Source organism: Henckelia pumila, chromosome 2 (assembly GCF_033568475.1).
Source record: "Henckelia pumila isolate YLH828 chromosome 2, ASM3356847v2, whole genome shotgun sequence".
Taxonomy (NCBI): Eukaryota; Viridiplantae; Streptophyta; class Magnoliopsida; order Lamiales; family Gesneriaceae; genus Henckelia; species Henckelia pumila.
Genome location: NC_133121.1, coordinates 18,338,206 through 18,402,102, shown reverse-complemented (window position 1 = coordinate 18,402,102; position 63,897 = coordinate 18,338,206). Strand labels below are relative to the sequence as shown.

General features: G+C 37.0%; 7 protein-coding genes across 8 annotated transcripts; all 7 read right to left on the bottom strand.

Moving 5' to 3' along the window:
- Positions 1-7,644: 7,644 nt before the first annotated feature.
- Positions 7,645-8,460, bottom strand: LOC140877308 (uncharacterized). Its single transcript, XM_073280847.1, has 3 exons — positions 8,305-8,460; positions 7,994-8,202; positions 7,645-7,870 (listed from the first exon to the last, which is right to left on the bottom strand). Exons 1-3 carry the CDS (start codon positions 8,458-8,460, stop codon positions 7,645-7,647), a joined length of 591 nt encoding a protein of 196 aa, XP_073136948.1.
- Positions 8,461-8,535: 75 nt separating this feature from the next.
- On the bottom strand, positions 8,536-11,440 carry LOC140877306 (uncharacterized). The gene is made up of 5 exons (XM_073280846.1): positions 11,320-11,440; positions 10,958-11,037; positions 10,721-10,861; positions 10,481-10,576; positions 8,536-9,027 (listed from the first exon to the last, which is right to left on the bottom strand). Exons 1-5 carry the CDS (start codon positions 11,438-11,440, stop codon positions 8,536-8,538), a joined length of 930 nt encoding a protein of 309 aa, XP_073136947.1.
- Positions 11,441-14,487: 3,047 nt separating this feature from the next.
- LOC140885505 (regulator of G-protein signaling 1-like) lies at positions 14,488-15,843 on the bottom strand. 2 transcript variants are annotated; one of them, XM_073292488.1, is made up of 6 exons: positions 15,709-15,843; positions 15,549-15,631; positions 15,404-15,456; positions 15,278-15,328; positions 15,135-15,169; positions 14,488-14,567 (listed from the first exon to the last, which is right to left on the bottom strand). In XM_073292488.1, exons 1-6 carry the CDS (start codon positions 15,828-15,830, stop codon positions 14,501-14,503), a joined length of 411 nt encoding a protein of 136 aa, XP_073148589.1. In that variant the 5' UTR covers positions 15,831-15,843; the 3' UTR covers positions 14,488-14,500. The 2 variants fall into 2 exon arrangements, with proteins under 2 accessions (XP_073148589.1, XP_073148590.1); XM_073292489.1 differs by lacking the exons at positions 15,135-15,169; positions 15,278-15,328.
- Positions 15,844-21,000: 5,157 nt separating this feature from the next.
- On the bottom strand, positions 21,001-27,318 carry LOC140880688 (proline--tRNA ligase, cytoplasmic). The gene is made up of 13 exons (XM_073285340.1): positions 27,163-27,318; positions 26,692-26,758; positions 26,499-26,584; positions 25,832-25,924; positions 25,168-25,284; positions 24,896-25,083; positions 24,337-24,403; positions 23,502-23,624; positions 23,236-23,388; positions 22,746-23,030; positions 22,356-22,574; positions 21,441-21,534; positions 21,001-21,288 (listed from the first exon to the last, which is right to left on the bottom strand). The coding sequence occupies exons 2-13, from the start codon at positions 26,723-26,725 to the stop codon at positions 21,224-21,226; spliced, it is 1,524 nt and encodes a 507-aa protein (XP_073141441.1). The 5' UTR covers positions 26,726-26,758; positions 27,163-27,318; the 3' UTR covers positions 21,001-21,223.
- A 5,354-nt stretch (positions 27,319-32,672) lies between these two features.
- LOC140885221 (uncharacterized) lies at positions 32,673-33,320 on the bottom strand. The gene is made up of 2 exons (XM_073292165.1): positions 33,109-33,320; positions 32,673-32,983 (listed from the first exon to the last, which is right to left on the bottom strand). Exons 1-2 carry the CDS (start codon positions 33,220-33,222, stop codon positions 32,837-32,839), a joined length of 261 nt encoding a protein of 86 aa, XP_073148266.1. The 5' UTR covers positions 33,223-33,320; the 3' UTR covers positions 32,673-32,836.
- Positions 33,321-37,482: 4,162 nt separating this feature from the next.
- Positions 37,483-38,241, bottom strand: LOC140885339 (protein MIZU-KUSSEI 1). Its single transcript, XM_073292305.1, has one exon. The coding sequence runs from the start codon at positions 38,239-38,241 to the stop codon at positions 37,483-37,485; it is 759 nt and encodes a 252-aa protein (XP_073148406.1).
- A 20,185-nt stretch (positions 38,242-58,426) lies between these two features.
- LOC140877304 (uncharacterized) lies at positions 58,427-59,969 on the bottom strand. The gene is made up of 3 exons (XM_073280842.1): positions 59,503-59,969; positions 59,046-59,367; positions 58,427-58,945 (listed from the first exon to the last, which is right to left on the bottom strand). The coding sequence occupies exons 1-3, from the start codon at positions 59,967-59,969 to the stop codon at positions 58,427-58,429; spliced, it is 1,308 nt and encodes a 435-aa protein (XP_073136943.1).
- Positions 59,970-63,897: the final 3,928 nt, after the last annotated feature.

The window sequence follows — 63,897 nt, the reverse complement described above, 5'->3', positions numbered from 1 at the left end:
ACCATTAAAAATAAATAAAAATATTGAAATGAAAAAAACATATAAATAAAATAAAAAAATAAAAAAGGTTATTTTAATTTGGAGAATGATATTTTCGTAAATATTGTCATTCTCCAAATCCCTTCTCCATTGCTACAGTGGTTCTTCAAATTTAGAGAATCAATGTAGCATGCTTTAAAATAGAGTAGTTAGGCACTGAATTGTCATATCAACTATTCATTTAATATAATATGGAGCGTCAAATTATTTAGCCTTTCGAATCCAATATAAGATAAAGCCATTGAATTATCACATCCACAATCAGGGCAGATCCAAGATTATATGTTTGGGAGGCCGATCCGCGCACACACACAGAGTCAGGAAAATAATTATTGTAGTAGCCCGTAACCAATTAAAGAGATTAAGAAACTAATCGCTATTACTAAAAATTGAGTTCGGACGCTTCGAAGAGAAGAACGGAGGCTCCGAACGTGATCGGACGATCCGAAGCTAGGACCGGAGGCTCCAAACGTGTTCGGACGCCCCGTCGGCAAGTTCAGACGGCCCGATCGGAATTCAGTATTACGTCTTTGCTTACGTCAACAAGATGATGTCATTGCTGACGTATTGATGGGACTTCGGACTCCCCGAAGTCGAGTTCGAACGGCCCAAACATGTTCGGAGGCTCCGAAGTGGGGTTCGGACGGCCCGAACTCCGTCTATAAATAGGGGTGCCGAACTTCATTTTCAGATGCACCATTCACCTCTCTTCTCTCGATTCCTTAGTCTTCTAGCTTAGATCTAGGGAATTCTAGGCATTCCATTGGAAATCCGGAAGTGGTGTAGCGATCCAGGCGTCGTAGCGGAGCTATGACCTAGTTTTGAGGCAAGCGATAGCAACGGGCTGACGACGGACGCATGTATAGCTTTTGCTTCCTAAAAATATTTAGGAGTATGCAATAGCTTAGTTAAAGATTTTAGAGCACTATAATGATAATAGTATCATTTGGCAGTGTAGTGCGGATTATAGGCGTGGACCTAGAGCTGGTAGAGCTTGCCTAGTATTTGAGGTACGAAAGTACTGTTCGAGATATCCTGACTGAGTATGCATGTATTATGTGACTGCATGATTTATATGCTGCATACATTTGCATCTTGAGCTATCTCTTTTGAGATGTTTGTTAGTAGGGTTTTACCCTATCCTGTTAGTGGATGGACTTCCATCGATTTGGGTTCGGAGTATCCACTGGTTTTTCCGTATGTGAGCCACCTCCTGATGCGACGGTACATCGTGCTACATACCAGGGCCCGGTCTGTCTTTGTTATCTGATTCTTGACCTCTAGTCATTAGGCGGTACACTTGTATTCATGTATACTCATACTCTCGTGCTGAGCGTTTTATGCTCACGTCTCGTACTTTGTGTATCTGGACACCCTATTCCATGGGGCAGGTTTGCGACTGGATGAGGCGGGTGGATCCAAGAGGGGCTAGGCAGTGGTTGGCCAGCTGGAGCTTAGCCTAGGATTTTATTGTATTGGTTGATACAGTATTCGATTTGGTTGTATAACTATTTGGGTATTTGCAGATTCCTTTCCTTGGAATTGTATAATATTTATGGTTTCCGCAGCTTAGTTTTAAACTTCTGATTACTGTTTAATTAAGTTAATTGCATGCCTAAGTTTTGTTTAGTAGGTGATCTCGGTAAGGGTCACTATTTATGGTATCAGAGCATGCATAGTATTCCTGGGATTTAGATTCTGCATAAGATAACCGTGAGGTAATTTTGTAAATGGCGGATCGCGATGATCAGAGTAGCCATGGTAGTGGAGGTGGACGTTGGGGCGATGGTGATCGGGAGCGTCGACGGGAACTCCATCATCGTCGTCATGATGAGAACCATTTCAGTGTGCATCGGTTCTTACAGATGGGTCCTAAGCCCTTAGTTGGATGCGAGACTCCGAAAGATGCGGACAACTGGTTAGATCGCATGAAGACTTGTTTTCAGACATTCCACTGTACTGAGGAGCAAAAGATGGAGACTCTTGGTTATCTTCTGGATGGGCGAGCCCGTAAGTGGTGGAGGTTCACTTCTGCTCCGTTCATTGCGGCGAGAGGAGTTGCTACTTGTGCCGAGTTCCGCACAGCTTTCCAGAAGCTGTACTTTCCTCCTGCACTCCGTTAGGCGAAGGCGGGTGAGTTACTGAGTTTACGATAGGGATCTATGATGATTGACGAGTATCAGCAGAAGTTCTTCGATCTGTTATCCTATTGCCCCGAGATTGCTGACAGCTCTGAGATGAAGTACAATCTGTTCCTTCAGGATCTTAACCCGGAGATTCATGACCGTGTGGCGGTCGGTGATGATATGACCTATGAGGGTTTGGTGAGCCGTTGTCACCAAGCGGAGGATAGCATTCGGCGTAACAGGTCTTTCTCTCAGTCTAGGCCAGCGAGTTCTTTGGGTCCCCGTGCTCAGTCTTTTAAGAAGTCCGGATCTACTTCTTCTTCCTCTGGTTCCGGTGGTGTTGTTCCTTTTGGGAAGAAGGAGAAATTCGACCATTTTGGGAAGAACCATCCGTCATACAAATGTCGTAGAGATTCTGGAGCATGTTTCCGATGTGGAGAGGTTGGTCATCTCCGGAGGGATTGTCCATTAGCTGGGGGAGGAGGTTCTGTGTCTGGTTCAAGATTGGGTTTTCAGACTACCGTTCAGCAGAGGTCACAGGGACAGTCTGCTGGGAGTTCTCATTTGAAGCCGCGGACTTCTGGCCAGGTGTTTGCCTTGAGGCATGATCAAGTAGTGGAGGAGAATAAGAAGGTCATCGCAGGTAAATTTCTGTTATATGGTATACCTGCTCTTGTACTTATTGACACTGGTGCATCTCATTCCTTCATTTCTGCACGTTTTGTTAAGAGGCATAAGTTACCATGCATTGCACTAGACGTAGTAGTTTCTGTTTCTACTCCGACGGGTCAATCTGCTTTAACTAAGCGTCTAGTGATGGGTTGCCCTTTAGAGTTCGAAGGGAACATTCTGATAGCGAATCTCATGGTTCTTGCAATGGATGACTTCGATTGTATTCTGGGGATAGACATGTTTACTACCTATCGAGTTTCAGTGGATTGCTATCAAAGATTAGTACGCTTTCATCCAGATGAGAGTGATATCTGGGTTTTCTATGGTGAGGGAGCGCGACCCCCAATGCCGTTGGTATCAGCTTTGAGAGCCTATCGAGCTCTAGACTTTGGCGGGGAAGGTTACCTCATCTATGTAGTTGATTTGTCCGCTAAGAGCGTTGGGATAGAGAGTATTCCGATTGTGAATGAATTCCCAGATGTTTTTCCTGATGAGATTTCGGGTTTTCCTCCTGCTAGGGAAGTCGAGTTTGACATAGAGTTGATGCCGGGTACTTCGCCTATTTCTCGAGCACCATATCGTCTGGCTCCGTAAGAGATGCGAGAGTTGAAGAATCAGTTACAGGATCTTCTGGACAAGGGGTACATTCGTCCTAATATATCTCCTTGGGGAGCTCCTGTTCTCTTTGTGAAGAAGAAGGATGGGTCTATGCGGTTGTGCATTGACTATCGGCAGCTGAACCAAATTACTGTGAAAAACAAGTATTCTTTGCCTCGTATTGATGATATGTTTGATCAGTTGCAAGGTACTTCGATTTACTCCAAGATTGACTTGAGATCTGGGCATTATCAGATGAGAGTTCGAGACCAGGACATAACCAAGACTGCATTCCGTACTCGCTATGGGCATTACGAGTTCCTAGTGATGCCTTTCGATTTGACTAATGCACCGACTATATTTATGGATCTGATGAACCACGTTTTCAGGGAGTTTTTGGATAAGTTTGTCGTGGTTTTCATTGAAAACATTCTGGTATATTCGCGTGATGCAGACGAGCATGTTTCTCACTTGCGGTTGGTACTGCAGACTCTTCGGGATGAGTAGTTGTACACCAAACTAAGTAAGTGTGAGTTCTGGATGGATCGAATGGTCTTTCTTGGCCATATCATATCCAGGGAGGGGATTTCTGTTGATTCGAGCAAGATCGAGGTCGTGCTTAATTGGTCGCGTCCAACAATGGTTGCTGAGATCCGTAGTTTTCTGGATCTAGCAGGATATTATCTTCGCTTCATTCTAAACTTCTCACAGCTAGCTCGACCTTTGACGCAGCTTACTCGCAAGGGTGTTGATTTCGAGTGGTCCTCAGAGTGCGAGGAGAATTTTTGTGAGCTTCGGAGGCGGTTGACTTCTGCGCTAGTGTTGGCATTACCGTCAGGATCTGGAGGGTATGTGGTGTATGCAGATGCTTCTCTTCAGGGGTTAATATGTGTTCTGACTCAGAATGGGAATGTGATCGCATACGCTTCTAGACAGTTGAAGTTACACGAAGAAAATTATCCAGTTCATTATTTGGAGTTGGCAGCTATTGTGTTCGCTTTGAATATCTGGTGTCATTATCTGTATTGCGAGAAATTTGAGATCTTTACCGACCACAAGCTTGAGTCTCAAGGTGCGACTATCCGCACTTCAGACTTGTTCGATGTCTAGTGAAATCGGGGAGTGTTGTTCTTCAGGGTATACCTTCAAGCACAAGAAAGGTATGCAGAGTATCCAGATGTTTGCGATACTATTTGAGCCAGCTTTGTATTCGCGGATTCGGGATGCTCAGATGTCTGACTCAAAGACCCAGCGTTTGGCTCGTCTAGCCAACGAGGGTAGTACGTCTGGATTCCACTATCAGTCAAATGGATTTCTGTGTTTGTCTGGTAGGCTTGTGATTCCGAAAGATGAAGAGTTGCGAGAAGAGATCTTGTCTCAGGCACATCGCACTAAGTTGAGTATTCATCCGGGGAGCAACAAGATGTACAAGGACCTACGTACTAGGTTTTGGTGGAAAGGGATGAAACGCAACGTGTATCAGTATGTTTCAAAATGCTTGGTTTGTCAGCAGGTCAAGGCAGAACACCAACGACCTAGAGGTTTGCTTCACAGTCTGCCTATTCTTGAGTGGAAATGAGAGTTTATCACGATGGATTTTGTGACCCATTTGCCGGTATCCTCGAGGAATTGTGATGCTATCTGGGTTGTGGTGGACCGACTCACCAAGTCAGCGCATTTCATTGCCTATAGCCGAGAGTACTCTGTAGATCGTATGGCTCGGTTGTACATTCAGGAGATCGTTCGACTTCATGGAGTGCCTGTGAGCACTATCAGCGATCGAGACCCCAGGTTTACTTCTAGGTTCTGGGGGAGTGTTCAGCGTGCGATGGGCACTACTCTTAGTTTGAGTACGGCCTATCATCCGGAGACAGATGGACAGTCAGAGCGTACTATCCATACTTTGGATGATATGCTTCGAGCGTGCACTATGGATTTTGGTTCAGCCTGGCAGGATCATTTGTCATTGATTGAGTTCGCGTACAACAACAGCTATCATAGTAGCATTGGGATGACACCTTTTGAGGCGTTGTACGGGCGACGTTGTCGTACTACACTCTTTTGGGAAGAAGTGGGGGAGAGACAGGCTGAGGGACCGGAATTAGTCCAGCAGACAACAGATGTTGTTGATCAGATCAAAAAACGGATTAAGACTGCACAGGATCGTCAGGCCAGCTATGCTAATACTAAGCGTAGACCTTTGTAGTTTGTTTTTGAGGAGAAAGTGTTTCTGAGAGTTTCACCTTTCCGCAGGATTCTCAGATTTGGCCTCAAGGGCAAGTTGTCTCCTAGATTTATCGGTCCATTTGAGATCTTGGAGAGCATTGGCGATCTAGCTTATCGTCTAGCTTTGCCACCGTATCTGTCCAGTATTCATGACGTGTTTCACGTATCTCTGTTGCGACGGTATGTGGCGGATCAGTCTCATATTCTGCAGTCGTCTGAAGTTCAGGTGGATAGAGATTTTACTTATGTAGAGAGACCTGTTCGTATCCTGGATCATAAGGATAAGGTCTTGCGGAATAAGGTCATTCCTCTGGTTTTAGTTCAGTGGCAGCGCCGAAGCACTGAAGAAGCTACTTGGGAGCTCAAAAGCAGGATGCGTATAGAACATCCTGAGTTATTTTGATTTCATTTTCGAGTTGTATTCAGTTGTGAACTCTGTAAATTTTGCATATGAATAAAAGTTTTTTCTGCATGTTGTTTCGTTTCAGTACTTAAGATTTTATTTCGAGGACGAAATATCTTAAGTGGGGGAGAATGTAGTAGCCCGTAACCAATTAAAGAGATTAAGGAACTAATTGCTATTACTAAAAATTGAGTTCGGACGCTCCGAAGTGAAGAACTGAGGCTCCGAACGTGATCGGACGATCCGAAGCCAGGATCGGTTCGGACGCCCCGTCGGCAGGTTCGGACGGCCCGATCGGGATCCAGTATTACGTCATTGTTTACGTCAGCAAGATGATGTCATTGCTGACGTATTGATGGGACTTCGGATGCCCCGAAGTCGAGTTCGGACGGCCCGAACGTGTTCGGAGGCTCCGAAGTGGGGTTCGGACGGCCCAAACTCCGTCTATAAATGGGGTGCCGAACTTCATTTTCAGATGCACCATTCACATCTCTTCTCTCGATTCCTTAGTCTTCTAGCTTATATCTAGAGAATTCTAGGCATCCCATTGGGAATCCGGAAGTGGCGTAGCGATCCAAGCGTCATAACGGAGCTGTGGCCTAGTTTTGAGGCAAGCGACAGCAACGGGCTGACGACGGACGCAGGTATAGCTTTTGCTTCCTAAAAATATTTAGGAGTATGCAATAGTTTAGTTAAGGCTTTTAGAGCACTATAATGATATTAGTATCATTTGGCATCGTAGTGTGGATTATAGGCGAGGACCTAGAGCTGGTAGAGCTTGCCTAGTATTTGAGGTACGAAAGTACTGTTCGAGATATTCTGACTGAGTATGCATGTATTATGTGACTGCATGATTTATATGCTGCATACATTTGCATCTTGAGCTATCTCTTTTGAGATGTCTGTTAGTAGAGTTTTACCCTATCCTGTTAGTGGATGGACTTCCATCGATTTGGGTCCGGAGTATCCACTGGTTTTTCGGTATGTGAGCCACCTCCTGAAGCGACGGCACAGCGTGCTACATACCAGGGCCCGGTCTGTCTTTGTTATCTGATTCTTGACCTCTAGTCAGTAGGCGGTACACTTGCATGCATGTATACTCATACTCTCATGCTGAGCGTTTTATGCTCACGTCTCGTACTTTGTGTATCTGGACACCCTATTTCATGGGGCATATTTGCGACTGGATGAGGCGAGTGGATCCAAGAGGGGCTAGGCAGTGGTTGACCAACTGGAGCTTCGCCTAGGATTTTATTGTACTGGTTGATACAGTATTCGATTTGGTTGTATAACTATTTGGGTATTTGCAGATTCCTTTTCTTGGAATTGTATAATATTTATGGTTTCTACAGCTTAGTTCTGATTACTATTTAATTAAGTTAATTGCATGCCTAAGTTCTGTTTAGTAAGTGATCTTGGTAAGAGTCACTACAATTGTTATATGTTTACGTATAAATTTCAATAACAAGAATACAATAATAAAAATATAGAATACCCAAAGGTAATATTCATATATTACTAAACGAGAGAAGCCAAAAATTTCTTGAAAGATCTATTCAATTAAGTATCAATTAAAATTCTCTAACTAAAAGGAATTCGACGTTCTTTTAAATTTTCAAAGTCTTCAATGACAGCTTCTATGCTCACATTTCTAGCAATTTCTTTCTCATTATATACCATTAATGTGTCTGGTAGAAAATCATCCTCCATTTTTCTCCGAAGCCTTGTTTTCACAAGATTCATCGCAAAAAATGATCGTCCTATAGTATCAGTGGAAACAAGAAGAGTAAGCACAAGTACGATCACTCTAAAAGTGAGTTTTTATGTGACAGATTTGTTAGTCTTCACAAACCATTGACATAACTCTGAATTGGTCGAAAGACTTTTATAGTCAGACTCTTTGACTACATTATACTCATAACGTTTCTACCGAATATCCAATTGCTCTTTTTCATCTCTCGTAAAATCTTGTTCATAAAATTTTTCAACTAGTTTACATATGTCTGCAATTTTGAAAGACTCCACCGCATTTTTAGGATTTAAGGCATTACTCAAAATGAGCAACTCCATAGCATCATCAATAAAGAGCCCGTTAATTTCTTGCAACTGTGAATCTATCGTAGAATAAAAGAGGTCTACCTGATAATGATGCTCAATAGTGAAATTGTCTTGATGAAGACGGGCTCGACCTCATCTATCAATATACCGAGCATTGAAATCAGGAATATCAATATTTCTAACTTCACAAAAGGACTTCAATTCTACAAGAAAATCATCCCACTTGTTATCCCTCATCTGTTGAAGTAAATTCTTGGTAGATAATACAAGCTCAATTGCATTTATTATATCCTGAGACTTACTTTGTAAAGCCTGACAAAGGATATCTGTGATCCCCATAATCTCCTTCATAAGATGCAAGATAAATACAAAATTAGAAGAAGTCATTTCATCATAAACAGATGTAGCATCTACTCATTGAGAAGGAAGTCCATCCGCCATAACATTAAGAAATATTGTACACGTTGCACTGAACATCTTAATTAGGCCTGCCAATGATCTCAAATGAGAACTCCAACGCATAGCAGCAGCTCGCTGTAAAGTACCTTTCTGATTAAGTCCACACCCTATCTCAAGTTCATCAATAACAATTAAATATACAATATCATCTGCATGGTCATTCTTCAATTCATCATTTCGTTTACATGAAGAACCAACAATATTAACTATAAAAATTAAATTATCAAAAAATTGATGAATATGCGTCACATTTTTCGATGCTGCAACTAAAGCCAATTGTAATCGATGAGCAAAACAATGAACATAATAAGAACTTTTGCAATCTTTTACAATCAAAGCTTGTAATCCATTAAACTTGCCCCTCATATTACTAGCACCATCATAACCTTGGCCTCTAATATTTTGAACATACAAATTGTAGTGAGCCAAAACAGAATATATAGCATTCTTTAAAGTCAAAACAGCAGTATTAGATACATGAACAATCCCAAAAAACGTTCTTGAATGAATCCATTAGAATCGAAAAACCTCAATACTATAGACATTTGCTCTCTTTTTGACTCATCTTGGGCTTTGTCAACAATTATGCAATACTTGACAACTCCAATTTGTTCTCGAATTGCAGTTTTCACTCTTAGTGAAAGCACATGAAGTATTTATTTTTTAATATCATGACTTGTATACTTGGCATTCTTTGGAGCTCTCGCAATTGCCTTTTGGCAGCGCTTAATCGTGTCACGCCCAAATTACCCGACTCAATCAGATAAACAAATAATGCAGTAGTGTGAGTAGGGATCGTTTCCACGAGGAAAGTAAAATTTAAGTGTGTTCTTAAAAATACTAAAAATAAATAAAAGGGGGTTTTTGGATTTAAAAACTACTATGCAAGAATTAAAATAAGAAAGATCAAATAAACTAACGAGACTTGGTATCGATTAACTACACCCTTGAAATTATTCATTCGATCATCGATTTTCTAAAAATAATTAATTCACATTGAATATTCATCATTGAAAATTTAATTCATGTTTCACTTTAATTTTAGTTAACTAGACACCAGCGTTCTAAGTTAACCCTTACCCCATAAATTAACCCAATACAAGTGATTAGATTTAAATCCACGTCAGCATTCAAATGAGTAAAACTAATGAATCTAGACTGCACAAATACCAGCGATTGTATTTAGCCTATTTAATTGTTGTTCCTACGATTTAACAAATTCAACAGCAGAAAATATTAATCATAAATGCTTCAAAAATCAGTTGATTCAAACAATTACGGATTTGAATTCTAATTTAGCATTAGATTGTATAGCAAAATTCTAAGGTGATCAATACTAAAATCTCACATACAAGCATGGCAATCAATCCAAAACAACTCTTGATACGCAATTTGAAATTTAAACAAAATAAAACTGAATCTCACAATTTGAATAAAATCAAGGGTTTGTCTTCCTCAACCAAGTACTAAAAATTAGCCACAACGATTCATGAATTTTCTAGAAAAATTCATGAAAGAAAATTAAATCTAAGAAAAGAAAAGAAGAAACCTAGCCGCCAATGTGTTTCTCCCCGTTCCCAGCCGTCCACAATATATGTGTTAATATCTCCAAAATGGAATAATAGACTTAATAAAAGACTAGAGTCTAAAATAAAAGAGTTTCCAAAATTACAAATTCTTTCCCGATCAGACTTTTGCGCTCGATCCTATGAGTTGGTGAGATCGAGCGCAGCAAATCTGGGCAACCTTCTGTCTTGAAATTTCCTTGGCCGCGCTCGATCCTACGAGTTGGTGCGATCGAGCACGTCATTTGTTGCGATCTTACTGCCTTGAAAAATTCATTCTTCCGCTCGATCCTATGAGTTTCCAGGATCGAGCGCATGGGAAGTGGGGAGCCTACTGCCTTGCTTCTTTCATGAACGCGCTCCATCCCACGAGTATGCACAATCGAGCGCACTGGAACAAATCTGACTTCTTCATCAAAGTATGGCATTTCCTACACATTGAAATGAGAATATGTTATCTAGCTAAATGCATGGCATAAGACAAAACTAAAATAAAACATGAACAAAGACACAAGAACACATGCAAAACACTAACAAAATGACACTAAAATATGCAAACAAAACAACACTATCACCTTTGAAAGATCATCACTGTACATGGTTAGCATATCCAAGAATTCAAGAAAATTACCACGATTAAAAGAACTAGATTTCTCATCATGACCTCTAAATGGAATTTCCTGAAGTGCAAGCAATCGTACCACATGTATGTGAGCCTTTAACCGAAGACAATTGGTTGCAACTTGTTCACCAATAAAGATTTCAAATCTCCTTGATATATGTTGTGGTTGGTTCATCAAATCATCACATGCCTTTTCAACATTACGGTGGATTGAAGATACATTATCTTCCCCTGCATGAGCTAATAAAGCACAAGCTTTTCCATTTCTAACTTTATTCCAATTACAAACCCCATCAACAGTAAATGCATTTTATTTTGAGCATCCCGATGGCTTGTTGAATATAAAACATGGAAAGCAATGTACCTTATCTTTAGCGAGTGAATACTCCAACCAAGGAAATTGCTCATACCAAGCAGACTGAAATCTTCGAGGGTGCTTAATATTTTTATTTAGTGGATATTCTCCAAGAATAGGTTGATATGCCTTTAGATTCAAATAAGTTTTACGAATCTCTTCTCATTGGTTATGATGATATTCCCAAATTTGTCGACGCAATCCTGGATCACGCTCCAAAAAATTGAGATCAACCTCCTCACTTTCTACATTTTTGAATCTTGTAGGAGGAATTTCATATGGAAGATCATTGTTATTTGATCTTGTTGATGAAGTCATAATTAACATCATTTGTATCTGGTTCATTTGCTCTCTTATTTTGGAAAAAAATTATCAAGTGTAATAGATTTTCCCATTTGAAGTACACTAACCTTGTGACAATGAAAAACTCAAATTTAGCTTTTCAAATTTTTCCAAGCTCATCCAAATTTCAACCTTGCAATCCAAATCACATCATTCAAGCATAAATCCATATAGAGATCACAACTCCACTTAATAAACACAAAACTAACCAGATATGTAAATTAAATGTCAAAAATTTTATTTAAAAAAAACAAACACAAAACCCACCTAAAAGAAAAAATAAAAAAGAAAGCAAATTAAACAAAACACTCTCTATCACCAATTTATTTGTTAATTTTTCTATAGTTTCATGTGCGTTTAATGTTTATTAATTAATTAGTCCAAGTGAGGGTTAATTAAAGTCATGTATGTATGCATAAAATACACAAAGTATTTGACCCACGTTTATTTTTGTTTTTATATCATAACTCCAACAAATTATTATATTATTCTCCACACTTTTATATGAAAATAAACCCCAAGAAAAAACATAAATTTTTATAGTAGTACTCATATTTGAAAGCTAAAAAGAGGAGATAAAAAGATATGAATTAGAACCAAGAAAATACGGTCAGACGTTCTCTCCCAATTTTTATTTCACCAATTTTCTGTGCAAACTCTAAAGCCGATATGATAATTGTTGTTTTATAAAATTTAGTTTCAGGTTTTAAATTTATTATATCAGGTTTTAATTTGGACCTTTATAATTTCGTAAAATTTAGTTTCAGGTTTTAAATTTATTATATCAGGTTTTAATTTGGGCCTTTTGTAAAGGCCCAATAATTTCGTTTTGTAAAATAAAATAAAAAAAGCACAAGTGAGGAAGGAAAGACTCGAACACGATTCTTGCGCAATTGTGTGAAAGTGTTTAGCCATTATTCTAGACGTGGATTATTTATGTTGAAGGGGCCAAATAATATATATATTAAATACAAAATATATATCATATATAGACTAATTTTTTTTAAAATTTTTTGGGGGGGGGCCTGTTCCTACAGTAAATCCGCCCTTTTCCACAATACAATAAACGATAAATATATTGAATTGTCATATCCACAATTCAATAAACTTTAAAGCCATTGAATTGTCATATAGAGAATGTAGTAAAATATAAAGCATTTAAGTGTCATGTCCACAATTCAGTAAAATATAGAATTATTCCCACCATCTAATCCAGACCATTCTCACTATCCCACTACCATCTATCCTGCTATAATAAAATTCTTGCATCCCCTAATTCATTCTCTCCAAGCATAATGAATCCATCTCGACGTGGTTCTGGTTTCTAAGTTGAGGCGGAAAAACTCTTTGTGAAAATTTATCCAAACATCTCCCAAAATCCTATTATTGGCACAAACCAATCACATGATAACTTGTGGTCACGAGTGACAGCTAGTAACAACGAGCAACTCACTAGCCTATCAAAAGAGCATCGTACTATGAAGGCCCTCCAATATCGATGGTCCAACATAACTACATAAGCAAGATTGTCCAAAGTTTTGGTTGACGTATTTGCCAAGTGGTGCTTCAGAGAAAAACATTGTGAGTATTTTTGTTCAAATATTTTTGTTATAGTTTCAATTTTAATGTTTAACTAACATACAATTAACACATGCTTAAAGTTAGATGAAGCTAAGCAATCTGGATCAACTTGGAGGTTGGATCATGTTGGTTTTCACTAAAGTACTAGGAGAATTTTAGGTCATCCAATGCTGATTTACCTGGTTTCTTATCAAACCACAAGAATTTTTACTCCTCATACTTTGACTATTCCCTCAACACCCGTTTTCCAGGATTATGTGGGTTTGATGTAAACTTAGATGAAGATAGCTCATCAAGGATTCTCAGCGGCCAATCGACATAAAAAAAAAAAAAAAAGCGAAAGCCAAATGACATGCTAATGAAGATTATTCGAAGGATATTACCACCATGTCCAAATGTAGTGAGAAAATGATGACTACAATGGAGAATGTCGAGGCCCATCAACAACAACTCATTGATGATCATAAAGAAAAGAATGCTTTATTGGCTTCAAAAGAAGAAAATAAAATGCTATGGATCGAGTACCCTATGTCTGTTGATGAATTGTTCCATGCATACTTTCTCAAAAAATAACAAAAAATTTGGCAAAAAAAAGCAGCAAAAGGGGATGGAGGCGGTGGATCTTCTACTCCGTTTGGCCAGTTCTTCGGTGGAACATCTCCATCCGGGTCTGACCTTCTAGAGTACTAATGTTTAGTCATCATTGTAGTGTAATACAAGTGTGTGTGTATATGTTTATTGTTTGTGTGTGTTTGTTTGTTTTAAATTATTGGTACTATGTTTTTTAATGATTGCCTATTTTTCAATGTTTTAATGTGATTGCATGTTTAATTCATGTTAAGTTAACTAATTTGATTTGTGTTCGCACTAAAATATGTATTTTTTTTGTTAAGATCTTATTTAATTATTATTTTCATTTGTTTTTTTTCTTCCAAATAAAATCGATCAAATTAAATTAATAAATAAGAAAAAGGGAGAAAACTTGAAATACATTAAAAAAAATACCAGAAAACCATTAAAAATAAATAAAAATAATGAAATAAAAAATATATAAATAAAATAAACAAGAAAAAAATAAAAAGGGTTATTTTAATTTGGAGAATGACATTTCTTAAATAATGTTATTCTCCAAATCCCTTCTCCAATGCTACAATAGTTTTTCAAATTTGTAGAATCACTTTAGCATGCTTTAAAATAGAGTAGCTAGGCACTGAATTGTCATATCAACTATTAAGTTAATATAATATGGAGCGTCAAGTTATTTAGCTTTTCGAATACAATTTAAGATAAAGCCCTTGAATTGTCACATCCACAATTCAATAAACAATAAAGGTATTGAATATAATTGTCATGTCCACAATTTAGTAAAAGATAAAGTCATTTTTTTCTATATATAAAGTTCTAAATTCTAATTGTACACAAAAGGAAGATCAATAAACTCACATTTCACCTAAATTACATTCCCACAACAGGGCTGATTACATTCCCACCAAGGAGGAAAAAAGGAAGACAACTCGACCACCTACATGAGATTATCAGAACAATACAATAGACAAACTTTCAGTGTTTCAACAGCATGATAAATTTGGCTACAAACTTTCAGTGTTTCAACAGCTTGAATGTATAATGAAATGGAATGTCTTACATAATAAATTTAGATAGCAAAAAATAGTGAGTAATACCAAAGGGACTTGAAATTTGTATGCACAAGAGAAATAAAATACAATCGACTAAATTGATCTTGGGATGTATCCTTATGAATCCTCTGTTTATTTTGGGCCAACTACTATCACTTTCATTAAAACAAATGAATCAAAATCTAACTCAGCGTATACTTTAGTCCAAAAGAACTCATTTCGAGTTTCGAGCCAAGTTTCGAACGAGCTCAAATTATTGAAATTGGAACACATCAGCAACATCCAAGCAATATGTTAAGACAAAATCATAGAAGTCATTTGTGAGTTGAATGAGGATTTAAATAGGCAACTAACTAATTCACAAGATGACGAAATCTCAGACTAAATGGGAAAGTGAAGCAAAAAATGGGCATATCTCTCTAAATAGGCATATGAAGCAGTTCGTTTTTTACCTGAAAGCTACAACTTCCAAAAATTCAGTATCAATCTGGCACGACAGCGAAATACATATCACATTTCACATCTAAGCACAGTATGATATAGAGGAATTGACTGATCATAGTGAAATTAGCTAATAATAAGTAATATTACGCACCCCACTTTCTTCTTTTACTTCTCTTATAGCTCCCAAATGGATCTCCTCTAACTGAAATGTTAGAAACAGAGAGCATAAAACATTATAAAAAACTGAAAACATGTCATATGATGCAAATCGCAATACCTCATGTTTGACATCATTTTGGATCTTCAATATATTATCTATCATCCCAATCTGTAGGATAAATACATGTATGCAAGAAATCATTAGTACTATCTAACTACATCATATTTCTTTTATTCATATTCAATAAACTCTGCACTCAACTCAGAAACAACTTTAAATTCAATATTTCTTTTGTCGGGCTGCTGCACCTCTTCATAGAAATGGACACTTTCCCCAGCCAAACAGCTACATAGATAGAACATAACTCAGGCGTATGTCAATAGAAGAAACAATATGTACTTTAACAGAGGACTTCTAAGCACCTATCGGCAAATTCCATGAAAGACTGGTGAAATCTTTGGTTCAAAAGAAACTTATCCAAAGGTTCGTTTTGATCCACCAAGTGAGCTGGTTCTCTCTGACATAGAACACCAGATTCAGGCATGATACCCAGGACGTCGCCCATTGTCTTGCATTGCAGGTGTTCTTTTCTCCTCAAGCTCCAGATGTAAGCATGATTAAAAGAATAACTAGAGACATAACGAAGAATAATATATTAAGCCAATCGACAATAATTTCAAATTGACAAAGAAATTAATTTAGGCTGTAGACCAACCAAAAGCTATTCACCAGCGAGAATAGGGCCGAAGCTCGGGGGAGGATCCAACGGCGGAGGAGAGGCCCACCGATTGAACAGTGGAAGAAGTGAATCGAGGACGATTGTGTAGCTTGAGACTCAGATGCCAGCGAGAATAAGCGACGAAATTGCTTCCACCACGGGAACTACAAGGGATTTCTGGGCTCGGGACCCGCAATGCCAATGTCGCCGCCTTCAACATCTTCTGAAACTCCGATGCATCATATATACATACATGCTTGAATGTGCATAAGCGGGGAGCAAGCTGGAACGAAGCAAAGAAAGGGGGGAGACAAATGGAAAAGCCCTAAATGGATTTGCACTTGGAGATCGAGAGAAAGGGGGAGACGAAGCTGGGGTATAAAGTTAATCGAGAAAATGAAAATCACGAATTTTAAACAGATCAACATATTACTTCGCCAAATAGAAATTAAAAATTTATTTTCACCTTTTTACTTCATCAAATTAAATTTGATGAAGTAAAAAGTCACTTAAAATTTAAGTGAAGCCCGTTTTTTTTAATTGACGAAGTCTAAAGTATATTTTACTTCATTAATTTTATAACCGCAGTAAATAACTATGTATTACTTCGATAATAGTGATTGCCGAAGTAAAAAATAGTGAAGTAATATGCAGAAATTCTACTAGTGCCACCATCTAATTCGGAGCATTTACACTAACCCACTACCATATATCCTGCTATAATAAAATTCTTGCATCCCCTAATTCATTCTCTCCAAGCATAATGAATTCATCTCGACGCGGTCCTGGTTTCTTAGTCGAGGACAAAATTCTTGTGAAAATGTATCCAGATATCTCTCAAAATCCTATTATTGGCATAAACTAGTCACATGATAGCTTGTGGTCACGAGTGGCATCCAGTAACAACGAGCAACTCATTATCCCGTCAACTGAGCATAGTATTATAAAGGCCCTCTAATGTCGATGGTCCAACATAAGCAAGATTGTCCAAAGTTTTAGTTGATGTATTCGCCAAGTGGTGTTTCAGAGAAAGACATTGTGAGTATTTTTGTTCAAATATTTTTGTTATATTTTCAATTTTAATGTGTAACTAACATACAATTAATTAACATATGCTTAAAGTTGGATGAAGCTAAGCAATCTGGGTCAACTTTGAGGTTGGATCATGTTTGGTCTTTACTAGAGAACCGGGAGAAGTTTAGCTCATTCATTGGTTGCCTTACCTGGTTTCGTATCAAACCACATGAATTTTGAATCCTCACAATTTGACTATTCCCCCAACCCAAAATTCCCAACACCCGATTCTCCAAAATTATGTGGGTTTGCTGTAAACCTAGATAAAGATAGCCCATCAAGGGTTCTCAGCGGCCAATCGATATAAAAAAAAACGAAAGTCAAATGACATGCTAATGAAGATTATTTGAAGGATATTTCCACTGTGACCAAATGTAGTGAGAAAATGATGACTATAATGGAGAATGACGAGGCCCATCGACAACAACTCATTGATGTTCAAAAAGAAATGAATGTTCTATTGGCTTGCACATAAGAAAATAAAATGATACGGATCGAGTATCCTATGTCTGTTGATAAATCGTTCCGTGTATATTTGCTAAAAGAACAACATAAGATTTGGCAGCAAAGAGCAGCAAAAGAGGATGAAGCCGATGAACCTTTTACTCCGTTTGGCCAACTCTTCGGCGAAACTTCTCCATCCGGGTTCGACCTTCTAGAGTACTGGTGTTTAGTCATCATTGCAGTGGAATAAAAGTGTGTGTATATTTATTGTTTGTGTTTGTTTGTTTATTTTAAATTATTGGTACTTTGTCTTTTAATGATTGTCTATTTTTCTATGTTTTAATGTGATTGCATGTTTAATTCATGTTAAGTTAACTAGTTTGATTTGTGTTTGTAATAAAATACATAATTTTTTTTCCCGATCTTATTTAATTATTATTTTCATTTTTCTTTCTTCTAAATAAAATCGATCATAATAAATAATAAATGAGTAAAAAATAGAAAACTTGAAATACATTTAAAAAAAATACCAAAAACCATTAAAAATAAATGAAAAGATTTAAATGAAAAAAATATATAAATAAAATCTACCAAGAAAAAAAATAGAAAGGGTTATTTTAATTTGGAGATTTACATTTTCGTAAATTATGTCATTCTCTAAATCTCTTCTCTATTGCTACAGTGATTCTTCAAATTCGGAAAATCACTGTAACATGCTTTAAAATAAAGTAGTTTTATGGAAAAAGGTTGGAGCAACTTTTGTTCTCCATTTTGGAGATGTTCTCCAAAATGGAGAATCATTGGAGATGCCCTTAGACGTGTCATAAAATCAATTGATATCAAACAAGTTTAGATATATAATTATTATTATCAGGTGTTCAACTACGGTTTACTTTGTAGATAAAAATTCAAATCAAATCATATTTAAGAGTAATGCTACATGTACAACCAAATTTATACAACACATCTTACATCATAAAAAAATCATTACAAAAATTGTATTTATCAAATCTCATGATATATTGAATATAAAATCTCACGATATAACTTCAAAATATCATGATATAATAGCAAAAACTCATGATATAATTGTTGCAAATATCGTTGTACGAGATATTAATTGTACCTCTAGTATTATTCTCATATTTAATTCGTTTTTGAAAAATTTCAAATAATACCAAATCATGAATTATTTATAGTCAAACCAAACCATAAATTTCAGTTTGATTGGGATCGCTTTTGATTATTAATTTTAATTTTTGAATTTCACGGTAAACTCATGCATGAGAAATTATAGTTTTGTAAATGTTGCTATTGACACTTTAGAAGTTGAATGAGCAACCGATCTTTTTTATTTGGTAGTGGACTAGAATGATTATGTGAGTAATATATCATAAACGAAAATACAATGCAAGTTTACATAATTATTTGCAATTTATAAAACTAAAATCAAATAAAATATTTACATATCCAACAATCACACTAAATTTAACAAAAATGCATTATGTAATTTTCTGTATTAATGTGACCAATTTGGTTCGATTTATTTTTATCCAATTAAACTCAGCTTAAACCAATTGTTTTCTGTTTGATCGATCAAAAACCAATCCAAACCATAGAATTTGGTTTGAACGTTTGATTAGGTTTCTAAACACGCCTATTCATCACCCTCAACTTTTTAAGAGCATTCTTCATCTACAATAATTGTATAGTTGAAGCTGTTAGTTAAAATGTTTCTAAACACACTAAAAAATGATGATTAGATTTGAAAAACCTAGTAGTGTAGTACATTGTTGTTCAGTGTGATTCGGATTTTAGAACACAGCAACTCAGCAACAAGAATGAAGTCGAGGCGAGAGTATAACACTTTTTCCGCAAGATGAAATTGTCTGGTTACAAAGTATTAAACCGGTATCGACAATCGTCTCTCAGATACGACTATACTTATCAAGCAATTGAAGCACCACAATCACTTGATTTTTGCGAACTTTTATATGAGAAACTTTCAAGTGATTAGAAGATAACTATGCAGGAATATGTATGCACTTGTGTGTTGTATATGTTGTAATACAGACATGAGATTGATTATATAGATAATCAAAGGTTTGTGTCCAAATAACACGATCTTTCGTCAAAATGATACAACTTTCTGTAGAAACCACATCTATCATTATTTAGGTGTGTATTGGAATGAATACATATCATATAATAACTGTTATTCAATCCACATAAGAAAATGGACTCGAAAAAATGCAACTTTCAAAGATAAACTGCTGCCTGGGAAAGCCAGGCAGAGTGGCTTCGTTCTCCAGCGCACAAAACTGCGCGCTCGAGCGCACCTCTCTTCTGCCTGGCCCCTTCGCTTGGGCCAAGGCGCGCTCAAGCGTGCAGAAATATGCGCTCGAGCGCACTTCTTTTCTGCCTTGGTCCTTTTCCAAATCCATTTCAACCATTTTCATTCAACTTTGCCAACATACATTTCTTGGCTTCTTTATTTCAGCTCTCGCAAACGTTTCTATGGTCATAAAATCACAATCAAAATGAAAAAAATAATGGTTACTTTTTAAAATCAATTTCTGAATAAAACTAAGGGTGGGATAGGGTCGGAATCCATCCCGTAACCCTTCTACCCAATTTCCGTTCCGAAAAGAATCGAAAAAACTTTTTTTTCTCGCGATCCCTTATCGGACACATTTCGGAATCCGAATATTCGGGATCCTATCGAGTATGAAGAGGAAATTACGAATTTTTTTTCATGTTCAAAATTTCATTTAAAAAAAGTAATTATTATTTTTTTAAAAAAAATATTATTTTAGAACTTATATTTCTGAAGAAAAAATAAATATTCAACTTATAACATATAATATTAAAATATTTCGGATAACTTCAAGGTTTTGTCAAAAAAAGAACATCATATTGTATATCGGATAATTATTAATAAAATGTTCAAATATAAATTACTAGATAACTTTTGTCAAATTGCATTTCTTATTTTACATATTTGTTCTAATTGGATAATTATAAATATGAATTAATTAAATTATTAATTAATTTTAAAAAAAAATACACAAAAATAAAATGTCATTTCGTGATTGATTTCCAACAACAAACAATCATGTGAATTAAGTCCACAATTAATTAGTATATGGATTGAAACTCAATAATATTTATCCAATCTATTAATAAAATATATTATAATAATATTTCAAGACGTATCGAAAATCCCGTCGGGATAATGAACCCGGGATAATATCTTATTCTCAGGCTCTCTTTCGATATTAATCCGGACAAAAAAATCTTGAAAATTCGGATTGAAAAAAAATGTCTAAGTTAAGATTTTATCGAGAAGCGGATGAGACTGGATTCAGAAAGGTTCAGGCTTTGAGAATTTTTGCCGGCCCTAAATAAAACTTCTTCATTGGAATTTGGATCTGTCACAAACCTACCCAGTTCATTAACGTGTGTGTAGGCATTCAAAAGATAGAAATGGAAATCTTGTCATAAAAACTCAAAACTTACAAATAGTATTCAACCAAACTAGTTTGGTTTACATAATCCGTATAACTCTGTTAAAAACAATAATATAAAAATTCCTGCAATATCTTTGCCATGCTTCAAAATCCTATCCCAAAACCTCAGAATAAAACGACGTCACCGCCACTTGAAGAAGACGGAAATGGGCATGTTAAAACGTGCAATTTTCAATAACTACGGCCCCAATAGGTCCACTTCTTGGCAGGTTTCCCTGAGGCGAAGCACAACGTACCTGCATATGAGAAGGAATTAGATACTCGATTGCTTATCGAATTGGCGATTCATAATATCCTTGGCAAGATACTTCTACACGCGCAAATTCATTTATTGTGCTTTAGATTCACGCCCCAACATTTCATGACAAAGTTTCAATCGCATGCATACCTTCTGGGAGGTCGGGCTGGTCAAATGGAGAACACAGTGACTTGGCTGCACCAATGTCGCCCTTTGTACGGGCCTTCACATCCTTCTCAACCTCCTGTAAAATTTAACATTCAGCACAATATTACAGATGATGCAGCATGAGCCGTTTGCTCACATAGTTCCACAAGAAATAGTCAAGAAGGTGTTCTATAGGAGCATCGAAATAAGAAACCAAAAAGACTATACGGTTGGCTGCATTCATGAGATGGGGTTTCGAACATGAAATGATTGTGCATTTCATGTCTAACAAATGTTTTCAGAGTTTTGAGGTGCAATACTGTCTAATCTAAGGTTGCGTTTGGATTGAAGTATTTCAAATCCATGGATTTCGATTATAATTTTAGTGTTAACCATGAAACATAGAGAAATCTCAAATTCATAACTTAATTATTTACACATTACTTAGATGGATTAAAAAAGATTCTAAATCACTATTTTATTGGATGAACTTAAAATCCATCCTAACTACTATGAATTACCATATAAACATAAAAGAAGTGGATTTGATGTTTGTGGTGCTACTTCTCTAAACAACAAAAATGCATTTGAAATACTTCCATCCAAGCGGAGCCTAACAGAATTCCTGATTTGGAGGATATGTAGTGGTAAAAACAATGCATCAGAAACTAGTACAAGTAGGGAACATTATCGTTTTAGAAAAATGGTTATTAAACGTTCAAAATACAGGGTTTTATGACCAAAATCTGCATCTAGATTTGATGGAGTTATATAGTAGAAATTATTGTTCCCAATCAGCTGCTGACACCTGGATATGATGCACAGATTTGTGCTAAAATAGGGTAGCTAAGCATATTAACAGCATGAAAGGATCCTGGTAACACAGCAGGACCAATTTAACAAGAACAAATGTCGTACCTCCTCATCACACCACGGAGCCAGAATCATCTTCTTCTGGCCTAGTGCTTCTATGAATTCTTCCCAGGTATGTGCAACCTGAAGGCAGGCATCTCGTTTTTGCTTTGCAACATCAAAAAGACTTTGTTGAATATTATCGAGCAGGTCTTTCACTTGTTCGACCAAACTAGCCATAGGAATATCGATTTTTGCCGCATTGTCACGTCGAACAGCACGCACCTGATGCAATTACAAAACAAATCATATGAAAAGGAACAATATAAAAGAACACGAAAAACCTACATAATGAACCGAATATAGTAACTTTGAACTGCTAGCTAAGAAAGATTTTTGTTCTTGTAGGTTAGAAGCCAAGAGAGTAAAATTTGCAAATCAACATTATTTAGTTACCTGATTATTGGCAAAGTCTTTTGGTCCTATTTCAATCCTAAGAGGGACACCTTTCATTTCCCAATGAGAATACTTCCACCCAGGAGAATAATTGTCTCTAAAATCAGCCTCAGCACGAATCCCTGATTCATTCAAGGATTTTACAGTGGCTGCACATGCATCAATTATTCCCTGAGTGTCTGCATCTTTATAGGGCACGGGAATTACAATAACTTGAGCAGATGCAACTTTAGGAGGCAACACCAAGCCTTTATCATCACCATGAACCATTATCATCACCCCTATCTGCCACACATATGAAATAATGTGAATTCGAGCAAAAGATCACAGTAATTGAAGTGTAATCCTAAAATTCGATCGGAAAATCGAGATCATGAAAGAATTATAATAAAAAAATGAAAAAAATTGCAAGAGCAATAGTCAGTGATGAAAGTTTTCCAGAAAATGGAAAAATTGAAGAACAATAAAAAAAAGTGACTCTAAAATTTACCGATCTAGTAGTATATGCCCAAGAATTCTGCCAAACCATAGCCTTTTCTCCTTTTTCATTCTCAAAATTAATCTCAAACATTTTAGCAAAATTCTGGCCCAGACAGTGTGAAGTTGCAGCTTGCACACCACGTCCAGTGTTTGGGACAAAAGCCTGTCATTGTACATTCAGAACCATATGGGGAAAACAATAATTAAGTTTCTTCGCAGGCATTTTAAACAAAATATAATGGCAAAGTTAACATAGAATAAATGGTGTTATGCAACCTCTACGGTCGTTGTATAAAGCCCGCCAGCAAACTTCTCATGCTCACTCTTTTTCCCCTTAATAACGGGGACAGCCAAGAATTCTTCATATATACGCCTATAGAGTTCCAAAATATCAAGAACCTGTACAGAGTGAAAAAACGCTAGGTTATAACAAGAAATCATCGCTGCTAATCAAACAAATTAACAAAATTTATCAACAATATTGGGAATAAGAACAAAATAACAAAAACATTGAACCAAGTAGTTGACTGATTGAATACTGCAGCATACAGAATAGTTCACAAGTTATGTCCGCTTTTTGAAGTGAAAAGTCCACCAAAGCATCATAAGCATAGCCATTTTACAAAGGTATATCACACAACTTATGCACAGGAAGACATCAACTTGCTAATATGTTGTCAAACACCTCATGGACAGGGACATGCTTAAACATTGAAACACACCACCATTTTTGGGAACGGGGATGCTGTACAAGGGGCATGAAAACCTCTCCTGAAGCCATTGAATACCTAAAGGGACGGGATTACTTGCTTAACCACTACCCTTCATAAGTGACACATAATTGATTCTAGCAATAATATGGTAAAAAAACAATCAGCACAGAAACAGAAAAAAGGGTGAATTAAAAAATGTGGTCAAAATCATCAAACTAAGCATCTTATTTGCTCGTAAAATACTAAAAGAAACTAGAAAAGCTACAAATCATCATCACCAATAAAATAAAATGTCTGATCATTTCCAAAAATACAAGCCTGAACGCATGAAATTGACGTAAAGACAAACAAAAGTAGTAATTGGCATTACATATCCATAAGCTAACACCAAAAAGTACCTCTGTATCAGCCTCCTCTTTGGTTGCAAAAGCAGTATGACCTTCCTGCCAAAGAAACTCACGACTCCTGAAATATTTGAACAATATTAAATAAGGAACAGTCTACAGGTTGTTAATCCTATTTTCCCTTCCTGCCTTCACAAAATATGCAGGCTGTTTGAAAATCCTTTCTTCAATTATTGGTACATAAAAATATAATAACCAGAGTAGTATACTATATACATGTATACAATACTAAGGGGGGTGCCTGTGAGTCAAGCTACTCGTGAGTAACTCGTGAGCGGCTCCATCAAAACTCAAGTCGAGTTCGAGGTTTTTCACAATCGAGCTCGGGTATGATTTTTTCACAGAAGCGAGCTCGAGTAGTATGATACTCAAGCTCCGCTCAGCTCGTGTGCACCCATATACAATACAGAGATAATATTAAAGAACTAGGATTAGTAATCAAAATAACCTGCTGACACGAGTTGTGCCAATAATTGCGAGTTGGTACCCTCAAGTGGCCACATAAAAAAAAAAGAAGAAGAAGAAACCAAAAGCCATCTCATCATATAATCACCTGATAAATGGAGTGGGATTGCTAAATTCCCATCTAACAACGTTACACCACTGATTGAGCCTCAGAGGCAAATCACGATGCCCCCTAATCCACTTGGAAAAGTATGGATACATGACAGTTTCACTGGTAGGACGAATAGCAATGGGCATCTCCAGTTCAGAATTTCCAGATTTTGTCACCCAAGCAACCTGTAAATTATCTCAAAACCGAAGTTAAAAAACACGAAGCAAGATGCCCTCTGTCAGAGAAATGTACCAGCATAAGAATCTAACCTCAGGAGCAAACCCCTCTATATGGTCCTTCTCCTTTTCTAGGACGCCAGAGGATACAAAGAGGGGAAAGTAGCAGTTTTTTATTTTCATTTTCTTGATTTCTGTATCAAAGAATGCCTGCCAAGTCAGATGGTGACAAAAAATTAGCAAGAGAAACATAGACTAATGACCACAGTAAATAAGCAAAAGTCAAGTGGGATACATATTTGTTTAGTAAGTAAAAACTAGTTCTTTGCAGAACGACATTTTTTAATAGAGTTGTCGCCTGAATACCAAAAAATTACCAATTACCAACAGAAGCACATAAGCAATCTGCCAACCTTGAATGCTGATTGTGGAAGTGTAGAATGCAGTACTAAACAGCAAATGAATCACCGGAAGGCCAGAAAAAATCTAATTTTGGTTTAAAACATTATATCCAATGTCAAGTACATGTATGGGACACCTTCAAAGATGATACATATTCTTCAGATAGTTGCACGTGAGATCTGAGTTACAATAATATAATTAGTAAACACCATTTATATGGAAGTGATCACAGCAAGTTTGTCTATGTTGGTCAATACGCAAGAAACTCTCTCATCGAATAAAAAAGAATCATTACTATGTGAATTTTTTGTCATTGCTCGAGGAATTTCATGCATGTATATTGCCGAATACTTACTTGCATGATCTCCCAAATAGACATTGCCCAAGGACGCAGGATATAACATCCAGATATGTCATAATACTCAATCAATTCACCATTGACAACCACCTGAAAAAAACAAGGAATCAAAGGTTACAATGATGTTTATAAATTGAACAAACCAGATTTCTAATTATATCATCAGTTAAAGAAAGTATGACATAGATCCATATTTCTCAAATAGGCACAATGATACAAAACATGTAGCATGGACAAAAGGACTAAAGCTATATACTCCCTCTGTCCCAACATGTATGTTTGTTTTTTCAATCAAAAAAGTCATTAGAAAGACAAAGGTCATAAACAAACTTCCTATTTATCCTTATTTAGTTCATTCAAAAAATTATTACATGTTTTTCAAAGTTTTGTTAATAGGAGTATATTAGTAAAAACAAGAAAAAATGCTACTAAACATAGAAACTCGACTATATATTTGAGACAACCAAAAAAGGAAAGGAAGTCTATATAAATGGGAAAAGGAGTAACTAATAAATAATAGTGTGGTTAATTTTGAATTCCTTCATGCAGTATCCCTTTGAGTTTCCATTTATTTTCTTCCCTATAATCAACACCTAGAGGCTAGAATTCCAAAAAACCAATGCAAAACCACCATTATCAAAGCAGAATTAACATTCAGGCATACCTCAGAGTACCACTCTCCGAAGTTATCGTCTTTCTTGTAAGAAAGGCCCAATCCCGTCTCTTTTTTCACTTCCTTCTTCTTTCCTTCTGGGAAATGGGTCAGAATGATAATGCATACATAAACAGGAGAGTGAGGAAAGTAAAAAGGATGCAAGCAAAGCTCTAAGATGAAGAAAAAGCTTGAGATAACATACTGGCAGCAGAGCTGTTGGCATCTTTACCAGCCATTGCAGCAAATCACCCAAATTCAGAGCACAAAACCTGTACATAAAAAATTAAAAACATAATGAAGGCGAGTAACCACAACTAATCATTGAAATTTCTTAAAGAAAAAGAGAAAAAGGATGAAAACAAACGAGAGATAGGAAGGAAAAGGAACTATTATCCGTTGAATTAAACTAAAAACAAAAAAAACAAACAAACAACGACGCTTAATTTAAAATACAACTGAATCAGTGCCCGCCCATCAACTAATCTCCGAGGATACTCCTCTTTACAAACAGATCGGCTTGTAAAACCCAAACAGGAAAATTGAATCCCATCGGATTCATTATACAAATTCCATTACTTTTTCCACTAATTTTACGCACCAACTAAAAAAGTCCAAAATCTGATTAAACTGAAATACATCATCACGAACAGAAAAAATAGATAAGAGAATTTACCAGTGAGAACTTAGTTCCGGCAGCAGTAACCGCCTCCACGCCGGCGTCCGCCGCACTTGAAGGAAGATAAGGAAGAGAATAAGCGCGGCGTTTACCCTAATATGTATCTATGTAGGCTTATTAGGCTTGTAGTGTAACGGGTTTCATTTCAAATGGGTTGACTCTAAAATAGTGTATGCCTAATTATCGACTCCAGAAAATGGGTTTATTATTAATATTATTTTTGCCAAAAAAATAATACACTGTGTTTGAAAGGAATGATTTGCACGATGTTTGGTGGTATTTGTGATAGATTTGCCCGATATTTGGTGGTATTTAGAATCACAAATATCATTTTAGTGTTTGGTATTTCATGAGATTTCATTTAACTAAATGAAATTTTTATTAAATTAGTCAAATTTGGTGGGATTCATAAGATTTAAGTTTTAAAAATAATAATTTTTTTTTTATATTCATATAATTTACTCATAGATTTAAAGTCACCTTTGCAAATACAAAATATCAGTTATTTAAAAATTTATATGATCAATTCACACTAAATTCACATTATTATATTTTAAATTTTTACCAAACAACAAAATAGAATTTCAATTCCAAATCTAAATCCAATTTCAAATCGCATTTCTTATCGATCCAAACTAGGGATGCAAACGAACCGAATCAAGCCGAATAATGGTAAAAATTTAAGGCTCGAATTAAGTAAATTCGAGTTCGATTTGAAGCTTGAAAATTTCAAATATTTTGGCTCGAGTTCGGTTCGAAATGAAGTTCAAGTTCGAGTTCGGCTCGAAATGAAGTTCGACTCGAAATATTCGAACCTATTCGTGAATTATTCGAACTATTGTTCGGATATCATGGTTCGAAAAACTCGAAATGTCCGAAAATGTTCGAAATGTATATATATTTCTTATATCATTATATTATATTAATAAAATATTAAGAATCGCGAACTATTTATGAACAATCGAACAAAATAATTTTGGCTCGAACTCGGCTCGAAAAAAAGTTCTAACATGTTCGGATTCAAATCGAGTTCGATAAGTTCGAATACGAATGAAATATTATCGAGCCGACTCGAAAAGATCGCGAACCGGCTCGATTCATTTACAAACCCGATCTAAACACAAGGGTTTGTTCTATTATTGAAATCGAACCGAAATTAACAAATCCGAACTAATCTAAATTTTTTTCGACCCGACCGATTTTCCCATCTTTTATTTTTTTTTATTGATTCTCAAAATTTAAAATCACAGAAAACAAAAACAAAAAAACTTTTAATTTACCTATAAGATTACGAAGATGAAGAAGTTGGGGGGACTTGGGGCAGACTACGTCAAGATGAAGAGAAAATGAGTGCACACGAATGGACGATGTAAGATTAAGATGAAGTTGGGCCAGGGTAACAAATCCTTAAAGCCCAACACCAGAATAATCTGAATTCATTTTTAATGTCAGGCCCAATATATATTGAGTCAAAACTAACATTATAAGGAGATCTTCATCAACATTGAGTCATTTGACGTATTCACATGCTGCATTAAATATTTGAAAACAAATAAAAAATAAACGTGGAGTCTTTTTCATTTATTTTCTAAATTTTAAATTTAAGTCTGATGAATAAACTACATTTAAGCGTGTGTTAGTTATAAATTATAAAATTTCAAAATTTATTCGTCTACTAAGTGACACAATTTTGATTTTTGAAGTCTAAAATTTTGATAGACAAAATAATATATTATTTTTTAATATTTTCTTCTTTTCATTGTGCTAATATAATAACCGTTCCCCTCAACCAAGATAAAAAAAACAATTAATTTGACAGCATATGTTATTCTCACTTGAGCATCATCTCAATGACAAACTTTTTTTATATAATAATTTTTTAAAATAATATTTAAAATATAAATATATTCATTACATTATATCGATAATTTTAAATAATTATTCAAATGCTTATATATACTTACTTGTTCTAATATATATATATATATATATAGTTTCTTTCAAGTGCCCACCTAGTATGCCCACCACCATGTCCACCAATGATGTGACACTATTTTATTGGATGTGATAAAGATGTGATAAACTATAGGTCCAATAGAATAGTGTCACATCATTGGTGGGCATGGTGGTGAGCATAATAGGTAGGCACTTGAAATAAACTTATATATATATATATATATATATATTCGGTTCAATTGGTTTTTAAAATTCAAAATGGAGATCGAACCAAATAAATGTAGTTGAATGATATTTTGGGGGAAAAAACACTGGACCAATAAGATTGAACTAAATTTTTGGTTTAACTTGGTTCAATCAATTATTTTGATTAAACTAATGTTTCCTTCGTCCTTAAACACGAGATAACACGATCTCGAGTTCAAGACCAACAATAACAAATTTTTTATTTTGTATATCTACTATATTCTATTCTTTTTAAAAAAAAAATTACTCTATTCTATTATATCTTATAAAATAGATTGGTTTGTGGTATGACTAAACATCATTTTTATCCATTGATAACTACTGATTTACGAAAATACCAATTTTATAAAATTCATTTATTTACAAAAAAACATCACTTTTCAAAATTATTCTCTAACATTTTTTTAGGATTTTCGCTAAAAAAAATTAACTATATAAACACGCAACACATATATTCAAGTACTGGCTAGTACTAATTTAACGATTTTTACATGCATCGTGTGAAAGATCATCAGATTAATAATATAAATTATAAATTTATTTTTATAAAAAATATATTATGTCATACAAATTTTTCTTTAATAAAATTATTTTTACATTTTTCCTTGTAATAATACTATATATATATATATATATGTCTTGATATATATACACACATGTGTGTGTTGTACACCCTTTTCACCACGATACCATTATTTTTTGACACATCAATATTTTTCCCTAAACCGAGTCTCTCACGACAAATTTTTCTTTATCAAAGATTTTCTTTATATTTGTTCTTGTAACAATGCTAGCTCACATAATGCTCACATAGATACTCAATGTATCAAAACTTTATATTATACTCCAAATGATTCTCTCCTACATACCAAAAATTTCTCCCTCACGATACCATCATTTTGGGATAAATTCTCATTTTCGTCCCTCTTATTTGTCACTTATCTCGAAATAATCCTTCGAGTTTTCGGACAATCAAAATAGTTCCTAATGTTTCATATTCTTTCCCTATTTCATCTATGCCGTTAGATACCCGTTAAAAAGGGACGGTGAAAAAACTCACATGCATCCCCCTTTCTTCAAAGTATATGAATTTTCTCAAATTGAAAACATTTATTCTTCCCGTTTGCCCCAACTCCAAACCCTAGAACACAGAAACACAAACCAAAGGGCACAAAATCGGTAGGATAACAACTTGAAGACCCTCGACCTCTAGAATAGGTTGATACATATTGTTTGTATATCATAACGGAGCTCGATTTTGTTCTGGCTGGTGACTTTTGAGATTTCTCCTTCTGCACTAGATCAGTGAGTTTTTTTTTTATTTTATTTTATCAAGATTGGATTTTAATTTATTATATGATTGTAATATATTCGGTTTCTTAGTGAGTTTTTCTGGTCATCTTAAAATCATTTTTTTTTATGTGTACACTTGGAATCAGTGAGTCTAGCTTTTTGGTCATCTTAAAATAATTAAATTTTTTTTTGGATGTGTCATCGTCTAAGAATTTCAAGTTACCTCTAACTTCAATTGCAGGATCGCCTTCAGAAAATTGGAAGTCCGGGGCTAATTTTCAGGAGAATGTCGTATATAATTTTTTTTATTAAATATCGATATGAACACTTTATCTAATAATAAAAACTTCAAATACTTCCAACTAAAAATAATAACACAAACGATGACATTGAAAGACGGGAAAAATCGAAACAAAAAGAATTAAATGAAATCTCTAATCTCAAGATTTGGATATGTATTATTAATACACAAATATAATAAAAATCATCAAACTAAAGAAGTGTAAATAATTTATTTTTATCATAAAACAAATAAAAACTATAATTTAAATAATAATAGATGAAAGGAATAATTATGATCGGTTTGAGTAAAAATCAATCCAACGAGAATCAGTCCAACGATATACTAAGAAAATTACAAGATTTTAGAATCTCAGATACCAAAAAACAAATAAATTAAAAATAAAACACCAACGTAATATCACAAAGGCAAAAAAAATTCAATAAAAAATGACAGATAATTAAAAAAATTTGAACAATCTAATTCACCTAATCATGAAGGAATTTAACGACAAAAGGGCAAGTTTTTTTAAACAAGAAATAATTTTTTTAATCCAAAGAAATGAGAAAAAATGTACAAAAAGTTAACCAAAATTTCAAAATTTTAACAAAAATATGGAGAAACCCACCTAAATTTTTTAAAAAATATATATATATTGATATTTAAATAAAATTTAAAAATCGAGACCCCACACTAAGAGAGACCCTAAACAACCGCCTAAGCTGCCACCCCTTAGCGTCAGCCCTGCTCAATTGCATGATTGATCATTTTTATATGTCCTTAATTTGGACATCTTGATTATGTTATAAAACAGACTAGAAGCAGTCCTCCGAGACCTCTCAATACAATGATAGTTCACGATTTTGGATTTTAAAGTTTTTTTTTTTTTTTTTAACATGAACGGCACAAATATCATTAATAGCCAGAAAGATCATAGATTACAAGTTTACTAATAAGCAAAGGGTTACAATCATTAAAATCCATAGTCCCGTGAAGTCCTTGCGAGGTTTTAAAGTTTTGAACAAGCACACAAAATCCAAAAAACCTGCACATACATGTCTCATCTTTGAAAATATCCACTATTTCTTGACTTTGTTTTTTTGTGTTTCAATTGTTGATCTAATTTTTCGGTTTGGATTTGGGGAAGCATGAAGATGAAATGTATTTCACCGTCTCTTTTTCTGCGTAATCTAAAGATATGAGAAATAATATGAAACATTAAGGACCATTTCAATAACGTACGATCTGAAAACTCAAGGGACTATTTCGGGATAATTTACATACAGAAAGGAGGAAAATAAACTTTATCTCATTTATTTTGTATATGAAACTAAATACAATTCAATAAAATAAAACACTAAACATCAACTTCTAAAAATAGTCATTACATTTCACATCACACAAAAACATATGATTTATTTTCAAATTTAATTTTGTGCCATCAAAACGGTATCTGAGTGGTGGATCAACATATCATTCCACGATCCACGGGACCTCTCATGAATTTTGTTTGGAACTCTCGAGTACCAAGAATGAAATGGACCAACTATATTGATACTCGGAAAAAAAAAAAGAAGCTAAATATATAATCGATTACACAACTATATCTCATCCAAAAGAAATTAAGAAATAAACACGCTTCAATGAACCTATTCTTTTTTGTTTTTGTTTTGGTTTTTTAGGTGCAGCCCAAGTTATATATACACACAACACTTAGCTAGCTAGGACATAATTAATAGTTAAAATTTCCCTCGAATGCATGAAAGAATTAAAGGTGAGTATTTTTTTTGTTATAATTATTAATTACACATCAAAATTAAACGTAGATACAAAGAGCAACATGAGATGAGTAGTAGTACATTTTTTTTTATTGATGTGGAATGAAATTACACAGGCTCATGCTGCTCCTTCTCTCATCTTCTTGGCCACAGCAAATATGGCTCCGATTACTGCTATCACCACTCCCGATATGATTAGCGACGATTTCACATCCACCCCCTTTTCCTTTTTCTTATCTTCCTTCTTCTCCCCTTCCTCCTCTTCCTTCGATCATCACCAAAATTATATATATATTTTTTTATTATTTCTTTATAATTACTATATACAAGTATATATTTTTATCTAATAATCAACCATTTTCTACAAAGGAAAATGAATGAATTAGTTACCTTGAGGCTTTTGGAAGTGATGAAATCTGGATTGGGTTCGGCCGGGTCTTTGACCTCATGTGGCTCCACAAGTTCGCCATCTGCAAAAACCTCCTCTGAACTAGAAGTCGCCATTTCTCTTTTCTTTTTTGTCTTTCTGGGATAATCTAATATTTTCGATGGGAGGAATTGCTTGAATTAATCAAATAAACCCAAAAAAAAAGGCAAAATCTGAATATAATCGGATAATGGCGTGATATTCTACAGCTCAACACGTAGGCTAAAAAATCAAACCAAAAGGCACTCACCTGCCACCTTGCTCCGCTTGCCACGTATACCACATATATCTTACCCGAGTTTATTATATATGTTAAAATAAATATAAATGTCTCATGTATATAAACCTCATATATATTATATTAGGTAAATAAATTTGGATATTAATACAGTGTGAGGACATTATGCTTATACTAATTTGTGTACCCAAATTTTAAAGTTTTACATGTTTAGCTGTTCACATTCAATTTTATTTCTTTTTTTATATAATTTTTGAGAAAAAATCCGGTTTAGCCCCAAATATTTGGCCCATTTCTTGATTTAATCTCAAATGTTTCGGCGTTCTCAGTTTAGTCCTAAAATTTTATGGATTTTTATCAAATTGGTCCTTCCGTCAAATTGATGGTTATAACCATGGTTCTAAAATTCGCAAGGCGCTAGTCGGGCGCCAGACCAGCGCCTAGGCTGCCTAGGCGGGGACTAGGCGGCACTAGGCGGATTCCATGGTTTCAACTTAATAAATGAAATATTATAACTTCAAGACAATAATATCAAATTTAAAATGAGTTCAGCATTTGAAGAAAGAGCAAACACCAATTTTTTCTTCAAATATGGCACTCAAAATGTGGGCTTCTTCATTCGCTTTGATTCTTCAGCCTTATAATTTGCGAGATGCTCTGGTTACTCAATCATGCAGACAATGAAAGATGAATTTTGATCTAGAGCAAGCCAACGAATCAATTTTCTTGTCGTATATCAGTTTAGAGCTTATAAAACTTAAGTCCAACAAAAAAATTACATTTCAATTTTTTTTTTTTTTTTTGTAATTTGGGTTTTGAATTTAAAAGCCCAAATTAAAAAAATAAAATCTGAAAATCCTACCCTATTTCCGCCTAGGACCGCCTAGGGCCGCCTCGCCCCGCCTAGGACCGCCTAGGCACCAAGGCCGCCTAGGCCGACCGATTAGCATGTTTTTGGTGCGGCCACCCGGCGCCTAGCACCTAGGCGGCCGCCTAGCCCGAGTTTTCGAACACTGGTTATAACTAGTGAACGTTATATGTGATGGAGAAAAACTCACTTCAGTCCCAGATATTTGGCTCATTTCCTAGTTTGGTCACAAATGTTTCAGCGTCGTCGATTTATTCCTAAATGTTTACAAATTTTGATTTAGTTGGTCATATTGTTCATTTAATCGTTAAAACTAATTGTAAACATGACATGTGATATTGATGCTCCTAAAAATCCCCAAAACCCAAATCAGATGCCCAAAAAATTTTCTTTCTAGGTGCCTATTACACTCAGAAATTTGGCTCAACTTTGTGAATGAAATTGATGCTGTTGTACACAACTAATCTCTATCAGATAAATCTGGCTTCTTCTCTTGCATGCTGACCACATTTTCTTGTTCTCAATTAATTTCGATATTTCTATAGAAATTTAAATTTAGCGTTTTTTTTCAAAAAATAAAAAAAAACATTTATTCTTATTATGTGTCGTTATTTGGTTGGATTTCATATTCTTGTTCATTGATTATGTTTTATTTTTTTTTATATCTTTCCATTGAAAATTTTGAGAATTAAGGTTCAATTTTTTTTTCAGTTAGGAGTTTTTTTTTAATAATTTTGATTTTTACGAAAAAATTGAGTAATAAATTAAATAAATTTTGTAACGGCTGATTTTGATTAAATTTATCGATTTTTAGTTTAGTCATTTTGAGACCATCTCGGTCAAAATTAATGGAATGACCAACTATGTCAAAATAAGTAAACATTTGTGACTAAATCGAGAACATTAAAATATTTAGGACCGAACCGAGAAAAAAATCAATAATCTGGGACCGAATCAGAACTTTTCTCCATTAATTTCATTAAATTGACGGAAGGATCAACTCAAACTAATTTTTAAAACGTTTAGAACTAAACCGAAAACACCAAAATATTTGGAACCGAACCAGGAAAATGGTCAAATATATGATACTGAACCAATAATTTACCTATAATTTTTAGATCCAAATTTTAGGCTCAAAATTTTACCTGTTATTATGAATCAGGTAAACCGTCTAATAACTTTTGTACAATGTTTTCGCCTCACGAGTCACGAACGACATACACTTTGATTAACAATCATTCCAATGACGAAAGGATCAACTCAAACTAATTTCTGAAACGTTTAGAACTAAATCGAGAACACCAAAATATTTGGGACCGAACCAGAAAAATGATCAAATATATGAAAATGAACCGAGAATTTACCCATAATTTTTAGATTCAAACTTTAGGCTCAAATTTTTACCTGTTACTACGAATCAGGTAAACCATCTAATAACATGTGTATAATGTTTTCTCTTCACGAGTCGCGGACGACATAAACTTTGATTAACAATCATTCCAATCCATATTACACATCGTTTTATTTTTCATATTCTCTACAAAATTTAAAATTTACCAAATTTTATGTTTGTTTTTCCTAAAATGTTCGTCGATCATTCAATTGTTTAAAATTTTTGGCTCATTTTTGCATTCGAGAATGAATTCATGCTTATTTTTTGGATGTAGAGTGTATATTTTCTATCATTTATTTTTATTGCGGATTCTGTACGTGCTGTTATTCATCATTTTTTTGGGTGGTTTCCTATATATCAATTAACAAGTGCTACTGACTGTGTGTAGCTTGTGTTTGAATTTAGAGCATATTATTTCTGGCTATCAACCGGTGATTTTTTTTATTAATTAATTAATTAAAGTATATTGTTGCTTACACTAAACCAAAATCCTGACTCTGCCTCTAAATGTCATGTTTGCTAGCGTTACGTCAATGTTCCATCAAGAAAGAAATCAAATTATGATATCTTGGCCTAATGGCAAGAGTGGGGTTCCCAGACCTATATGGTCTTTGGGTTAAATCCATGTGGATAGTCATTAGATTAGCTAGATATGAAATTTCCCCACTTCATTGTATAATAAAAAACATGGAAAAAAAAAATATCAAAAGGAAAAAAATATAGTAGCTTATTACGGAAATCTAACATAGGTAATTAAAACTGATAACTGATTGATGTACAAGATCAAAAATGTAATTTTATTTTTCGTTCATTATTTATTCGCATATGATTTACAATCATCGAGCAATCCCAGTATGTAAAGCAACTTATAAAAAAATGGCGTAAGTTTAGGTATGAAGTCGACTTCTGACGCGTATTCTAAGGACAATCTGCTGTCGTGTTTACCACATTCGCTTTCATCATTTCTGTTACAATTGAAAGAAAAAAATTGAAAATAAAATCATGGATATCATGTAACTCGTAAGTACATATATACTGGTAAAATATTTGATTTGTCAATACACATCTCCACCACCTTTTTTAACATGGTAATATAAATTTTTACTTTTGTCAAACTGTGATTTGATCCTCTACATCATTAAATATCAGCTTTAATCTGTTATATCTTTTCTTCGTTTTTTTACAATTTCATTCTTTTTGAGATAACGTTAATGTGCCAACGATGCAACTCTGACGTACGTAGGTACGACATTACACATCAACACCCCCGATTAAATTTGCATAAAATTAAAACATAAATAACAGCATAAAATACCATAATCGAAAAGAAACAAAGCTAAATTTGCAATGTTTCCTATTTGTTAATATTTGGTAATTATCAATATATAATTAATAATATTACTAGAGTATTTGCACACACACGTTGTGTGTGATGAAAAAATAGATTTTTTTATTAAAATTAATTTCGAAAAAAAATCTAATAAATTTATGAGAACAAAAAATGAATGATTTTTGAGTTAAAATATTAACCACAAAGAGTAGTTAAAAGATAATGAATTATATTAGTTATTTCTTACTCTGTTTTACAAATAATTTGAAATTTAAAAATTAAGGTATCATACCAAGACCATGTTAGTTTCTCTAAAACCTTCTTACTACGCAGTTGAAATTATCACAATAAGAAAGAAACAGACTAAACATGAAAAAAATAAAATAAAAAATGGCCTTCATAAAAATGAATGACGATCACTTTACAATGCGTAGTAAACTGTTTTGAAGATACATAAATTTAATTGATCTAAGCTTATAAGAAACCAAAAGATAAGAAATAAATAAAATCAGACTCTAACAAAGAAGATACTGAGTTCAGGCCCACTATTCCCGTCTGGATTCATCATGTAGTAAGTTTCCGAGTCCTTCGACCCCACCATCCTCTCAAAGTAAGCCCTCATATATGTCAGCTCACCCTCCGCCGCCGCCGCCCCCGAATCACCGTCGTTTCCCGGAAGAACTCCGGCCCCCATAGACACCGCATGCAGCATTTGCATCACCTTCAAATCATCATCCGTCGGCTCTCTCTTCACAGCATACCCAACTTTCCTCCCATTGCAGTACATCGTCCAGATGGGTTCTTCCAGAAGCTTGACCTTCTCCGAATGGTTTTTTTCGCACTCGAGAGCGATTCGCACGAGCCCTAATCCCATATCTTGCAGGAGCTTCCCCGTCTGGATGGAAAGCTCGAGCACAAGAACGGGTAAGCATTTCGAATTTTCTTGGATGGATAGGTTTACACGGGATTTTCGGTGGCCGAAGAGGGTTCCGGTCATCTGCTTTCCGCCGTGGATGTGTCCGTCGTGCATCCGGTTAGCGTGGATCGGAACCGGCATCTTGCATGGCGGGTTTATCACGGGGAATGACCGGAAAAGCGACTTGACTCGCCGGAATAGTTTGGTGGATTTCGACTGAGCCTTTTTGTTGGAGGCTGGTTGGAGGGAGACTTGGGGTCTGGTCGGTGATTGGTCCGGTGCCACCGCGTTCGAGGCCGGCGGAGGAGAATGGCTGGGCGGCGACGGAGTTTTGAGTCTTGGGGTTGGCATTTTACGATTGTGGAAATGGAAAATATTGTAGGTGCGGCATGTTATACGTTACATATAATATGGGTATTGGTATTTAAGGTGTGTGGTCATATCGTGTTTATCAAATTGTGGTTTGAGGGAAGCACGTTTTTTGTTGACTTTTTTCTTCTTCTTTTTTTCCGCCCCTATTTTCTGGTTTGGTGAGTTTTGTTTTGATTTATTTCAATGGATTGTTGTTGCAACTTGCAAGTGTTGGACTTAATTTTTGGCAATTATATATATGCTCCATTTACTCGGCCAAATAGTTATTGTTAGATAATGCAAGTTATTATATATACTCGATGAAAATAAAAGTGATTATGATTTTTTTTTCTAAAAATTTATATAGAAAAAGTCCATAATCATATTTTTTTAACAGTTATTACTTACACTTTCTAATCAGAGTTTTAGAATAGAGAGTCAGAGACTGCTAATAATATTCAGAATATTTAAATTTATATAGAAAAAGTCTATAATCATATATTTTTTTTACATATATGATTATGAATTTTTTTTTACATAAATTTATATAAAAAAAGTCCATAATCATATTTTTTTTTACAGTTATGACAGACACTTTCTAATCAGAGTTTTAAAATAGAGACCGCTAATAATATTCAGAATATTTACCAACACATGGTGATACAAATGAAGTACGGTACTACTGCGCGCGTTCAGAAGCAAAGAACAAATTAATTAAGTGCATTCAAATTAAACTGATCATCAATGAATTAAGGCATAATTATAAGCTTTAGAGACCAAGTATACAACACAAGCAATTTGGGTTGATTAATATTTTTGAAATTGGAAGATAACATTTATTTAATTAAAATTGAAGAGACGTTGGGTAGAACAAATTAAAAAGAGGGAAATATTGCACCAAAAGGCGAGATTACGTTGATCGCATCATGGTCCTCACGTCTGGTTAATTACCTATATACCTTAAACTCTCTTCCAAATTATACTCGATATCGGTCAATTTCCACCAATAATATTCTTTTGTTCATAAAGATCCGACAATGCATTAGAGCACATATCTAACACCAAGTATCGGTTTGATACTGAATTGTATAATCTCTTTGGGAAAATCTATAATTTCTTCACTACTAGTGCAATGGAATTTTGGAAGAAAATGAACCTTCATTTATGGATTCCTCAGCTCGCGCTCTGGTACATATTGCTGATCGAGAATATTATAAATCATTGTTTTAAAAGACGGAACGACCGTCTATGCGTCATGTGGTTGACCACTGCCTCGATTTTAATTACATGCGTAAATATCTGTTTAGCCCTTGAATCAAAGGAAGACTCACAATTTTCATGTGGGCCTCCCTGATCCAACATAGTCTCACCCGTTTTGACATGGCCGAAAATTGAGTTAAGAAATGTTATGCTACTTCAGATGTTGTGTTATTTTTATTTCCGTTGCTGTTTTTAATTTTTCTCAGGCTTATGTACATGGGCGGAGAAGCTATATATATGGACAAGATTGGACTCTTGCCCATTTCATTTGATATATTGAACCCACATATATTCATTATGATTCATTCTTGCTCAGCAGATTGGTTTAAAAATAGCCATTATTTGGCCTAAGTTACATGTATGACCCAATTTGTTTTTTTAAGTTTATATAATATACATCTATATACAAGAAGTTACAAGTTATTTTCATACATAATGTTAATTTAATTAATATGATAGATACTTTGTGTATGATTATAAGTGGAGATTCAATTGAAATTTTGCCCACCATTGAAAAAGTTTCTGACTATGCCACTGTTTATGTGTTTTTTAAATTTTTAATAGAGACAAATGATATGAATTTCATGTGACATCGCTTGAAATCAATTCAATTTAATACATGAACAATACTTTAAAAGATTTCTTCGTTTTATCAAAAGTTATAGCTGGTGGTAATGATACAACTCAAACCTTTTAAACTGCACAGCAACCCAATCACCATGGTTTGATCGTTCTATCCAACAGGAACAATTATTGCACGCCAACAAGATTGTTTTGCTAAGGACATACAAATCAATAAAAAAAAAGGAATAAACAAATACAACAATTTTTTCCCAATAACACAGTCAATTAAAACTCAAAAACAAGTTAAGTGGAAGAGCTCCAAGCATTCAAATTCAATGGCTGAGATAATTAAAAAAAAAACTAGACCCAATGCTTATTTAGAAAATTATATACCACAAACCTTGGCATGAATGAACATTCTCAAATTTTTTTTCTTATAACGGTCTGGAACTTGTACTAGCTAGCAGCAATACAGACGAATCTCGTTCTAAATAGAAAAGTAGTAGTCTACTGAAGTAGTGCGAAAACAGACTACTGAGTTTGCTGAAGCTAAAAAATTAAGTAGAATGACAACAACATATTTGTTTCTGGAAGTTCGAAGGATAAAACTTTCTATATCTCGTCTTTTTTTGTTTTCAGAAGGTATCACTAGAAGATTTGATAAGTACACACACTTTGGTACAAACCCACTTCAGTAGGGCTTATCTACTGCCTACTGAAACTCCTAGTACTCACAAACACTTTACAACTCGAAATAGTTTTGAAAGAAAACTCTTCTTTAAATATTACAATGCTTATACTTTGATAAGATTTTTACAATAGATCAAGGACACAAATGTGATATAACGATCAAGTGAAAGAGTATTCTTTCGAGTATGTAAGCAGAGGACTTGTAACTTGATTGAAATTTGATAGCGGGTTTTCTCTCTTTTGTTTTCTTGAAGAATTTGCTGAGTCTTTTATAGCTACTGATGTAACGTTAAGAAAACGACTCTATTAATTCTTTCATTTAATGTACCTGTAACAAAATATATGTTTTTCTTAGTGCGTCACATCTTTCATAAGACATTAAATGAGATGTACTATAAAGACATAATGACTAATAAATAAAGTGGATTCTGAATGTAGTTTCCCTAGTTTACTCGATTTTATCCCTCTGGTATCATCTTTTGATTTCACTCAGTTTTCCAGACTAAGTCTACTGGTTTCTGATTTTACTTAGTTTTTCGGACTAAGTCTACTTATATCTGATTTTACTTAGTTTTCCTAACTAACTCTACTGTTTTATGATTTTACTTAGTTTTTCAGACTAAGGCTACCGGTTTTTGATTTTAGTTTGCTTTCTATTATTATCGATTATTTTTTTTACTGATTTTATCTTCTTCTGCTAGATGTCATCACCGAAACTATACTACTTATCAATTTTTCCCTTTTTGGTGATGCCAAAATATAGCAATGAATATTTAACACAAGAAGATTGTTAGACAAAATAAAGTAATGAAAACAAAGTGTTTAATCAAGATAAAATAAGTTTAGGTCAGGGTGATTAGCCATTGGTTCTGGTTCTGATTCTGGTTCTGGATCCAATCTTCTATTTCCTCCTTGATTGTGCTTTACAGCAACAGTGGACAAGGATTCTGGTTGTCTTTCCCCCCTTTTTAGCATCAACATCCACAATAAACTGGAAGAGATCATAAATCTGAGCAGAAATGTTATTCATTTTAGTGTCGAGACTTCGAATAGATTCAGATTGCTCTTGATTGGTAGTCGCAATCCCTTCTATTTGTGATCTAGACCTGGCCACGGTCCGGGTCCGATCCGGGTTGGCATTTAGCTACCCTTAATCGGCCCGCCAATGGCCGGTTCCGGTCCGGGTCCGGTTAACCGTCGGTTCAGGGTCCGGGCTAAACCGTGCCATTTAAAAAAAAAAAAATTGCAGCACCCCAACACTGCATTGGCAGCGCTGGGGCGCTAAACCTTCGAATTTAATTCGAAGGGGCAGCGCTCAATTCAGTGCTGGGGCGCTGCACCTTCGAAATTTATTTTTTTTTAAATTTTTAAACAAATTTTTAATAAGACATATTCTTTAAATAATCTCAATCAAATATTTCATATCTCCATAATGAAAATCTATTACATTTATTAAATAAACAATATATTAAAATTTCAACATCTTAATATCTTATGACTTAATATTAAAAATCTATTACATTTTATTCTACTTCACTCGCATTTCCTCCCGTCGTAGTTCCGGATGTTTCTTCGGTATCATCTTGGTCTTTTTCATCACTTTGAATATGTTGTGTTCGAGTAGCGGCTTTTGACCAATCATTGAGCAAACATTGGGCTTCTAAGTTTTCCGGCCTTAAGCTAGAACGTCTCTCGTCCAATGTATTTCCTTCAATACTAAATGCTTGCTCCACTGCAACTGTTGAAACCGGACAAGCTAGAATTTCTTTTGCCATTATAGCCAAAATTGGATATATTTGTGTTTTTTACGACCACCATCTCAAAATGTCGAAGTTTTCCTCATCTGTATCACTAAAATCAAAAGTCGTGGTAAAATAATTCTCAAGTTCCTGACTGGAACTTGAGGATCCTCGTGGACGTTTCGTCCGTTCCCTTAATAAAAGTTGTGCTTTAGTAAGTTTAGAAGAAACATTACTAGTTGCAGTGGATTGTGTTTCATGTGAAATAATTTGTCCACCATATTTGATGTTATATTCATTATAAATATCAAGTAAATGAGTTTTAATATTAAACAAAATCAATGAGATAGAAGGAATCGTTTCCGCAATAGGCTCCAAAGATTCATAATATAATGTTAACATGTCGCTTAAGCCATCTAATTTAAGTCTAGGATCTAAAACAAAAACACATAAAAAAATTTCAGGAATAAGCAAAAAATATTTTTCCCATTTTGCTTTCATGATGAGAATACATTGAGATAAAACACTATCAATAGAATTAACATGTTCATGAAAAATACAAGCAATGTTGCAACAATGTGTTAAAACTAAATGTGAAGTAGGGTAATAAACACCGGATAATTGGTCACTAGCATCATTAAAAACTTTTAAAATTTCACAAATGCTAGTGCATATGTTCCATTGATTTGAAAACAAATAAATATCACGAGCTTGAACAAATTGATGAAAAAATATACATAATAAATCTTTATATTCAAAAGAGGATAATAACAATTTATATGTTGAATTCCAACGAGTTGGAACAACTCGTGCAAACGGCTTAGGCTTCATACCATTTACTCTACAAAATTTTCCCCATTGCTTCATAACTTGAGGATGCGTCCATAAATAATGAATAGCGTTCCTAATTGGTTGAATATATATGCCTAAACTTTTTAGTCTATCTTGAACACACAAATTTAAAATATGACATGTGCATCTAATATGAAAAAATTTGCCACCTAGTGATGGTTTACATATTTCAATAAGCTCACTAATACTAGAAGTATTTGCACTAGCATTATTAAAAGACATTGAAAAAACTTTGATAGTGTAGTGACCCTTACCTGGATCACCTACTAAACAGAACTTAAGCATGCAATTAACTTAATTAAACAGATATCAGAATAATCTTGCGGAAACCATAAACAAATACAATCCCAAGAAAAGGAATCTGTAATTTATCCGAATATTATACAACCAAATCGAATAGCTGTATCAACCCAAAACAACAGAAATAAAAACCTAGACGAAGCTCCAGCTGGCCAACCACTGACTAGCCCCTCTTGGATCCACCCGCCTCGTCCAATCGCAAACCTGCCCCATGAAATAGGGTGTCCAGAACACAGAGTACGAGACATAAGCATAGAACGCTCAGTACGAGAGTATGAGTATACATGCATGCAAAGTGAACTCCCTATAAACTCGAGGTCAAGGATCAGATAACAGAGACAGACCGGGCCCTGGTATGTAGCACGCTGTGCCGTCGCTTCAGGAGGTGGCTCCCATACCGAAATACAAGTGGATATGCCGGACCCAAATCGATGGATGTCCAACCACTAACAGGATAGGGAAAAACCCTACTAACAGACATCTCGAAAGAGATAGCTCAGTATGCAAATGAATGCAGCATAAATCAATGACATATAAACCATGCAGTCACATAATACATGCATACTCAGTCAGGATATCTCGAATAGTACTTTCGTACCTCAAATCAGTGCAAGCTCTACCAACTCTAGGTCCACGCCTATAGTCTGCTCTACACTGCCAAATGATACTACTATCATTATAGTGCTCTAAAAGCCTTAACTAAGCTATTGCATACTCCTAAATATTTATAGGAAGCAAAAGCTATACCTTCATCCGTCGTTAGCCCTTTGATGTCGATGCCTCCAGAAATTGGGCACAACTCCGCTACGACTATCGAACGCCTCGACGACTCCCGGGGGCAAGCCTAGGAAGGTTTGAACAACTCGAATACGACTAGAGTAGAGAGGAAATCCGGAATTGGCAATTGAAAGTGAATTCTCGGCCCTCTATTTATAGACAACGATCGGAGCCTTCGATCCTCGATCGGAACGTCCGAACCTCGATCGGAACGTCCGATCCTGCCATCGGAGCTTCCAAAGATCCTGATCTGCCGCATGTCAAAATATCACTTGTTGACTTCGGATAGGGGTGATCGGAGCTTCCGATCCTGATCGGAGCTTCCGATCTTGACACACGTCATGCCCGACGCAATACCATCGGAGTTTCCGATCCTGCATCGGAGCTTCCGATCCTGTTCGGAGCTTTCGAACTCACCTTCGAAGCTTCCGAACTCTTCCCAAGTAATTATGATTAATTTCTTAATTACTGATTTTGGTTACGGGCTACTACATTCTCCCCCACTTAAGATATTTCGTCCTCGAAATCAGATCTTAAGTACTAAATGTAATACAGAAATCAGAAACATTCTTTATTCAAATCAAACGTTTACAGAGATTGCAACTGAATACAACTAAAAGAATGAAATCAAAACAACTCAGGATGGTCTTCACGCATTCTGTCTTCAAGTTCCCAAGTAGCCTCCTCAGTGCCTCGGCGTTTCCACTGAACTAAAACCAGAGGAATGACTTTGTTCCGCAAAACCTTATCCTTATAATCCAGGATACGAATAGGTTTCTTAACATAAGTCAAATCCTTGCTCACCTGAACCTCAGACCGCTGCAGAATATGAGATTCATCCGCCACATATCGTCGCAACAGAGATACGTGGAACACGTTGTGAATACTGGAAAGATGCGGTGGCAAAGCTAGCCGATAAGCCAAATCGCCAATGCTCTCCAAGATCTCAAACGAACCGATAAACCTGGGAGACAACTTGCCCTTAAGGCCAAATCTGAGAATCTTGCGGAAAGGTGACACTCTCAGAAACACTTTCTCCCTGACATCGAACTGCAAAGGCCTACGCTTGGTATTAGCATAGCTGGCCTGACGATCCTGTATAGTCTTAATCCGTTTCTTGATCTGATCAACAATGTCTATTGCTTGCTGGATAAACTCTGGTCCCTCAGCCTGTCTCTCCCCCACTTCTTCCCAGAAGAGTGGAGTACGACAACGTCACCCGTACAACGCCTCAAAAGGTGCCATTCCAATACTAGTATGATAGCTGTTGTTGTACGCGAACTCGATCAATGGCAAATGATCCTGCCAGGCTGAACCAAAATTCATGACGCACGCTCTAAGCATATCCTCCAAAGTACGGATAGTGCGCTCTGACTGACCATCAGTTTTCGGATGATAGGCAGTACTCAAACTGAGAGTAGTACCCATCGCACGCTGAACACTCCCCCAGAATCTAGAAGTAAACCTGGGGTCCCGATCGCTAACAATGCTCACAGGCACTCCATGAAGTCAAACGATCTTCTGAATGTACAATCGAGCCATACGACCCACATTGTACTCCCGGCTATAGGCAATGAAATGCGCTGACTTGGTGAGTCGGTCCACCACAACCCAGATAGCATCACAGTTCCTCGGGGATACCGGCAAATGGGTCACAAAGTCCATTGTGATAAACTCCCATTTCCATTCAGGAATAGACAGACTGTGAAGCAATCCTCCAGGTCGTCGGTGCTCTGTCTTGACCTGTTGACACACCAAACATCTCGAAACAAACTGATAAACACTGCGTTTCATACCCTTCCACCAGAAACGAGTACGTAGATCCTTGTACATCTTGTTGCTCCTGGGATGAATACTCAACTTAGTGCGATGCGCCTGAGACAAAATCTCCTCTCGCAACTCTTCATCCTGCGGAATCACAAGCCTACCAGACAAACACAGAAAGCCATCTGACTGATAATGAAATCCAGACAAGCTACCCTCGTTAGCTAGACGAGCTAAACGCTGGGTCTTCGAATCAGACATCTGAGCATCTCGAATCCGCGAATACAAAGCTGGCTCAGATAATATCGCAAACATCTGGATACTCTGCATACCTTTCTTATGCTTGAAGGTATAACCTGAAGTACAACAGTCACTGATCGCACTAGACATCGAACAAGTCTGAAGTGCGGATAGTCGCACCTTGCGACTCAAAGCATCAGCAGTGAGATTAGCAGCTCTCGGATGGTTCTTAATCTCGCAATCATAGTCCTTAAGCAAGTCCATCCAACGTCTCTGCCTCATGTTCAACTCAGCCTGAGTGAACAAATACTTGAGACTCTTATGGTCGGTGAAGATCTCAAATTTTTCGCCATACAGATAATGATGCCAGATCTTCAAAGCGAACACAATGACTGCTAACTCCAAATCATAGACTGGATAGTTGTCCTCGTGAAGCTTCAGCTGTCTAGAAGCGTATGCGATCACATGCCCATTCTGAGTCAGAACACAACCTAACCCCTGAAGAGAAGCATCAGTGTATACCACATACCCTCCAGATCCTGACGGTAATGCCAACACCGGCGCAGAAGTCAACCGCCGTCGAAGCTCACAGAAGTTCTCCTCACACTCGGAGGACCACTCGAAGTCCACACCCTTGCGGGTAAGCTGCGTCAAAGGTCGAGCTAACTAAGAGAAGTTCAGAATGAAGCGACGATAATACCCTGCTAGACCCAGAAAACTACGGATCTCAACAACCGTCGTCGGACGCGACCAATTAAGTACCGCTTCAATCTTGCTTGGATCAACAGAAATCCCCTCCCTAGATATGATATGGCCAAGAAAGACCACTCGATCCATCCAGAACTCACACTTGCTCAGCTTGGCGTACAAATGCTCATCTCGAAGAGTCTGCAGTACCAACCGCAAGTGAGAAACATGTTCTTTCGTATTACGCGAATACACCAAGGTGCCGTCAATGAAGACCACGACAAACTTTTCCAAATACTCCCTGAAGACACGGTTCATCAAATCCATGAATATAGCCGGTGCATTAGTCAAACCAAATGGCATCACTAGAAACTCGTAATGCCCATAGCGAGTACGAAATGCAGTCTTGGCTACGTCCTGATCACAGACTCTCAACTGATGATACCCAGATCTCAAGTCAATCTTGGAGTAAACGGACGTGCCCTGCAGCTGATCAAACAAGTCATCAATACGAGGCAACGGATACTTGTTCTTCACAGTGACTCGATTCAGCTGCCGATAGTCAATGCACAGCCGCATCGACCCATCCTTCTTCTTTACAAAAAGAACAGGAGCTCCCCAAGGAGATACACTAGGACGAATATACCCCTTGTCCAAAAGATCCTGTAGCTGATTCTTCAACTCACGCATCTCTGACGGAGCCACACGATACGGTGCTCGAGAAATAGGCAAAATACCCGGCATCAACTCTATGCCAAACTCGACTTCCCTAACAGGAGGAAAACCCGGAATCTCATCAGGAAATACATCTGGGAATTCATCCACAACAGAAATGCTCTCTATCCCAATACTCTCAGCGGACAAATCAACTGCATAGATAAGGTAGCCTTCCCCGCCAGACTCTAGAGCTTGACAGGCTCTCAAAGCTGATACCAAAGGCATCGGGGGTCGCGCTCCCTCACCATAGAAAAACTAGCTTTCGCTCCCTTCTGGATGAAAGCGTACTAATCTTTGATAGCAGTCCACTGAAGCTCGATAGGTAGTCAACATATCTATTCCCAGAATGCAGTCAAAGTCGTCCATCGCCAGGACCATGAGATTTGCTAACAGAATGTTCCCTTCGAACTCTAAAGGACAACCCATCACTAGACGCTTAGCCAAAGCAGATTGGCCCGTCGGAGTAGAAACAGACATCACTACGTCTAGTGCAATGCATGGTAACTTATGCCTCTTAACAAAACGTGTAGAAATAAAGGAATGAGATGCATCAGTGTCAATAAGTACAAGAGCAGGTATACCATAAAGCAGAAATATACCTGCGATGACTTTCTCATTCTCCTCCACTGCCTGATCATGTCTCAGGGCAAACACCTGGCTAGAAGCTCGTGGCCTCAAATGAGAACTCCCAGCAGGCTGTCCCTGCGACCTCTGCTGTACAGTGGCCTGAGAACCAGATCTTGAACCAGAACCAGAACCGCCTCCCCCAGATAGTGGACAATCCCTCCGGATATGACCAGTCTCTCCACAATGGAAACAAGCTCCAGAAGCTCTACGGCACTTGTCGGATGGATGGTTCTTCCCACAGTGATCACACTTGTCCTTCTTACTGAAACGGACAACACCAGCAGAGCCAGAGGAAGAAGAAGTAGATCCAGACTTCTTGAAAGATTGGGCACGGGGACCCAAAGAACTAGCAGGCCTCGACTGAGGGAAAGACCTGTTCTGCCGAATGCTGTCCTCCGCCTGGTGACAACGTCTCACCAAACCCTCGTAGGACATGTCGTCGCCAACCGCCACACGGTCATGGATCTCAGGGTTAAGGCCCTGAAGGAACAGATTATACTTCATCCCAGAGCTATCAGCAATCTCGGGGCAATAGGATAGCAGATCAAAGAACTTCTGCTGATACTCATCAATAGACATGGCTCCCTGTCGCAGACTCAGAAGCTCGCCTGCCTTTGACTGACGGAGTGCAGGAGGAAAATATAGCTTCTGAAAAACTGTGCGGAACTCGGCCCAGGTGGCCACTCCTCTCGCCGCAACAAAAGGTACAGAAGTAAACCTCCACCACCTGTACGCACGTCCATCCAGAAGATAACCCAGGGTCTCCATCTTCTGCTCCTCGGTGCATTGGAAAGTCTGAAAAGTCGTCTCCATGCGGTCTAACCAGTTCTCCGCATCCTCCGGAGACTCACCTCCAACTAAGGGCTTAGGACCCATAGCTAAGAATCGACGCACAGTGAAACGCTCGTCGTCATGATAACGATGACGCCGTTCTCGATGACGCTCTCGGTCGGCATCGCCCCAACGACCGCCTCCACTTTCGTGGCTACTCTCATCATCGTAGTTTGCCATCTACAAAAATACCTCATGATGAGACTAAATCCCAAGAATACTTTTGCATGCTCTGATACCATAAATGTAGTGACCCTTACCTGGATCACCTACTAAACAGAACTTAGGCATGCAATTAACTTAATTAAACAGATATCAGAATAATCTTGCGGAAACCATAAACAAATACAATCCCAAGGAAAGGAATCTGTAATTTATCCGAATATTATACAACCAAATCGAATAGCTGTATCAACCCAAAACAACAGAAATAAAAACCTAGACAAAGCTCCAGCTGGCCAACCACTGACTAGCCCCTCTTGGATCCACCCGCCTCGTCCAATCGCAAACTTGCCCCATGGAATAGGGTGTCCAGAACACAGAGTACGAGACATAAGCATAGAACGCTCAGTACGAGAGTATGAGTATACATGCATGCAAAGTGAACTCCCTATAAACTCGAGGTCAAGGATCAGATAACAGAGACAGACCGGGCCCTGGTATGTAGCACGCTGTGCCGTCGCTTCAGGAGGTGGCTCCCATACCAAAATACAAGTGGATATGCCGGACCCAAATCGATGGATGTCCAACCACTAACAGGATAGGGAAAAACCCTACTAACAGACATCTCGAATGAGATAGCTCAGTATGCAAATGAATGCAGCATAAATCAATGACATATAAACCATGCAGTCACATAATACATGCATACTCAGTCAGGATATCTCGAACAGTACTTTCGTACCTCAAATCAGTGCAAGCTCTACCAACTCTAAGTCCACGCCTATAGTATGCTCTACACTGCCAAATGATACTACTATCATTATAGTACTCTAAAAGCCTTAACTAAGCTATTGCATACTCCTAAATATTTATAGAAAGCAAAAGCTATAACTTCGTCCGTTGTTAGCCCCTTGATGTCGATGCCTCCAGAACTTGGGCACAAATCCGCTACGACTATCGAACGCCTCGACGACTCCCGGGGGCAAGCCTAGGAATGCTTGAACAACTCGAATACGACTAGAGTAGAGAGGAAATCCGGAATTGGCAATTGAAAGTGAATTCTCGGCCCTCTATTTATAAACAACGATCGGAGCCTCCGATCCTCGATCGGAACGTCCGAACCTCGATCGAAACATCCGATCCTGCCATCGGAGCTTCCGAAGATCCTGATCTTCCGCGTGTCAAAATATCACTTGTTGACTTTGGATAGGGGTGATCGGAGCTTCCGATCCTGATCGGAGCTTCCGATCTTGACACACGTCATGCCTGACGCAATACCATCGGAGTTTTCGATCCTGTTCGGAGCTTCCGAACTCACCTTCGAAGCTTCCGAACTCTTCCCAAGTAATTATGATTAATTCCTTAATTACTGATTTTGGTTACGGGCTACTACAGGTAGTTAGACCATATTCTTCTAAAATAAAAAATATAAGTTGCGAAATATTTTATGCCGTGTGTGATTCGTTGAAACATCTATATGCAAGCAACCTTTTTTGAATGTTTCAATTATTATCAATCCAATGACATGTAATACCCATATATGAACAACTTTGCCAATGATCACTCCAAATATCGGAACACAGAGAAACTTTATTATTCAAACTATAAAATTCCTTAATTAATTATTTCTTTTGATTAACGACTAACTTTTTCATTGTGCGTTTGAGACTATTTCTTGGAATACGTCTAATAGAAGGATTTGCACTTGTAGAAAGCCAATTTTCAAAAGATAATTTATCGCTAAAACTAAAAGTAAGTTGTTCAACTGCACAAAATTTAGCCGTTTCTTCTCTAAATCTAGCTTTGTTATATTTAAATAGTTGAGATTCATTACCCGATTGAGAACAGAATGCCGGAATTTGAGTTTGACCACGATCAATACCAATTTTCACCGGATGATTTTTCTCGATATGCCGCGTCAAAGTTCCATAACAACCTCCTTGTTTAAATTTGTAACATTTTGAACAATATTTGCATTTGGCTTGCAAATCACGGGAGGGAAGCGTCACCTTGTCGAAGTGTTTGGTGAAGATATCGGATGTCGGGCGAGGCACCGCTCGAGTTTGTCTTTGAGAGGCCGCCGGATCGTTCATACTTTCTTGACTTGCATGATGACGTGGTGGTGGTGGTTGTTGTTCAAATTGTTGTCTTTGTTGCGCCTCTTGTTGAATTTCTTGAATTTTATCATCGGAATATTCAAGATCAAATCCATCGACATTGAATTGAGGATACTCGACCTCGGGTGGTATGATGCTCTTTTCCTTTCCTTTTCCTTTGTCACCCCTACGACTTGATCCCGCTCCGGACATTTGCAATTGTATAAATATGAAAATAAATCAACAATTGACAATAAACCAATAATCGAAACTTGATATTTTTGATAATTCAAGAAATTAAAAGGAATTGAGAATAGAGAGAATGAAGAGAGAATTGTGCAAACAAAATGAAAGGAGGTTGGGGGTATTTATAGATAAAAAGTAGGTTTTTTTTTTTTTTTAAAAAAATTAGCCGATTGACCCGGCGGGTCGAGCGGGTCGACAGCGGCCCTTGGCCAGGTTTACTGTGATCTGATCATCTTGATGGATTTTGTATTTTTGTGAGCTACAGAGTGAACATCTTGCTGACCAAGTGAGAGGGTTGCATAGGAAGCAGTAACATCTCGTTTCAAAAGAGATACAGTGACTTGCACTCGAGTTAGTTCTTCATGGATTTTCAAGATGTAATACATGGCTCTATTTGAGAAAGAATTAATAGTCGTCCGATCTTCAGTTGATCATAGCGAATTTCCTTGACCATCGTCTAAAGACTTTTACATAGTTTCTTCAAATCATTGAGCTCCTCAGGTACAGATGTTGCTAGATCAGATAGAGAAGGACTATTTTCTCTAAGCATTTGTTGCTTCATTTCTTCGATCGTGGATTTTTTTTTTCCAGTATGCTCGAGGGGAGAAGGACCAGAAGAAGATGGGTTGCCAGAGAAAAGTACCAAGGTAGTGTTCAGATCAGTAATGATCTCTGGTGCTACAAGAGGAGATGCATATGTAGTAGAGTGATCATGAATTTCTACAGGAAAGGGTATATCCTCAGTTGTAGTAGTTGCTGCCATCATCTCTTGCTGGTAATAGGTTGAGAATAAGGCAAGATCAGGGATGATTGCGTCAATTTATGGAGCAATGGATAAAGAAGCTTCGGGTAGATCAGTAGGCGGAGGTACTTCCTTGGATTCTGGTGCTACAAGTGGGTTAGTGGATGTAACAATATGAGTATCCTCAACTGCAATAGAAGTGACTGGTTCCTTGAAAAATGAGTTCACAACGTCTTCAACAGTAGAGAAGTCTCGAACATACATAAATGAAGATGTCTGTTGAGCAGAAGGATCAACCACTGGTTCCAGGGCAGAGGTGCTGGAGAAAATATCATTTGGAGGAGAAGGCTGCCGGGCTTCTATTGTCGGAGGCACAACAATTGGCATAGTTGAGTGAGATACAGCAGTAGTAGAATATCCACATTCAAGATTAAGAACCTCAAGATCCATGGTTTTCAAGATAGTGATGAGATTGTGAATAATTGTATCATCAATATGTGCAGTAGGACCTCGTGGATCGAATTTGCTACGAAGAACTGTTAGAATTTTTGAAATCTTAGCTACTCTCAACTTCTGTAGAACATAGTGCCATCGATTTAATGCTTCAATGACAGATGTCGTATTTGAGGACTCAAATACTTGACGCTCAAGATAGACCTTGAATGAACTTGAATTTTTTTTCTTTTAATTCTGATAGATGCTGAATGTGTGTCCATTTGTCAAAGTATGCACCTTCAGTTTTAGCAAAGAGATCAACTTGTTCCATCTGTAATTGACAGCCTTCTGAACAAAGGTCAATACAGTGTCATCATCTTCATCATCATCAGGTATCATGGAAAGTACTAATTTTTCCTTTATCATTTGGTGCAGGCAGTGAGTGGCAGAAAACAACTCTTTGATTGTGATTCCAAGTAACGAGCCTTGAACAACAATAGATGGTTCAGAGGGTTTGGCAAAGAAGTGTGAGGTAGTGGCAATGGTTAAAATAGTGAAGGATGTGGTTAGGTGAGAGAAAATTTGATGCAGTGGCAGAGAATCAATTTTATCAAATTCTGATATGGCCACTATTTTCTAGATAGGCTTGATTTTGAGTGTAGGTCTGTGTTTTTTTTTTTTTTGTAGGAGTTGGTTTGGGTGATGGTTGATTAGGAGAAGAGGACTCTTCTAACAAGGTTTTCTCCGAGTAACTAATCACAATAAGCTTCCGTTTTTGGCGATCTACTTTGGGAACAGTAGTCTGTCTGTCACTAGATTCCTGTTTAACAACATTAGACAAAAAGGCAAGTGTCTTTGTGGCCTTAAATCCAACACATTATCGACATCAACCATAGGAGCCTTAGATCCATATTTATCAGAAGTAAATTCAAATCCATCATCGCACAAAAACTTATTGATTTGTATGGCAAAATCAGTACTCTTCTTTCGCAGCATCTCACACAAAGTTTTGAAAATAACAAAGGACAAGTTGACAGGTATATGATCAGTGATAGCAGTCATTACCTGAGCTTTTTCTTTTATGATTCTGTCAAATGTTCCACCTTTGATGAATATGCCTTTTGACACAACATCAGCCAGTATCTGAAATTCGATCTTCAATATTTTCTTGAATCAGGAGGTGGACACTTCTTACTCGGTTGCTGAAAATTTCTTCATGGCAGATGAGATGGATACCTTGGAGATGGTAGAAAAATCACTAGTTCCTTCGCGAGGAAGAGAAAAAACAGTATCGAATAATTATTTGTCAATCTTGAGATATTTGATCCCTGACGCAATGTTGTCGTTGCTCACTTTGCTTGAGCATATAACTCTAGCAAATGTTTCTTGTACATGATTGCATTCGTATCCAAAAAGGTGCGTAGCCCAGATGTTCCCAAATTTTTGAACATGCTCACTAGGGCTTCGTGTTTGACGATGTATACAGATGCAAAGTAAACTTGATAGGCATTAAGAGTGTATGCTGCCATAGTGATGGGTATAATTGCAACGTGAGTTCTGAAATTTAGAGAGATATAGGTAGCAAAAGATAGTCGTAATTTAGTAATGGATGCGTGGAAGAACAGTTATGAAAAGACCCAATGGGTTATACACGCAATAGAGCTTACACGTCAAAGAATAATAGGACGATTTAAAATTTTAAAAGATGATGTCAGTTCGTACACTTAACCGCCTAAATATATTTCTAATATTATTTTAATTAATAATTTATGCAGTAGCAGATGAAGGTGAACGGACGTATGTGACAATGAACAGTCATGTGATGTTTACAATGACCTAAGTTACTTATATAAAAACAGAACACTAGATGCAAACAGAATTCCTACCATTTAAGTAGATAATCATATTAGTACATAACAAAGAAGATGGTCGGAGCAAGTTCTTCCCATGGTCTACCACAGTCATATCCTGCTGCCGAAATGCAAAGAATGAGAGTGGAGGATAGGAAGAATAAATATGAAGACATCGTCTTCCAGAAGACAATGAATACTTGGTTTCAGATCGAGAGACTCCAGGAGTTCAAGTCTTTTACTTTCCCTCTCTGCACTCCAACTGCCTCCAGGAAACTGGGGGCCAGAGAGCGACGTACGATACAAGCACTGGTTAGGCACTACCAGTGTTGAGGACATCTTCAAACCTGAATGTCTCCTGCTCCTTATGGTCTTAGCATAGTAGAAGGAGCTAAAGAAGTTCTCTGTACTTGACGATTATGAGAAAACAACCATCAGGGGGCTCATCACTTGGATGAACCTGTGGAAGGTGGAAATAGAGAGGGACATTATGTAAAGAAAATATAATTATCTATGAATAAAATATTTTGAGTTTTTCAATTGTGATCATATCATGCAATACATTATGTGATGTAAAAAAACATGTGCAAATGATGCTAAGTAATGTAAGACATTCCCCCTAAAATCATGCATGTTAAGATAATTCAATAATTCCTAGCATATTGCGAAAATAAGAAAACTTAGCATCTGGTAAAGTTTTAGTAAAAATATCTATAGATTGTTGATCAGTAGACACATATTCAAGATGAATATCCTTCTTCATCACATGGTCTCGGATAAAATGATTCCTAATATATGTGATTGGTTCTGGAATGCAGTATTGGATTGTAGGTGAGGCAATAACACTTGTATTGTCACTGAAGATCGGTGATTCAATAGCAGTAATTCCATAGTCTCGTAGTTGCTGCTTTTGAGAGCAGCAGCTCCCAGCTGCTAGATATTCAGCTTCTGTAGTAGATGCAACAATGAAAGTCTGCTTTTTACTGAACCAAGAGATAATTATATCAAAAAGGAATGGGCAAGAGCCTTTGGCACTCTATAGATCCAATTTTCATCTTGCATAATCCGCATCACAATATCCTACAAGATTAAGAGTCGAGTCCTTAGGATACCTTAGATCAAAATTCTGTGTCCCTTTTAAATATTTCAAAATTCTTTTAGGTTGCGCTTGGATTGAAGGATTTGAAATCAATGGATTTCGATTATAATTTTATTATTAACAATGAAACATAGAAAAATCTCAAATTCATAGCTTAATTATTTACACATTACTTAGATGGAGTAAAAAGGATTTTAAATCACCATTTTATTGGATGAACTTGAAATTCATCACAACTATCATCAATTACTATATAAACATAAAATAAGTGGATTTGATGTTTGTGGTGCTACTTCTCTAAACAACAAAAATGTGTTTGAAATCCATGGATTTGAAATACTTCAATCCAAGCAGAGCCTTAGCTGCAACATAATGCATTTTCTTAGGATTAGATTAAAAAACGAGCACAAATGCAAATAACAAACATTATATCGAGTCTACTGGATGTAAGATAAAGCAAAGAACCGATTAATCCTCGATACATGGTTACATATACTGAGATTCCCCCTTAATATTTGTCCAGTTTGGTTGAGAAACTCATTGGAGTGGTAGCAGCAGTGCATGATTCCATTCCAAACTTTTTCAGTAGTTCCTTTGTATACTTCATTTGATTTATGAATATCCCTGTATTGATTTGCTTGATTTGTAGTCCTAGTGATGTAGCCAAAAATCACTTGTACTCAACACGTTGCTTCTGCAAATTCTGGAGTATCAATAAGTCCTTGTATGTTTCCTTGGAAGATCTTCAGTGGGTTGTTCCTACGTCACAAAACAAAGTCAGAGGAGCCGGGAGGGTTCCCGGCGAAGGCACTCCGACGCTCAGTGGGTTGTACCTTACTCTGTGTAATTTGAGAATTTATTGTATTTATTTATGTATTATTCTCCTTGTTTTTTATAGGAGAAAAAATAAACTTGGCGGAGGTCCGGGCGTGCATAGAGAAAAATGAGAAGGAAACGTCAAAAACAATAAGAAAAGACTCAACAAAGGAGCGAGCTATCGCTGGTTCTCAAGAGATTTCCCGGAGGAGGAAGTCTCCCGAGCCTTCGAGTCATGCTCAATGTTTTGGCCCATCATCCAAAAGATCCGATGTGCATGACAGAAAAAATGGTGGCAAAAGGAAAGATGTTGTAGTTGGACCTGACATCGATACATGTAGTAAAAAGGGTGAAGATCTAAGAGATCCGAAGAAAAAACGTGAAGATGAACGAGTAGTTGATCTGGGAGCTCTCGAGGGTCGCCACTTGTTCGTGGAAGGAGTGAACCAAAATAATAAAGCTGGATCTTTTTGGGATTTGAAAGATCCGGAGATTGGTTGGAGAACGGGAGCGGACCTGATTGGAGATCATGATAGGTTGCATCTACTGCCTCAACCTACCGAAGTGTTAACTTGGTCTCTTGCTTCGTCCGCCTTCCAGGTATATTATTACTTGCTTGTTGTTATTTATTATGATATTTACATAATAAATAATTTTCTTTATCTATAGGTGTTTACAGATTCTATCGCTTGCTCACACTTTTCAATTTCGAGAAGAGAGATCTCGAAACTCCGAGAAAAAATTTGATGACGAGCTGGCGTCATTAAGGGATGAGTGAAAAAAACTTGGCAAGGAAAACACTAAAGTTCGAGATGATTTTCTCAAGTCGCAGAAGGAGCTTGAGGAGAAATCCAAAAAGTATGATACAATGTGCGAGGAGATGGAGCAACTTAGGGGGAAATATTCCCGTGAATTTGAGACTGGAGAGACTTTTCTCAACTCGTCAGCAGGCAAGAATCTTTTGCGAAGTACTGGAGAAAAAACAATTGAAGGCTATCGAGAGTCCACAGCTTTTAGAGACAAAGTGATTCAGCGGGCGATCGTTATTCATGATGAAGTTGTAGTGGATTGCCGCAAAGAACTACGGAAAATTAAATTAGTTCCGGAGGAAATTATTATGATGATTCACCCTAAAATTCCAGAGCCTAGAACTGCGTCTGCAAGAGTTGAGGATGACTCGGATCCTCCCTTCGGATATTTATTGAGAGGTCTGGGTGATGAGGAGATGATAGAAGCTTTGCGCTCGAATTTTTAGCTTATATAATCAATAACGACGGGTGTGTGTTGAAGCTACATGGAGAGTACTCTTTGGAGGCGTGGAGCAGTTTAGTTTATTATTTCTTGCCACTTTTGGGCAATATTTTTTATTTATAATAAAGACTTTGAAGTACTAGATTTTGTTTGCTTTTTTGAGTGCGTAAGCAGTTGGTGGAGGAACAAAGGAAAAACAATTATTTCCCTTTTTTATATATATATTCAATTTTGTCTGTTATCATATCTCTTTGTATTTTGAAGTTGCTATTGTATACTTGCTTGATGGATAAAATACTATCGCTTTAATAATGGAGTACTTGGGAGAGGATCAGTCTCCCAAGATTTTGTCTCATGGGGAATTCCTAAACCCACTTGGTGCATGGTGAGGTATCCCGGGACTTATAATATTATTATGGTGAAGAAGCTTCATCTCTCAGTTAGTCCACCAAGTCTAATGAAATTCGGAGGGCTTGGTCATTCCCAGATGAAGTGTATTGTTTCACTCGCCATGATTGCTCTCCAATTTTGGCAGGAGCCACAACTTCCGCTCCATAGGCCAGGTTGAAAGGAGATTCTCCAGTTGAAGAGCGTAGAGTGGTTTGATATGCCAATAGAACTCTTGGAAACTCATCTATCCATTTCTCTTTGGCATTGCCAAGGCGTGTTTTGAGGTGCTGTAGAATGGTCTGGTTGGTGACCTCGGTTTGCCCATTAGCTTGAGGATTCCCGACAGAATTGAATAATTGCTTGATGGAAAATCCTTTGCACCAATATTTTATTTTCGCTCCAGAGAACTGAGTTCCATTGCCTGAAACCAAGGTTTGAAGAATGCCAAATCTGCATACTATATTCTTCCATAAGAAATTGATTACATCTCTTTCGGATATTTTGGCCAATGGTTCAGCTTCGACCCATTTGGTGAAATTTTCTTTGTCCGGTAGCAGGAGGAAAAGGACCTACCAAATCCATTCCCCATTGAGCAAAATGTAAAGGACTTTCCAGGGGCTGTAAGATTGTAGCGAGCTGGTGATGGAAGTTAGCATGCTCTTAACATGCGTGACAATGTTTCGCTAACTCAATAGCGTCTTTCTTCATCGTTGGCCAAAAGTATCCTTGGCGTAACGCTTTCCCCACGAGAGCTCTGTCGGCTAAGTGATTCCCACAAATTCCTTCATGAATTTCACGGAGCACATAGTTTCCTTTGGCTGGCGTTAGGCACTTTAGGTAAGGTGAAGAGAAACCTCTTTTATACAGTTCTCCGTCAATGATCGTGAACCGAGCAGCTCGCACTCTAAGTTTTCGAGCTTTTACTTGGCTAGCGGGTAGGTTACCCCGCATCAAATAGTCGATTATTTCATCTTTCCAACTATGTTCTTCGCTGTCAGCACAGAAGAATGTAACATCACTTCCATCAGTTTCTTCTTTGGCATATGTTAGGAATTTAATTTTCCTACTATCAATGTTGTTCAAGGAGCTTGCTAACTTGGCGAGACGGTCTGCTGACTCATTTTACCCTCTAGGTATCTGCTTTATATCATAGCTGTCTAAACACGAGAGAAGCTCATTCACTTGAGTAAGGTATTCAAGCATTTTATCTTCCTTCGCTTCATAATTTCCATTAACCTGACTGACAATAAGTTGGGAGTCACTGTGTATCTTCAGTATTTTTGCTCCGACCGACAAAGCCAATTTAATTCCCATGATGAAAGCTTCATATTTTGCCTCATTATTCGTTGCAGGGAATAGAAATTTGATGACATATTGAAATTTATCTCCCTGTGGGCTCTCCACAACTATACCTGCACCGCTTCCTATAGAGGTTGATGACCCGTCGACATAAACCATCCATGTTTGGGTGGATCTTTCTTCTTGAGTTACTGTCATCTCTAATAGAAAATCAGCCAGAATTTGTGCTTTAATCGCTGGACGCGGGCGATATTCAATTCCATATTGGCTCAATTCGACAACCCACTTAACCATTCTTCCTGATGCTTCAGGACTCGAGACAATTTGTTTGAGAGGATGATTGGTGAGTACAATTATTCGATGAGACTGAAAGTATGGATGTAGTTTTCTTGCTGCAGTTACTAAAGCCAGTGCCAGTTTCTCAATCTTTGTATATCATCATTCTGCTCCATGTAAAGTTCGGCTGACATAGTACACTGGTTTGTGCTCACGTCCTACTTCAAAGACCAATACTGCACTTACTGCCTCCACAGATATTGCTAGATAAATCAGCAGGGTGTTACCTTCGTTTGGTTTTACCAACAACGGCGGAGAGGTCAGATGCACTTTCAACTCTCAAATCCTTGCTGACACTCTTCTGTCAATCGAAAACCTTTCCCACTCCTCAAAATTTTGAAGAATGGTAACCCCTTGTATGTAGATATTGAAATAAATTGATTGAGTGCGGCCAAACGTCCTGTTAATTCCTGGATGCCTTTCACATTTTAGGAGGATTCATGTTCAAAATTGCCTTAATTTTTTCAGGGTTGACCTCTATTCCTCGTTCTGACACCATGTAACCAAGGAATTTGCCTCCTCGTACGCCAAAAGTGAATTTGTCCAGATTGAGCTTCATCCTGTATTTTCTGAGTATACTGAAGCATTCCCCAAGATCTTTCAAGCGATTAGATGCTGGGGTACTTTTAACGAGAATGTCGTCTATATAAACTTCCATTTTATGTCCGATCAAGCGTTCGAACATGGTATTTACCATACGTTGATAGGTAGCTCCAGCATTCTTCAGCCCAAACGACATAACATCATATCAATAAATCCCCCTATCAGTGATAAAACTTGCTTTTTCCTGGTCTTCTGGTGCTAGATCGATCTGATTGTATCCTTGATATGCGTCAAGAAAAGTGAGCAGCTCGCATCCTGCTTTCGAATCGACTAACAAGTCAATTCGTGGGCGTGGAAACAGATCTTTGGGGCATGACTTGTTGAGATCAGTGAAATCTATACACAAACGCCATTTTTCTCCAGGTTTTGGTACTAAGACAACATTTGCAAGCCAATCTGGGTATGTAACTGGCCTGATGTATCTTGCTGCTAAGAGTTTTTCCACTTCAGCGGCTATATGCCGATTTTTCTCTGGACCAAATGCTCTTTTCTTTTGCTTCACAGGTTTCATTTTTGGATCAACACGGAGGTGATGGAGCATATGTTCGTGAGGTATTCTGGGCAAAGGTTCATCTCCCCAGGCAAACACATCCAAGTTGAGACTGAGGAAAATTTTCAACTTCTCTTCCAACTCAGGAGGTAATTCGGTCCCGATCTTCAGGGTTTTCTTGGGATCAGTTGGAATGATTTCCACATGTTTCAGAGTTTTGGTTACTATTATTCTTTCTTTGCTCTCGGCTTCCTCATCCACCAAATGTATTCCGTTTTCACGTAAAATTTTTCCTGGTTTTGGTGCTCTTTCCTCACTAGAAACTTGTCTTTTACGATTTCCTGATGAACCCCATAAAGTCACCGCATGACATTCTCTGGCTAGACGATGGTCACCAATGGCTTCTCCTACTTCTCCTGGAGTCGGAAACTTCAGCTTCATATGATATGTCGATCCGATGGCTTGGAATATATTGAGACTTGGTCGTCCCAATATCACATTGTACGCAGATGAAGCCTTTACTACAAGGAATTTCACCATCTTAGTAGACCGTTTGGGTTAAGAACCCAAGGAAAGTGGAAGCATTACTTCGCCCAAAGCTTCAACTATTTCTCCGAAAAATCCGACTAGTGAAGTATTGACTAGAGTTAACTGTGCATTACTAATTCCCAACTTGACGAATGCATCATGAAAAATTATGTCGGCCGAACTTCCTGAATCCACTAGAATTTTTTTACCCAAAAATTGGAGATTGTGGCTGAGATGATTAAAGCATCATTATGGGCAGCCCGAGGGTTCTCCAGATCTTTGTCGCTGAATGATAATCCATCTTGGATAGTTCCAATTTCATACATTGGCAAGGAAGTGGGGCTAGACAAATTGTTGGTTCCTTTTGCTGCCCGCATAAGGGCTTTTCTTGCATTGTTCGAGTCGCCACAAGTAGGACCCCCAGTGATTACGACGATTATTCATCCAGTGGGCAAATTTTCATCATCTCCTTCATGTTGTTTCCCAGTTTCATCATTTCTATTTTGATAGTAACATTTTGGTTGTTCGTCCCGACGCCTGTCATCTCGCTTCTCACCGCGGTACTTGTCCACAAAATTCCCAAAATGTCCGCGCTTTATGAGTTTTTCAATTTCTGCTCGTAAATTAAAGCAATCTTCCATAGTATGACCTTTATCTTTATGAAAATGGCAGTACTTTTCCGAACGTTGGCGTTTTGGGTTATTTTGCATTGGGCTAGGGGGACGTAACAATCCTTGTTTTTTAGCCACTACCAGTATATCGGTCAGACGTGCATTGAGGGGTGTATTCTGGAGGCGGGGGCTTTGTGCTGTTCGTTTCTCGTCTCGCTTTCTAATATCTGATTTATCATCTTCTCTCTTTCTTTTATTCAAGTAGTGTGGCTCTACAGATTCTTCAACCCGTATGTATTTTCAGCTCTTTCCAATAATTCCTCTAAGTTTTTGGGCGGCCTTCCCGCTATTGATTCCTTGAACTTTCGATGGCTCAAGTTTTGTTGCATTATTCCAGCTAACAAATCATGGTTCACGTGTAAAACTTCGTGCACTGCATGAGTAAATCGCCGAACATAGTCCCTCAAACATTCTCCTTCTTTTTGAATGACTGTGAACAAATATGCTGCTGTTTTTGGATATTTCTTGTTAATTGAGAATTGCTGGAGGAAGTAGTCAGTAAGTTGCTCCAAATTGGCAATAGATCCAGAAGGTAACTTATTGAACCATGTGAGTGCTCTTCCTGATAATGTTGTTCGGAAAATTTTATAGTATGCAGCATCTGTGATATCGTACAAATCCGCTTTTGCATAGAATTTGTCAATATGGTCTTGGGGGTCACTCGTTCCATCGAACTCAGGTAAGCTGGGGATTTTGACTCCATTTGGTAATGCTTCAGATAATATGTCATCAGTGAAGGGGCTTAGACGTGACGGCAAAATTGCGGACATATTCTCTCCAGTTACATGTGTGCGAGATCCATCCTTTCGAGTTGGATTAGTGATCTTGTTTTCGCTAGAGGTGTCAAGAACTGTGTGAACACTTGCTTCACGCCTTGATCTTTATCATTCACTTTAGACTTATCTTTATTTGGGTCTTCGTTATTAGGTTCAAGAGATGACGAGCCTTCAGTTTGAGCCTTTTTCTTGTTGCTTTTACGCTTACGGGTTTCTAGGTACTGAGCAACCGCATCTTTTGCTACGAATGCTGCTGTGTTTTCCATTAGTGCAGTCAAGGATTCATGGGTGAGAGTAATACTCAGCGGTGCGTTTCCATTGTTATTATTTTCTTGAGACATTTTTGAAGTAATATGTGCTCTCAATGACGTAAAGAACAATTTCCCACAGACTACGCCAAGCTGATGTAGCCAAAAATCACTTGTACTCAACACGTTGCTTCCGCAAAGTCCGGAGTATCAATAAGTCCTTGTGCGTTCCCTTGGGAGATCTTCAGTGGGTTGTTCCTACATCACAAAACAAAGTCAGAGGAGCCGGGAGGGTTTCCGACGAAGGCACGCCGACGCTCAAGTCAGTTATCACTCAAGGAATAATAATCGAGAGTAGAGCGATATAGTGCTTAAGAAAGTGTGTACCTTAATAATGAGGTGACTTGAGCTATTTATAGATATTCAAAGAGTTTCATGGGCTTGAGCCTCTTATGAGCTTTTATAGAATTTAGGGCCTGCTTGAATTAAATATATATAATATTTAAATAAGCTTGAGCCTCAAAAATATTTAGAGTGAACCTTCATGATTGGGCTCAAGCCCAGTTGAAT

Excerpts from the sequence above, each read along its gene's own strand:
- LOC140877308 (XM_073280847.1), bottom strand. The coding sequence starts at position 8,460 with ATGGGGATCACAGATATCCTTTGTCAGGCTTTACAAAGTAAGTCTCAG. Across the intron at positions 8,203-8,304 it reads AATTGAAGTCCTTTTGTGAA|GTAGACCTCTTTTATTCTAC; the intron begins GTTAGAAATATT and ends CATCATTATCAG. Across the intron at positions 7,871-7,993 it reads AAAGAGCAATTGGATATTCG|AGTGATCGTACTTGTGCTTA; the intron begins GTAGAAACGTTA and ends ACTCACTTTTAG.
- LOC140877306 (XM_073280846.1), bottom strand. The coding sequence starts at position 11,440 with ATGACTTCATCAACAAGATCAAATAACAATGATCTTCCATATGAAATT. Across the intron at positions 10,577-10,720 it reads ACAGTGATGATCTTTCAAAG|GAAATGCCATACTTTGATGA; the intron begins GTGATAGTGTTG and ends TTCAATGTGTAG. Across the intron at positions 9,028-10,480 it reads TTCATGAAAGAAGCAAGGCA|AATGCTATATATTCTGTTTT; the intron begins GTAGGCTCCCCA and ends TTGACTTTAAAG.
- LOC140885505 (XM_073292488.1), bottom strand. The coding sequence starts at position 15,830 with ATGCCTGAATCTGGTGTTCTATGTCAGAGAGAACCAGCTCACTTGGTG. Across the intron at positions 15,329-15,403 it reads AAAATGATGTCAAACATGAG|TTAGAGGAGATCCATTTGGG; the intron begins GTATTGCGATTT and ends CTAACATTTCAG. Across the intron at positions 14,568-15,134 it reads TTGGAAGTTGTAGCTTTCAG|GTGGTCGAGTTGTCTTCCTT; the intron begins GTAAAAAACGAA and ends AATCTCATGTAG.
- LOC140880688 (XM_073285340.1), bottom strand. The coding sequence starts at position 26,725 with ATGGCTGGTAAAGATGCCAACAGCTCTGCTGCCA. Across the intron at positions 25,084-25,167 it reads TAGAGGGGTTTGCTCCTGAG|GTTGCTTGGGTGACAAAATC; the intron begins GTTAGATTCTTA and ends GATAATTTACAG. Across the intron at positions 21,535-22,355 it reads CTCCGTGGTGTGATGAGGAG|GAGGTTGAGAAGGATGTGAA; the intron begins GTACGACATTTG and ends TAAATTTTACAG.
- LOC140885221 (XM_073292165.1), bottom strand. The coding sequence starts at position 33,222 with ATGGCGACTTCTAGTTCAGAGGAGGTTTTTGCAGATGGCGAACTTGTG. Across the intron at positions 32,984-33,108 it reads TCACTTCCAAAAGCCTCAAG|GAAGAGGAGGAAGGGGAGAA; the intron begins GTAACTAATTCA and ends TGATGATCGAAG.
- LOC140885339 (XM_073292305.1), bottom strand. The coding sequence starts at position 38,241 with ATGCCAACCCCAAGACTCAAAACTCCGTCGCCGCCCAGCCATTCTCCT.
- LOC140877304 (XM_073280842.1), bottom strand. The coding sequence starts at position 59,969 with ATGGTTAAGTGGGTTGTCGAATTGAGCCAATATGGAATTGAATATCGC. Across the intron at positions 59,368-59,502 it reads ATAAAGCAGATACCTAGAGG|CGAAGAACATAGTTGGAAAG; the intron begins GTAAAATGAGTC and ends CTGTGCTGACAG. Across the intron at positions 58,946-59,045 it reads AGTTAGCGAAACATTGTCAC|GTCCTTTTCCTCCTGCTACC; the intron begins GCATGTTAAGAG and ends TGGATTTGGTAG.